Source organism: Heteronotia binoei, chromosome 11 (assembly GCF_032191835.1).
Source record: "Heteronotia binoei isolate CCM8104 ecotype False Entrance Well chromosome 11, APGP_CSIRO_Hbin_v1, whole genome shotgun sequence".
Classification (NCBI taxonomy): domain Eukaryota; kingdom Metazoa; phylum Chordata; class Lepidosauria; order Squamata; family Gekkonidae; genus Heteronotia; species Heteronotia binoei.
Window position 1 is genome coordinate 55,187,044 of NC_083233.1, and position 56,896 is coordinate 55,243,939.

The window sequence follows — 56,896 nt, forward strand, 5'->3', positions numbered from 1 at the left end:
GGCGAGTCAGCAACTGGTGGTCGACCATATCGAACGCTGCCGATAGGTCTAACAACATCAGTACCACCGAGCCGCCTCAATCCAGATGCCGCTGAAGATCATCCACCAGGGCAACCAACACTGTCTCCGTCCCATGACCCGGGCGAAAGCTGGACTGATGGGGGTCAAGAACGGATCATCACACCAAGGAACCATCCCTGGGCAGGGAGAGGGGGGGTGGTCTTGGTGATTCAATCCTTAGGCAAGTAGACAGCTGGGTGGCAAAATCGCGTACTGACTGTATGGTGACTTGCCTGCTTGGTGAGAAGGTAGCAGACATTACGAATGTAGTAGATAGGCTGATAGACAGTGCTGGGGAGGGGCCAGTGGTCGTGGTGCATGTTGGCACCAACAATGTGGGGAAATGCAGTCGTAAGGCCCTGAAGGAAAAATTTAGGCTGTTAGGCAGGAGACTTAAGGCCAGGACCTCCAAGGTAGCCTTCTCAGAAGCGCTACCTGTTCCACGTGCAGGGCTGGAGAGACAGGCACAAATTAGAAGTCTCAATGTGTGGATGAGACGATGGTGTAGGGAGGAAGGGTTTAAGTCTGTTAGGCACTGGGATGCTTTCTAGAACAAGCAGGAGCTGTACAAAGGAGACGGTCTCCACTTATCCCCAGATGGAGCCAGGCTGCTGGTGCTTAAAATCAAAAAGGTTGCCTTCAGGCAGGCAAAAAGGGACTATGAGGAGCATATTGCAAAAAACATAAAGACCAACAAAAATTTCTTCAAGTATATTAGAAGCAGGAAACCAGCCAGGGAGGCAGTGGGGCCCTTGGATGACCAAGAGGTAAAAGGATTACTGAAGGAGGATAGGGAAATGGCTGAGAAGCTGAATGCATTTTTTGCCTCCGTCTTCACTGTTGAAGATGAGAAGTGTTTGCCCGCTCCAGAACCACTTATTTTGGAAGGGGTGTTGAAAGACCTGAGTCAGATTGAGGTGACAAGAGAGGAGGTCCTACAACTGATAGACGAATTAAAATCAAATAAGTCACCAGGTCCAGATGGCATATATCCAAGAGTTCTGAAAGAACTCAAAGTTGAACTTGTGGACCTCCTGACAAAAATATGTAATCTTTCATTGAAATCTGCCTCCGTTCCTGAGGACTGGAAGGTAGCCAATGTCACCCCCATCTTTAAAAAGGGTTCCAGAGGAGATCCGGGAAATTACAGGCCAGTCAGTCTAACTTCAATACCGGGAAAGTTGGTAGAAACCATTATCAAGGACAGAATGAGTAGGCACATTGATGAACATAAGTTATTGGGGAAGACTCAGCATGGGTTCTGTAAGGGAAGATCTTGCCTCACTAACCTGTTACATTTCTTTGAGGGGGTGAACAAACACGTGGACAAAGGAGACCCAATAGATGTTGTTTACCTTGACTTCCAGAAAGCTTTTGATAAAGTTCCTCATCAAAGGCTCCTTAGTAAGCTCGAGAGTCATGGAGTAAAAGGACAGTTCCTCGTGGATCAAAAACTGGCTAATTAACAGGAAGCAGAGAGTGAGTATAAATGGGCAGTCTTCGCAGTGGAGGACGGCAAGCAGTGGGGTGCCGCAGGGCTCAGTACTGGGTCCCATGCTCTTTAACTTGTTCATAAATGATTTGGAGTTGGGAGTAAGCAGTGAAGTGGCCAAGTTTGCAGATGACACTAAATTGTTCAGGGTGGTGAGAACCAGAGAGGATTGTGAGGCACTCCAAAGGGATCTGTTGAGGCTGGGTGAGTGGGCGTCAACGTGGCAGATGAGGTCCAATGTGGCCAAGTGCAAAGTAATGCACATTGGGGCCAAGAATCCCAGCTACAAATACAAGTTGATGGGGTGTGAACTGGCAGAGACTGACCAAGAGAGAGATCTTGGGTTCATGGTAGATAACTCACTGAAAATGTCAAGACAGTGTGTTATTGCAATAAAAAAGGCCAACGCCATGCTGGGAATTATTAGGAAGGGAACTGAAAACAAACCAGCCAGTATCATAATGCCCCTGTATAAATTGATGGTGCGGTCTCATTTGGAATACTGTGTACAATTCTGGTCACCGCACCTCAAAAAGGATATTATAGCATTGGAAAAAGTGCAGAAAAGGGCAACTAGAATGATTAAAGGGTTGGAACACTTCCCCTATGAAGAAAGGTTAAAACGCTTGGGGCTCTTTAGCTTGGAGAAACGTTGACTGCGGGGTGACATGATAGAGGTTTACAAGATTATGCATGGGATGGAGGAACTAGAGAAAGAAGTACTTTTCTCCCTTTCTCACAATACAAGAACTCGTGGGTATTCAATTAAATTGCTCAGCAGTCAGGTTAAAACAGATAGAAGGAAGTACTTCTTCACCCAAGGGGTGATTAATGTGTGGAATTCACTGCCACAGGAGGTGGTGGCGGCTACAAGCATAGCCAGCTTCAAGAGGGGGTTAGATAAAAATATGGAGCAGAGGTCCATCAGTGGCTATTAGCCACAGTGTGTGTGTATATATATTTGGCCACTGTGTGACACAGTGTTGGACTAGATGGGCCATTCGCCTGATCCAACATGGCTTCCCTTATGTTCTTATTATACTCTACGGGGATCACTCTCCATAGGGTATTATGGAGCATCCAGAACCTGTTCCCTCCCCCACCTGATTTCTGGTGGCCCTGAAGTAGAAGAATGGGCCCCAAACCAGGGCATCCCCTGCCCCCAACTGGGATTGAAAACAACCATGGTAACATCACATTGACAGCGTTATCTCCTCACCCACATACCTGGATTTGTCTTGTTCTCTAATTTCTGCCAATAATTAATCACCTGGTGTAGAGGGTCAAACCAAGATGAGTTACTTATTGTTTTTTCATGTCTTTGTGGCTTCATTCCTTTCTGTGATTAACTTTCTGCTTTTTCACGGTTGCCACCATCTTGCATTCCATCTACAAACATGTCCGAGTAAACCCTGATCTACGGTATACATGCAAGAGAAGAAGTGGGTAGAATGGACTGCACCACTTTAGAATGCAGGTTTGGGGTTCTGGTTCTGCATATTCATGCACATTTTTTAAAAAACCACTCCCTTCAAATAGTAAATAAACATAACAAAGGCCTTTGTCCCAGGCCTTTGCCCACTGTGTTGGTTTGTCCTGTGGGGAGTTTGCAATGCAGGGGAGCATTAAAAAGAATTACCCTCTACTTGCAGTCTGAAACAGTAGAATCAGTCTTATCCCCTCAGCATATGTTCCAGCTCCCTGTACTGCAATCCTGAACAATGTTACATCCTTCTAAGCCCACTGAAATGAACTGTCCAGGATTGTACTCAGGGCCGGTGCATGGGAGTAGGCAGGGTAGGCGGCTGCCTAGAGCGCTACTCCACTTGGGGGTACACCAGGCGCCCCCTTACTCCGCTTGCCTCTTCCTGGGAAGGTGCTGCTCGGCTATTGCAGTCTTCGGAGAATTCCTTAGAAGCCTCCAAAGAGCGTGGTGTTTGGCTGCTTGGCTGCTTTCAACCTGAAAGTGGCCAGGCACTGCTAAAACACCATGCTCTTCAGCGGCTTCCAAGGAAGTTTCTGAAGAGCGTAGTGCAGGAGGAAAGCGGTGGCACGGCAGCACTCTTGTGCGCCACCCATCTCTCTCTCCCCCCATTTGCCACCCTGCATGATGACATCACTAGTGAGGTCATTGTGCTGCACACACGTGAAATAAGCATTGTTAAGGGAGCGGGGGGGGGCATGGCTCATGGGTCTGCCTGGAGAAACAGAACCCCTAGCGCTGGGCCTGATTGTACTATGGATGACACACACTTAGGGTTACCAGCCTCCAGGTGGGTCTGGGAGATCTCCTAGAATTACAGCTCATCTCTAGACTGAAGGCCAGTTCCCCTGGAGAAAGTGGCTGTTTTGGTGGCTATGGCATTATTCCCTACTGAGTCCCCACCCTTCCCCAATTGACACCTCCAAATCTCCAGGAAGATTCTATCCTGGAGTTGGCAACACTAGTCACACCGCCAGCATAACCTTTCTCATAGAATTGCCATCCAGGAAAAAATGGGTCCCACCTGAGTCCTTAATTGCTTGGAAGAAAGGTTGGATACAAATGTGAAGAATCAATCGACAAGGAGGCTAGACTGATATACTCATTTACTGGAACTTTTCCTGCTAAGACACCACTCTATAGGGCTGGCAACAGCAAACAGCTAGAAGACCTGAGCCTCAGGAGTGCTAGCAGCCTCTCAGGGGTTACTTGCCCCAGACCCAGTCAGCTGTTAACAACAGAAAACATTGCCAGGTATCAGACTATCAAAACAATGATGTGCTGGTATATACCCCCGACAATCTTGCATCATATAAGACATGAAATAAGCCCTTATTGCAGAAAACAATGTGGGTTAGCAGGAGACTTCATTCACTACTGGTGGTCTTGTTGTTATATGACAATTTTGGTACCAAATAGCTCAGGAAATCAAATACATCATGTCTGTAGACTTACCCTTGCTTCCCAAAATATTCCTTTTAAGAAAATGGTTGGTAAAATGAGTACCCAGCTTGCTGGGGGGGAAGTGTAGATGACTGGGGAAGGCAATGGCAAACCACCCCATAAAAAGTCTGCCATGAAAACGCTGTGAAAGCAACGTCACCCCAGAGTCAGAAACAACTGGTGCTTGCACAGGGGACTACCTTATAAAAAGAAAATGTAAATCCAGTCCTGATGTGAGGATGCTGAAGCACTGAGCATGTGTAGAGTGCTTTTATCCCTTTGAAGGGAAACACCTTTTTATAGAATGCAGGGCGATGTCAAGAAAAATACTGAATAACCTTTTTTTTGCCATTTATATCTTACTTCCTGTTTTGGCAGCTGATGTAAGAGGATGAAATTTTCATCAGCCCAGTAAAATTCTGGCCAGGAGACAATCTCATATGACTGGGAATGAATTGGAAGGAATTATTACTGGATGTGGGGAAAGCATTCTGTACATAGAGATCTATGAGCAACACATGTCGAAGTTTTAAGTCCTAGCACTGAGTTCAGCCTCAAATCAAGGCCCCACATGGGCAAACTTGACAGTTGGCCAGAATCTTACTGGTGGAGTCCACGTGCCATCCTTGTAGTTTACCTCCTCCTGAGGCAAGAGATCCTACTGATAAATTACTCTTCCTGTACAAAATTTTTCCTAACATCCGTCTGGTATCTTTTTGCCCATAGCTTAAACCAATTATTATGAGTCCTGTCCTCTTCTTCCTAATATTTGAAAGTTTTATTAGAAAACCTGTCCTCTTCTTCCAACAGGAGCAGCTCCCCACCCTCCTGTAAGTGACAGCCTTTTGTTTTTCCCATTACACCCTGGCAGACCTGACGGGGAATCAATTGTGGACAGGACAGGCTGTGCTCTGTTTCTGTGGATCTGCAGGGGAGCTGGAGGAGAAGACCTGCCCATTGGATGTGCATTCTGTTCCACATTCCTAGTCTCATTTGCACAAACCCCCCGCTGGGGGAGGCACTCTGGGTCCACTCTGAGAGGCAATCTGGGAAATCAAACAAATCATGTCTGTAGACTTACCCTTGCTTCCCGAAATATTCCTTTTCAGAAAATGGTCTGATTTTTCTCACAACAAACAGAAGACAGAAACTGTTCATATCCTTATCTCAGCTGCACCCACATCTATAGCAACTTGATGGATAGATAGGTCATGCCCAAAAATTGTTGATTTGGCAGAATAAACTTTGGGAAAGCTTTATAACGTACAGAATTTCATCCAATGTATCTACTTTGCTTTCAGTGGCCCAAGAATCTAGACTAATAGTTACTTGGTTTCCTATAGTTAATTATCTTATAATATAATAATAATACTTGTTATTTATATCCCGCCCTCCCCGCCGTTACTAAAGAGGTTATTCCCAAAAATAGAATATATCAACAAATGCTATAGTTTTGTATATTTGGTTTCGTTCTAGTTTGGTGTAGCGGTTAAGTGTGTGGACTCTTATCTGGGAGAACCGGGTTTGATTCCCCACTCCTCCACTTGCACCTGCTGGAATGGCCTTGGGTCAGCCATAGCTCTGGCAGAGGTTGTCCTTGAAAGGGCAGCTGCTGTGAGAGCCCTCTCCAGCCCCACCCACCTCACAGGGTGTCTGTTGTGGGGGAGGAAGGTAAAGGAGATTGTGAGCCGCTCTGAGACTCTTCTGAGTGGAGGGCGGGATATAAATCCAATATCATCATCTTCTTCTAAATGAGCCAAGTGATTTTGAATTATCAATCTATATTGGTGAACTGCATATTTATTTTAGTTATCTTCTCTTTTTACTTTCATGTTGTTATTCATAATAATCTAATCTAGACATATTTTATAAGTATTATTTCTTTTGTATTGTTTAAATCTGAAAATAAAATTTAAGAAACATTTTAAAAAATGACATTGACAGCATTAGAATCAAAGAGTTGGAAGGAACCTCCAGGGTCATCTAGTCCAACCCCCTGCACAATGCAGGAAACTCACAAAAACTCACAGGATCTTCATTGCTGTCAGATGGCCATCTAGCCTTTGTTTAAAAACCTCCAAGGAAGGAGAGCCCACCACCTCCTGAGGAAGCCTGTTCCACTGAGGAATCGCTCTAACAGTCAGGAAGTTCTTCTTAATGTTGAGCTGGAAACTCTTTTGATTTAATTTCAACTCATTGGTTCTGGTCCTACCTTCAGGGGCCACATAAAACAATTCCACACCATCCTCTAGATGACAGCCCTTCAAGTACTTGAAGATGGTGATCATATCCCCTCTCAGCCGCCTCATCTCCAGGCTAAACATGCCCAGCTCTTTCAACCTTTCCTCATAGGACTTGGTCTCCAGACCCTTCACCACCTTTGGACCCGTTCCAGGTTGTCTATATCCTTCTTAAAATGTGGTGCCCAAAACTGAACACAATACTCCAGGTGAGGTCTTACCAGAGCAAAGTGATACCATCACATCATGTGATCTGGACACTATACTTATTGATACAGCCCAAAATTGTATTTGCCTTTTTAGCCACCGCATCACAGTTGATTCATGTTCAGCGTATTATCCACTAAGACCCCTAGGTCCTTTTCACACATACTACTGCTAAGACAAGTCTCCCCCATCCTATAACCATGCATTGGATTTTTCCTACCTAAATGCAGAACTTTACATTTATCCCTGTTAAAATTTATTTTATTGATTTTAGCCCAGTATTCCAGCCTGTCAAGGTCATCCTGTTTCCTGTTTCTGTCTTTTACTGTATTTGCAATTTACTATCCCTCCCAATTTACTATCATCGGCAAATTTAATAAGCATTCCCTATTCCTTCATCCAAATCATTTATAAAGATGTTGGACAGATCCTTGAGGCATTTCACTTGTCACTCCTCTCCAAGAGGATGAGGAACCATTCACAAGCACTCTTTAGGTGCGATCTGTCAACCAGTTACAGATCCACCTAACGGTAACAGGATTCAAACCACATTTTACCAACTTGTCAACAAGAACAGTATGTGGAACCTTATCAAAAGCCTTACTGAAATCAAGATAAACGATGTCTACAGCATTCCTCTGATCCATCAAGGTAGTCACTTTCTCAAAAAAAGAGATCAGGTTAGTCTGACAGACTTGTTCTTGAGAAACCCATGCTGGCTCTTAGTAATCACATCCATTCTTTCTAAATGTTCCAGGACCAACTGTTTGATGATATGTTCTAAAACTTTTCCAGGTATAGACGTCAAGCTGACAGGTCAGTAGTTACCTGGATCCTCTTTTTTCCCCTTCTTGAAGATGGGGACAACATTCGCCCGCTTCCAATCTTCTGGCTCCTCTCCTGTTCTCCAAAAATTCTCAAAAATAATAGCCAGTGGCTCAGAATTTACATCTACAAGCTCTTTTAGAACCCTTGGATGAAGTTCATCTGGCCCTGAGGACTTAGTTTCATTTAAAGAAACTAAGTGTTTATGTACTACCCCAAGGGTGGCCAATGGTAGCTCTCCAGATGTTTTTTGCCTACAACTCCCATCAGCCCCAGCTAGCATGGCCAGTGGCTCGAGCTGATGGAAGTTGTAGGCAAAAAACATCTGGAGAGCTACCATTGGCCACCCCTGTACTACCCCATGCTGATCCTAGGTTGGAACTTCATACCCTCCTTATATGTTCTGTTTTTGCCATGTTGAGCACCATTTCCCTCAGAAGAGAAGACTGAGGAAAAGTAGGAATTGAGCAGTTCCGCCCTCTCTTCATTACCTGTTACAATTTCACTTTCCTGCCCTCGCAATGGGCCTACCATGTCTTTGCTCTTTTTCTTACTCTGAACATAAGAAAAGAACCCTTTTTTGTTGTTTTTAGCATTTTGGCCAGCCTAAGCTCATACTGAGCTTTAGCTTTCCTAACTTTTTCTCTACAAGCACTGGTGATTTATTTATATTCATCCTTGGTTATAAGGCCCTCCTTCCAATTCCTAAAAGTGTATTTTTTATTTCTCAAGTCTTTAGAGATCTGTTTATGGAGCCAACTTGGTTTCTTTAGGCTTTTTCCATTTTTTTTCTCATAGGAATCGTCTGTGATTGCGCTTTCAGTATTTTGCTTTTAAGAAACTCCCACCCCTTCTGAACCCCCTTCTTCCTAGTGGGAGCTGGGCTTGTGGCGAGGCTGCATTAGCTTCAGGATCTGCTCCTGTTCTGAGCTGTGGAAAATCCATTCTCAGTAGGAAGCAACAGAGGGACACAGCACCATCAAATGAGAGCGGATGCATCAGCAGCCAATTACAGCATGTGAACAAGAGAAGCAAAATTAGTTGTCACAGATGCCATTTGAGAATGATGATGACCACATTCCCACTATGACTTGACTGGAACTACTGAAACAACAACAAAAAACCCCTTTCCAATCTGCAAACCATTCCATTGTCTGATGTGTGTTTGCACATGAAAGCTCACACTTTGAATTAAACTTCATTGGTCTTAAAGTTGCTGCTGAACTTTAACTTTGTTCCTTCAAATTCCTTCAAACTTAGCAGTGGGCAAAACACTGCTTGCTCAGTGGCTTGTCTGTAGCTGTAATTTTCCCACACAGCTGCAGCCAAATGGAAATCTAGGGAGAAACTGGGCTGGGGAGTGACACAATTCTTATCAAACAAGCAACACATGCTACAGATTTGGCTAGCAAATTGTAATCACTCAGCACAGAACGCAATCATTTGCAAAGTTGCTTCCTTTGCGGACCGTTTTCTATGTTGGCTTGCCAAAGAATTCCTACGTTTCTGAAGATTCTGGAACATTTCCTGAGCTATTGAGCCTCACCATCGCAAAATGAGAGTACTGTGGCTTCACAGGAAACATGCAATAAGCTAAGACTTATTTCCCCCTTTAAGAAAGGTGGCCTGTCTTCTTGATAACATACGAGAATCCTCAGGATTGCCTGAGACAAGGTTCAAAAACCTTCACTGGGTTGACTGGATAACTAAAGACTCCATGACTCAAACTGTAAAGCTTTGAGACTGGAAGGTAAATGCTTTTTAAAATTATTGACTGTTTGCTGTATCTTAATTGCTGTTTTAATTTGTTCTATCTGTATCCCAGTTTCTCTTTGTATCCAGAACCTTTTGGTCTATCTGGTTTGTGAGCTCTGAACATTGTTTTCTGTGTCAAAACTTCTGGCAAGAGATGCCTGCTGAGCTCCAGTGAGGTCCTGAACCTGTTATTTTCCACCACAAATGTGCTGCAGCAATGCCATTGCTCAGGGCTCTCATGGACCTGCAAAGAACCTCAAAGACCATCTCAAAATGGAAAAGTCCATCAGCAGTATTTGTTTTTAAGCTCACATCTTGGGTTTTGCAACACTCATTTGCAGCTGAAAACTGCAGGTCACCTTGAAGCCTAGCAAGTTTTTGTTGTGAGGCACAGCCTACTTTAGGAGATGCATGAAGTGTTATCCATAGCTTGGGAAAAGACCACTATAATATACATGAGTAAGCAGAGAAGCAGGGCGGGGTGCATACGGTTACCAAGCAAGGCCAGAAGGCTCATCCATATGAGGGACATGTGTTAAATGAGCTTTGGCAGTGCAATGCCAAAAGGATATCATCAGAATAGGTGTGACCCACTCCCAACTGGCAGTGCAAGATAAACATCTTGAACACTTAAAGAAATAACCTTCTGTGCTGAGCCAGCCACTCCTTGATTGCATCGCTAGTAGGGCTGCCAGTCTCCAGGTGGGGCCTGGAGATCTCCCACTTTTACAACTGATCTCCAGCTGGCAAAGATCAGCTTCCCTGGAGAGATCAGTTCCCTTGGGGGAGTAGAAAGGATTCTTGGATATTGTATTTTGAATTCTGGATTTTGAATTATTTATATATATGAAGTGGATACTGATGTATGATAGAGTTGTATATACACCATATGTGTAAAGGAATTATCATTATCTGGTGATTGAGATATTCCCTGGAGAAAATGGCTGCTTTGTAGGGTGGATACTATGCCATTGTCCCATACTGAGGCCCCTCCCCTCTCCTGGACCCACCCCCAAAGTCTCCAGGTATTTTCCAACATAGACCTGAGAAGCCTAAGGGATGTTTTACTTTGCCTTCAATTCCACCCTGGAGCACTACAGTGGGGAGAACCTACATGATAGCATTCTTCTGTGCTTCATCTTGCTTTGGTGTGATTCTTCCTAAGCCAGGTTTGGTGAAATCTTTCAGGAAAGAATTCAAAGTGCCTTGTACACTATGAGAACCAGAAGATGCACATTTTTGCAACTGCCATCTGTATTGCCACCATTTCCCTTGTCTCAGCCTTCCATAGCTTGCCCCCACCCCCCACCCCTCGGCTTGGGGGGCTTCAAAAAACAATAAAACTATTATATCATTACAGCAATTACCATTTTTATTTTGAAAGCCCCCCTTCCCTCAAACTCAAGGCATTGGAGGGGATGGCATCCATGGGGGACAATTTGGCAAGGTAAGTGCACAGAAAACCACCCTGTGGGTGCTCTATTGTTGCTGTGAATGCTCTGTACCAGCAAGGAGAGCCATATGGAGAATGGCCATGTAGAAGCATTCTACTGTAATAAAACAAAACAGAAGTTGGACTTAACCTGCATAGCCCAGGCAAGCCCTACCTTGTCAGATTTTGGAAGCTATGCAGGGTCGACTCTGACAAGTATTTGGATGAGAGACCTCCTTGGAATACCAGAAGTCAGGAGAGCAGGGGCAGGCTTTATTCAGTCACCTCTCTGAATATCCTCCAGGCCCCCAATAGGGGTCAGTCACCAGAGGTTGCCGTGGCCTCCAAGTACATGCATGCCTGCACACACACACACACACATAAAAGACCAAACCAAAACCAAAACAGAAGTCCAGTGGCACCTTGGGGTCTTCTGTCATGTAGAAGACAGCCCTTGTGATTGTTGAGGCTGAACCAGCACTGTCAAATCTGCAGCTGAATTCCAGTTCAGCAGCTTTATTTGATTGGATTAAAGGGATTTCTATAAACCAGGAGCTACTCAAGGTCCTGGGAAAGAGAAGGAATGGTGTCTAGGATAGGCTGTAAACCACTGATAAAACAATGGAGTGGCTGTAGTGGTCCTTTTGTGCCTTGAGACTTGTGTATCTCTTCCTTCATTTAAATGAGTGAACACACTAGCAAAACCTTTCTATCTCAAAAGACATTTCTGCCACTGACGGGAACATCACAATTCTTTAACAACAACAACAATAAAAATTCAAAGGGAGACTCCTATGTGAAATTGCTGACCTAGAGCATATCTGCATAGTTGACAGTATTTGTGTAGGGCTCACAAATTTGTATAGGTCCCCCCCAATTCTAGATGTTAAATTAGCATGACACTTTGAAAGCAGAATTTAGCTCCATCCTCCATCACTGAGCCAGAGGACAGGCTATGAATATTTACTGGAAAATGGCCAATTCCTTGGCAGCACCACTGCTCAGGACTTGTACTGCAAATAACTTCAACGTCCCTTGCAACGGTTTAGCAAGGTTATTTTTTTTTAAAGGGCATCTGTCACAGGGCCACCTTGGCTTCTCCTTGAGCAAGTTGTTACAAAGCTGACAGACACTATAAGCCATGGAGAACCTCAACAGAAATGAAGCTGCAAGGGCAAAGAGATTCAGTGCCCTGCAAATGAGGGAGACTGGGAGCTCTGCACATTAGTTCTGGGACAGGACTGGAGAGGGAGATGGCACATACCCACCAGCATGTTTGGGGGAAGGGCAGCCTCCTTGTGTGAATGCCAGCTGAGGAAGACAGATTTGCAAGACTGAAATAAGTGGTTAGCAAAATATTCATGAGATCTATCTAACAGTGCCTCATCTAGGCTGGGCCTGAGACCCTTTCCCAGTCAGAGTCAATAACACCGGATCTGGTGTTATTAAGCTGCTCCACAGAAAGCAGCTTAATATGTCTGGGTCTAACTCTCTGAATGCAGAGGTGGCTAAAGCACTGGGGGACCTGAAGTGAAATTCAGTAAGGCCACTGAAAGCCAGGCTAAGTTGCTTAAGAGGCTTTGTCCACAGATAAAGACAATCCCCGGTCTTGCAGAAACTAATTTTTGCATGCACCTCATGGTTATGTAGATTCATAGACATGAGAACCACAGAGCTGCTCTACCTTGTGACCAAAGCCACAATCAGTGCATATCTAGTTCAGCATGAGTTCTATATTTCCAAGCATATATTTCCAAAGAAGTGCTACAAAGATTATCCGGAAATCTTCATGGTAGATTCTTTGACAGTAAAGCCGGGGAAGGGGGGCACACACAGGAAGAAGCTTTCACAAAAAGCACTGCGTCAATCACTGAATTGTAAGAGGTCGAAAAGCACAGGCTAGGCTACCCAGGATTTAGCCAATGCCCGCCTCCTTGTTAAAAAGACAGTCCAAAGGCTTCAAGACAAACCATTTGGACACATTGTTCAGAAACCACACACCGCTTACATAATTCTGGTTTATTTTGCCTTTTGTACAAAACTATTACAACTATTGATTTTTTATTTTAAAAAGAACCCAAACACGAGACCACCTGTCAGTCATAACCTGTCATGTGGCAACAGGTGGAGAAAAAACAGTCTCCTGCTTCCTTTCACCCCCACCCTGTGGTCAGATTGCAGCCATCAGAAATGGCAACAGCAAGCAATACTGCGCCCCACCCCGATCCCAGTTCCAGATATTCATCCCAGCTATAAATGGGGGCCAGACAAGGGGGAAACCAATCTTCCTGAGCCTCCTTAATAAACCTCAAGAAAAGACTCCAAGACTTCACTCAGTATATCGGAGGTGTAAATGTTGGTTACCGCTTCCATCACAAAAATGGGGAGCCCCCACCTGAGCCTGCAATGAACTAGAGGGAAGGTGGATTGCAGCAAAGCTTTACAATCAGCAGCCTGCAGCTTTTAGGCGCAAGCACAGCTTCACGAGCTGCAGCAAGGGATACCATTTCCCTCCAGTCTGTCAGGATTTGGATTTACATTTATCAAGGATATAGTCTGAGGGGATGGGGAAACAAGGGTCAGCTTAATACTGCTGCTACCTTCTGAAGACTTAGGGGAGCAGCACCCAGCAGCGGGTAGGCAAAGGAAGCTCCTTTAGTGTCCTGTAAATGGGCTGTCCTGTTCCTGGAGAAATCCTAGCACCGGATGTAAAGTTGAAGCCTAACATACATACGGTTCAAGTATGACTTGCCCTGACACAAAACATGGTGCACGTTATCAGATTCCTGCAACAATGATTCCTACAAAGGGGCTGATGCATCCAGCATGTGAAGTCAATACAGCATAGCTCCCTTGAGACTTCAGGCAAGAAAGCAAGGCCAGAGGGCTGTGACACTAATCAGTTCCCTGCCCTTTCTTCAATTAATCAGCTGGCTGCTTGTCCAAGAGACAAGGACCTTAACTGGTCATTTCAGTGAAAGGATGTTGAACAGCTAGAATGTTCCTACGTGTAGGGCAGAAATGCCCAAGCAGCTGAGGAAACAAGGGGTCCTCCAGGCCTAATGGATTCCAAGTCCAATTAAAAGCAAGGAATACAAAACACCAAGCCTCCAGTAAGATGAAGGAATGGTGTTACTGGCTCACCTGGAGAGTCTAAAATGGAAGAACAAGAGCCAGGAGGACACCTCACCTGGGTGGTACCAGGAAGGTAACAACAGCAACTAAGAGCAGCACTGCTGCCCTACGTATTGGGATAGGAATGCAAGAATAAGAGAGCTTCAGCAGCCTCGATTGCTCTAATAAAGAAACTTTCAATGACAAACTTGCCCAAGAGGTCAAGGAATGGATGTGTGGTCTATCCACTGAGAAGCAGACCTATATTAGTGGACATGGCCAGCAATTCGGCCCCTGCCAATTCCCAGAATTCCTTGTGGAATGTGCATCAATACTCTCACCATTCAGACTGTGGTGGGTGGGTGTGTGGCAAAACTGTGATCTGTTATCTGCATGATTCACTGCCAATCAAACCCTGGACTCCCACCAGTGAAGAACTCAACAGCAGGGGGCAGCTGCAAGTACCTCTCTTCCTAATGAGATACTCAAAGCGTATTTGTCTACTGCCTGCTGGCCACTGGGGTGCAAGCTGCATAATGTTAAGACTTGTGGAAAAGAGCCCTTAGCTTACCTTATCCCAAGTATCCCCAAGGCACTAGCTGCCCCCAACTTCCCAGTCACCCACCCACTACCTTGGCTGAGGAGTCTGGCTGCAGGGGCCATGTAGACCTAGCCACTTTGGACCAAGCCGGGAGGTCTGGAATATGCAGCCGTAATGTCTACAGGTAGGTGTCCTCGCTCTCTTGTGAAGTGAGGCTCTCCTTTGACAGGTGGAGGGAGGAGGGCTCTGGCTCCAGCAAACTCTGAGTTCCGTTCTCTTCAGGGATGGGCCCATTGGCCAGGTGGCCCTTTCCTTGGTCCTGTTTCTTGTCCCCCTTTGGCAATTTGTTCTTGTGGCCCTTGGGCAAGAGAACCGAGTCAGGTGGGAGGATGATAGAAGGAGATGGCTCCAAGGCCTTGCGAGGGTAAGGTTCCGAGTCACTGATGGCTTTGGCGCCATGGAAACGTGGAGGGGATTTGCACTGCAGCTCCCCATGGGTCTCCTTCCATTTCTTCAACTGGATCAGGTGCTCCCGTTCTATGTGGCGCTCTGTCACTGGCAACTCTATGATCTGAAAGCAGGAGGAAAAAAACCAATGTACTTCTCCTAAGGAACAAGGTATTCCATAATGTGACCATGATATCCATATCCTCAAATTTAGGGGCATTTTTCTTTCCTGCAGCCCACTTCCTCCAAAACTGACTGGCTCAGTTTCTGCCCCAAAGCCCAAACAAGACATCCATATCCACTTAATTTCATTTGAAAACAATGTGCTTTGACTGACTAAGAAGAGAGAAAACATGCAGATTTGGTCAAAGAGGTGTTCAAACTGCTACTCTTGAGCTGCTTTTTTTGTGAATGGGGTCTTCCCCACCACTTCTGCTGTCTAGGATTCGCAATCTCAGTTATTTCTGACTGGATGCCTCCCAATGCATTACACAGAACCAAACAACTGATCTCTCCTTTGCCTGCATCAGTACCTTCTTTTCCCACGAATCCCAGGTAATTCTACCCTTCTTGTTCCTTTCTCTCAACCACAGAAACTTGGGTGGTGTCCTTCAACTTCTTTTTAATTTTCTTCTTTTATTCAAGCTACTTTCAAAAACTAGCCCTTTTAAATCTTTACTTATTCATCTGCCAAAAATATGCCAAGTTACTTTTTTATCTTTTCCCAGCTTGATTACTATAATTCTCTGTGGCCAGTTTCCATTATTTTCCTCCATTCTTAGCTCTTCTTTTACTCTCTGCATCTTGTTTTGCTCATATTTATATTCTCTTACTGTTACTTGGATCTATAACTAGTTGACAGATAGCATGTGAAGAGTGCTTGTTAATGGTTCTTCATTGTTTTGGACAGGAGTGTCCCAAGGATCTGTCCTGGGACCTGTTTTGTTCAATATTTTTATAAATAATTTGGATGAAGGAATAGCTGGAATGCTTATTACATTTGCAAATAATACTAAATTGGGAGGGGGAGCAAATACAGCAGAAGACAGTCAGCATTCAGGATGATTTTGACAGGGTGGAAAACTGGGCTAAAACAAAATGAATTTTAGCAGGAGAAAATGTTAAGTTTTGCATTTAGGTAGGATGGGGAAGACTTGTCTTGGCAGTAGTATGTGTGAAAAGGATCTAGGGGTCTTAGAGGACCATACACTGAACATGCGTCAGCAGTGTGATGTGGTAGCTAAAAAAGCCATTGTGATTTTGGGTTGTATCAGAAGTAGTAATGTGTCCAGATAACACCAAGTGATGGTATCACTTTATCCCACTCTGGTTAGACCTCACCTAGGGCATTGTGTTCAGTTTTGGGCTCCACAATTTAAGGATACAGACAAGCTGAAACATGTCCAGAGGAGGGCAACAAAGATGGTGAGGGATCTGGAGATGAAGTTCTATGAGGAAAGGCTGAAGGAGCTGGGTATGTTTAGCCTGGAGATGACTGAGAGGTGATACAATAACCATCAAGTACTTGAAGGGCTGTCATACAGAGGATGGTGCAGTGCTTTCTGTTGCCCCAGAAGGTCAGACAAGAACCAATGGGCTGAATTTAAATCAAAGAGGTTTTGGCTAAACATTAGGAAGAACCTCCTGACAGAATGGTTCCTGAGTGGAACAGGCTTCCTCAGGAGGTGATGGGCTTCTTTGGAGATTTTTAAACAGAGGTTAGATGGCCTTCTGACAACAATGCTAATTCTGTGGACTTAAGTAGATCATGGGAAGGAGGGCAGGAAGGGTTGCATCAGTACTTCATTCTTGAGGCCTTTCCGTCCATGATTACCACTTTGGGCTCAGACCAATTTGGCAAGGGATCTTGGAGGGGTTGGGGTTTGTTTTGCCATCTTCTGGGCATGGAGCAAGGGTCACTGTGTGTGCATGTCAGTGTGTGGGGGGAGGTATTTGTGAATTTCCTGCATTGTCTGTGGGGGAGGGAGGGGGCTGGACTAGATAATCCTGGAGATCCATTCCAACTCTACTGCTCTGTGATTCTCTCCACTGGTTTTCATGTCCTTATCAAATCAAATTGTTTCTGTTCTGCCTTTATGCCGAGTTTTGTGCTCTGACCTCACTGACTTCTCATTTTGTATTCTCCCCATCCATTTTACTAATACTTCTTAGCTAAACTGGGGACTACTTCATCTATTTCTTGCCTCTCTTTCCCTGGTATTTGTTTTATTCCCATGTATATTTTGTGTCTTTTTTTTGCATATTTGTATTTGAGTCTTTCTAATTATGAATAATTTTTAAATAAATAAATAAAAATAAAAAGTGTTTAAAGGATTACAGGGATTAAAACCACCCAAGTACTTTGGTATGCAGAAAGTTCCAGGTTAATGTTTCGGCATCTCCAGTTGAAAGAATTAAGGCCGTAAACAACAGGAAACATCCTTCTCTGCCAGCCCAAGGCAACAATATTGATCTAGATGCACCAAAGGCCCAAGCCTCTGCATGGCAGCTTTGCAGATCCATAACCTATTTTTCAAAGCACTTCTCAGGGCAGGGCCTCACTGTATCTTCTGCCTGGGAACATAGGTTAACCTTGCACAATAATTGAGCCCCTATCCAAGACCAGAGACAACCAGGAAGAGTTTATTATTACTTTGGAGTCAGAATGAGGACCCTTTGTGAACACTGGCCAAATGAACAAAGCAGGAGTCAAGTTTCACCTTTAAGACCAACAACATTTTATTCAGAACGTAAACTTCTGCAGTAAATTAAAGTTGAGAAGTAAATTAGGTGGACAACAAGGAAATACATGTCCTTTTGTAATTTACCTAGACTTGCAGAAACACCAATTGGCGGGCAACTTTTATTAATTACCTTTTATGGCTATCCAGCCCAAATGGCCTTCTAAATGGTCACACTGTTCCACCATATGATCCCAGCTCTGTATGAGTTTGCCCTCTTAATCAACTAACTGCATGTATTTCAGCCCACTGTACCTGATCCCCTCGTATGAAGAAGTGTGCTTTTAGCACACGGAAGCTTACGTTCTGAATAAAACTTTGTTGGTCTTAAAGGTGATACTTGACTCCTGCTTTGTTCAACTGCTTCAGACCAACACGGCTGCCCACTTGGATCTATCTACATGAACTGGCCAAATGCTTTGAGAGTGCTTGTAATGCAATAACAATGCCACTAGAGGGTAGCATTGCCCTGAACCAAGCAAATTCAAATCTCAGCAAACAGAAGCTGACTTCTACAGAGTTAGAACACCGGCCCCACCAGGCCTACTGTTGTTTACTCTAGCTGGCAGCTACTCCAAGGCCAGAGGAAGAGATCTCTCCAAACCCTGACACACTCAAGATCCTTTAAAAGGAGATGCCAGGAATGAACACAGATCTTTATGCATGCACTCTTCTACTGAGCTCTGCCTCTGATCACTACTGTGAATGTGATTTTATATCAGTTCGAATCTCAAGGAAAAGCAGAGGCACAAGTGCTTTCTTCTCACTTCACTTCTTCAGTTATTAGGCCAATCCATACATTCAGTAATACCAAAGGAACAGCTTTCCCTGGAAAAAATCCCATCGGGCTGCATGTCTGACTGAATGTCTCCTTCAAACGCACTCTTCAGACAGAAAAGCATGCTGGGAAAGGTTCAGCAAACTCTCCAACATGCTGCTTTTCTAGCGTGAGCAATAAGGCAGGGCACAAGCAGCAGCAACTCTACCCAATGACATTCCTACATCTGAACTGGCCCTGTAACCTCTGCCCACAGGCTGGGGGCAATGTCTCACCTGGAATCTTATATCAGAACTGGGAAAGAAGCCTGATCCACTTGCTTCCAAGTGATACAGAATTCTTGTCCACTATATGCCTGACGAAGACTTCTGCATAGTTTGGAAGTGTGCATTCTTCTACACCAACATAAGCTGTTCCAAGAGAGATGCCACTCTATCTATTTGGTAAATATACCCATAGATTTGGAAATATAGTTCAAGACAGCAAGACAAAACCAGCAATACTGCAAATCCTGGAGAAACCAACTGCTGGATGAACTTCTTGAGACCATTTCCAAAAATTGAGCCAGTGCCGAAGTTTAGCTTTGGGAGCTGAGGTTACAGTGAGGAGAGACACTGGGAGGAAGTCCTCATACCAGCCCCCCACATCTAGGTTCCCAAAGAATAAGGCAGATGCATACCCCACCCTACAGCCTTGGCTGGAAGTCACCACAGAACTGTGAAAAAGTCCTCCTGAGAGTCTTGCCCAAATCATCAAGGAGCAATATTCTGGCAGAAGACTTCTAGTTTGAGGATTACTGAGTATCTGTCTTTGAGCTTTTTAATCACCAAAACCTCATTATGGATTTTTAAAGAGATCTCCATCTCACAATTACTTTAGTATTACTTGCTTTTTCCTTCCCTACCACACAGGAACACACAAGATGCAAAACAGTTTAAAGTCAGCAGGCTCCAAATTGGAAGAGTCATGGATTTGACCTTGCCAATTAAAATGGAGCCCTGTCACCCCAAAATTAAGCCTGTGTTCAAGCTTGCAGCTGAGCCCTAAAAGACGACAACATACATGGATGGAAACAATCAGCTCTCCATCATACTTCATGGGAAGGAGAGTGCCAGGGAATGTGGCAAGCTGGACCCACTGCTGCACCCCCATTTTACCTCTCGTACAAGGAAGGTCTCCTGCATAATCTTGGGATTCAGCGCCCGCAGCCGCTCCACAGTCTCATACTGCCCCTGACATGGTTTGAGCTCCTCAGAAGAACCCAGAGTATTTTTCAGCAGCACGAGGCCCACTCGAAAGATGATTTTGACGCCTGGAAAAGCAAAGGTGGCAGGGTCAGAGCAAAGGCAGTGTACAGCAGGAGACAAGTTGCAAATCAGAGCTTCTCCACCAGGGCAACATTTATAAATATTACAGTATTAAATAATGGGCTTGGAAAAACATCAACTGCTGTGGGACAGTTCGGCCAGTTATGATTTCATTAACTTGTATTTCTCCAAGTAAATTAACTTTAGCTTTGGGGCTGCAAGACTCACTGGACTGACACAGAAATTCATCCGAATGTATTACGCAGCCGGTGCTGTAAATAGCAGACACCATGGCATGCCTGCATACACTTTACAGGTTGGGTTTTAACTTTGGGTACAGTTTTTTTCATTTTATTTAGCTTCAAGGATGTAAAGTTTTGCAGTAATCCAACTGACTGAACCGGACATCTTTCATCACTGAGTCTCCTATCCACCAACACTTGGCACAGAGAGGCATGAAAAGTGCTGTTATATTGGGAACTGGCCAGTGCCTGTAGGGGACAAAGCCTCATAAAGCAAGAGGAGACATTTTAATGAATACAGAGAACTCCACATACACAGGATTACCATAAAAAGCATCTCTCTTCATCTCTGAAGAAGTCCATACAAGAATTGTGTATTTGCAGCTAAGGTAACTATTGTGTTCTAATGGAAAGGGTGCTGCAGTGTCTGCTCAGAGACCTGGGTTAGCTGTGCCTTTGAAATGTAGCAGTTACAGCATCAGACTGGTATCTGGGAGACCGAGGCCTGAATCCTCATGCTGCCATGGAAATTTGTAGGGTGACCTTGGATCTGTCCCATCCTCTCAGCCTATCTTACCATATAGTGATATTGTGAGAAGTATAAATACCTAAGTAAATTCAGTATGTTCTAAAATGTGTCTTTCATCCCAGGGTAGGGGAGAGGACATGTTGGCTGCCAGCAGGTGGTAGCCTTTAGGCAAGAATGGATCCCCAAAATAGAGGAGGAAGTTCTGCCTCAGCGGCAGAATGTCCAACCTCTGCTGTCGTAAGGGCCTCAGTGCTTATATGACCTAAGAAATCATTCTGTGGGTTAAGTAAAGAAGGATTCCAGCATTCTCAGCCTACCCTATTTCACAAGGGCGAAGGTTTGACATACAGAAGAGTTCCAGATGGCAGAGTCAACCAGAGGGACATTTCCAGCTGAGAAACTTTGATGCAAGTTCAATAGCAGAAATAATTAGACTGGAGTCCCCATTGATTAAAATACAATGTTTCAGGAGGAGTCGTTAAGCAGTAAAATGCTAAGAGATGTGCGATTGACAAAGGCATGTAGCCGAAACTGGTCTCCGTTCCATCTGAGCCTTTTTTTCTCCAGTGACTGATGCTTTGGGAGGACTACTTTACAAGTTTGTTCTTGACAACTGTGAAACTGATGTCCTAGGATTCATTTGAGGACTATTTTGTGAAATTGATTTTTACCACTAGCATTGTGGTTTTTGTTATCAGTGAAATTTTATAACCTATTAACATTACTGTACCTTTAAATGAACACTGATAAAGCATGAAGTTTTTCTGAATGTATATGTGCTACACAGATTACTTCATTTTTGTACAAAGTCACAGAGGGGGCACTTGGGAAGTCTCTGCAGCTGCACTGGTTCTGTCATGAAGCAGGGAAAAAGTAAAATGATGGCAAGGGGAGAATTGCCAGCCCCCTTCACTTTCAAGGGAAGGAACACCACAGCTTCTAGGCTCTTGATAAGAAGCTCTGCCTCACTTCCTGCACAGGGCTCCTGGGAAGCAATGACGCTTCTTCCCCCTTGTGCTTTGCCATCCAGCCAGAGGACCCAGAAGCAGGTCACCAGCATGGAGAGAGATGCCTTTTCCTCTCAAGCAGAGGGGGGGGGGGGGAAACATGAATTGGGCCAGCTCTGCCAGATGACTTAAAACCATCGGAAGAACTGAGCTAGAGGGGCTGGCAGGCACACCCTGATCATGTTATTCCCCTCCCCAGCTTTTCAGGTCCCCAAAGAGTTTATAGCATGAAACACCAGCTCCATACCGCAAAGGGATTCCAGAAGAAAGGCAACCTTTCTCTGGAAGCATAAGCAATTTCCCATGCTTCCATGGGGCTAAGGTCACACCAAAGACAGGAGGAGCACAAAACCACGAGTGGGCCGAGTCAGCCATTGTGGGATTGGAACTACCTTTAGGGGATAACTCCCTGCCAGTCAGGCCCTCCAGAGGAAATCTGTGTACACTTCTTCAATTACAGCCATCTGTTCATGGCCACTAAGCAACACTTGCTTGAGCCAGGCAGAAGGGCTAGTCCGTACCTTCACAGAAAAACATATCCCAGACGCGCAGCACAGAGCTCCATGGCAAGGTCCTGGAGAATGCACACATGAACCATTCTGTCATGTACAGGATGGGGTCAATCTTCTGCTTGCTCAGGTGCTTATAAGCCACGGGTGAGACCCTATGCAGCAGTGAGAAGAGGATCTCCCCATCCAGCTGAATAGCCTCCTGTATGGAGAGAGGGAAGAACCTGGTCAGGAGTAGGTGGGGGTGGGGATGGGGGAAGCAACAAGGACTTTTTGGCTTCCAGAACCTGTTTGGGGTGGGGGGAATTCCATTCACCTCTTGCTTTTATCAAGGCAGAGATCTATTTATATCACATCACAAAGTAGGAAGTAGAAATAAAGATCTAACTGAACAGGTCACATATTCTGAAGCAGAAGTGGAGACTCTGGATTAATTTATATCTTCAGTGTCGGCCTTGTAAAATTTGCACATCAGTGGATGACAGAGTTTACAATAAAAATAGATCACAATCTGCTTACCTTGGAGGTAGAATAAAAAAACCATATTCCACGAAGCACATGGCTGACCTTGGATCATCAGTACAGTTTCGCCACTAAATAATGCAAATCTCAGTGGCCGTCTGTCCCTAAAGCAGCCACAGACAAACTGTACCTTGAGACCTTCCTTCAGTTCCTCTCCTTGTTCCACTTTACAGACAAGGAGATCATAAGCTGTGCTTCTGTTTGCATTTTAACTCTTAATGCTGTGTGTTGGGAAAGGTTTATTTTAATCGGAATAAAATGTAATTTCATCATGTATGTTTTAAATTGTTAAGCCACCTTGGTGGCAGAAAGGCAGAATGCAAATTTTGTAAATAAATATTTTGAATCAGGGCTTGGAGGCCTCACAACTTCAATACCTCTCTGTAAGTGCCAGTTACAAAAGGCCCATCATCGTCCAGAGAGTTTCATTTCCAGTCCACAGAGGAAGACTTTTTGCAGCCTATCATAATAGAAAAGAAAGAGCCCCCACAACAATATCCACGAGCTCCTGTCACTCACCAACTTCTCACTGTAGTAGCCAGGAAGGTACTTCTCACAGATTTGGACAAGGCACCAGAATGCTTGCTGAAAGAAGGAAGAAGTGGAAGTCACTGCATGGGAAAGAACTGAACAGGGTAGCATGACATGGACTGTGCATTTATGGAGATTGTTGCACAGACTGATTTCTTCCTCCAAGAAGAAGAAAGAAATACAGACCCTCTTACAGAAGCTGTTCTAATTATTGGAATCAAAATCACTCAAAATGATTATTTCCACCGCCTGCCCAGGTGACCATTTTATTAGTAACAAGGTGACAGTTTTGTTAGTCACCTCTACAGCTATCACCCTTACGTTGTGTCGGTTCTCCGATATTCACCTTTAGAAATGGTACTTTTTTTAAAAAGGTAAAGGTAGTCCTCTGTGCAAGCACCAGTTGTTTCTGACTCTGGGGTGATGTTGCTTTCACAATGTTTTCACGGCAGACTTTTTACGGGGTGGTTTGCCATTGCCTTCCCCAGTCATCTACACTTTCCCCCTAGCAAGCTGGGTACTCATTTTACCGACCTCAGAAATGGCACTTTAGGCACACTTAAACAGTTAAACAGTGTTCTGATTTATTTGAACAAATTGGCAAGGAAGGGGATCAATATTTACATAGTGCTTAGGAACAGAAAGTTAAATTTACAGAACTGCATCTTATGGTGCTGAATACACAAGAGATGTATTGAGATTTAAGGCTGTTTTGCTTTCACTGAAGGTATTACAGATATTACAGTGGTTTTGTTTAGATATTAGTTGATCTTGATTTCCTTATGATTCCTTTTGAATTTAATATTTGTCAGTCACACAGACTTGAAAATGTACTCAGTTTTTTCCCTTTGGTTTAAGACAAGGGTTTTCCTACTAGACCCTTATTAGATAATAATTCTTTTTTAGAGCAATAACCTGGGCTTTTGGAATGTTTAGGGCCTTTCAATGCCACTTCGAGCCATCTGCCAAATCCTTATCTTCCAGATTTGCAGTCTTTTCACACAGGATATTAAGTTTATAAATGGAGAACTACAGTAATTCCCTTCTCACGTTGTGTTTCTTTGTTTTACGCACAGTGACTGATTTTGAACAGTCTCCTCCAGCATCTATCCTTCTTCCAAAGCCACACCACAGACTCCACTTTTCAAACTCTTCTCACACTAGAGAATCTCCCAAGCCACCACTCTTTTCCAACCAACTCTCCAACTGCCTAGCCATCATACTCCCCTCCACAGTTAGCTGCAGTCCTCCAATCAATGCAAGTTCCATGAGCTGTCAGTCAGTTCAGCTAACTCTCTCTCCCAAGCAGCACTGCCTATAAGTATACATCCCCTTGCTGTCCGTCACAATGTCTGATGCTCAGAAGTATTTCAGTTCCAAGAACTCAGTGCACTGAAATCTCAGTAAACGTGAAGACCCATCTACAACCCCCAGTTTCTTCCCATCACTGTAATTGTAGAAGTTGCAACAAATAGAATTTTTCCTTCTCTGCAATTCTTCAGAGGCATTATAGATACATTGAACAGAACATACTTCCAATCAAGCAACAGTATGAAACCTCAACACTGTAACATATGTTCCTACATACATTGGAAAACTGACCCATTTATGCAAACTGGCTCTACACACAGCTGGAACTATTTAACCACACCCAGAAACATAAGAAATGCAGCTTGTTTTGAAGAACTGTCTCTATGCACTACTGCCCATTGCTAAATTCTTAAAGAACTCCACCCAGAGCATTTGAGCAGCTACTGGTCAAGTCCAGGGTCAGGGTTGCTGGTATGCAGTTCCAACACCCTCTGAGGGCAGCACCCAGATACAGGGGGCATAAAAGACTGTGCCAGTGGAGGAACAAGATCACAGTACTCAGGAGCAGACAGTGTAAGTAAAGAACTGAGAAAGAAACACTCACAAAGCTACCAGAAACTCAAACTCAAGCACTGATGGGAACAATCATACTCAAATCACTGCATGACTAGGATCTTTCCAACTCCCATTACAACTGTGATCCTTTCTGTACACCTGAATCCAATACTTGGGGGAGGGGGGGAACACTGACTTTTTAATCCTGCTTTTCTTCCATCATGAAAAGTCAGGGTGGCATTCATGTTCCCTAAGAGATCTCCCATCCAGCTACTGACCAGAACCAGCATGAACTAACATGGAAGTCTGCTACATTAAGATAGGTAGAACTTATTTTCAAATAATACATCTTAGAGTACGATCTCCATTTACGTAGCAAAATACAAGGGGAAAGTACACAGAGTGGTCTCTAAGGCCCCACCTTAAGGAAGGTCCAATAGCCTTGGAAGGAAAAAAAAGTCAGCTTTACGAAGTTAGCGTTGCCAGGAAAACTACTTATGCTAGCTAGAGACCATGGAGATATTTTCTGACAGCAGCTATAACTCCCACGTCCAGCATATTCTGCAAGCAACGTCCAAAGGCAACTATAAGCAGCCACATTTTAGTGTACACACTATGATGGGTACCTGAAGATGGAGTCAACATGCACTACATATGCAAACACATGAAACTGCTTTATACCAAATCAGGCCAAAGGTGCATCCAATCCAGTTCTATCAATTCTGTCTGGCTGCAGCTCTCTGGAGAGTCTCCTGCATGAGCTCATTGCAGCCCTGATAGTAGAGATCTTTTAACAAGAGGTAATCTGGGACTTTCTGCATGTGCTCTACAAATGAGCTCTGTCAACTTGTGGCAGCTCTCCAGCATGTCTCTGCGTTTCAGAAAACGTAAACAAGAATGAGCCCAGACTGTGACCATAATGGGTAGGGAAAACCCTTCCCAGGGGATGAGGCCTGAACAAGAGTACAACATCCCCAACCACCACTGAGCAAGAGGGAGACTCAAGCCTCCTTTCTCCCCGATGAGAGCATCCAGTTCAAAAAACAGGGAGGTCTCCACACAGCTGCAGGACAGAGTTATAACTTACCTCTGCAGGCATATTCATCAGCAAGACTGCAGCAACGGGAGCCTGGGCCTGGCAGTAGCCCTCCTCTGGCCGATACAGCGTGTAGGCCTTCAGCACACGGAACAGGTCTTGTTGCCTGCACAAAAGAAACACAACATTCACATTACACTGGCTTTCATAATAAAGCATAAGTGGTCTCCACCTGTTGCCAAGAGGGATGTTACAGCACTTCCCCAGAAGGCATCTGCTTCTAGTCTCAGTACTGGATCTCTTTCTACATGCTCTGCCAGGAGAGAATGGACCCTGCTCTCTCACCTCCAGAGGGCTTGCACCTAGTCACCTGAAGGCATTTTTACATTCATAACGGTGGTGGGGGAGATGACTGCCTAATCCCACAGCTGTAGTTAAGACAGTCACATAAGGTTGACACCTCCTTCCTCATCATTTTCCCCAACTTTTTTTTTTTAAATCCAACCAGGACATGGGATGGCAATGGACTTCCTACATATTTAATCCTCTTACATCCAGGGGTGACCTAGTCACCTAATATCCATCTTCTTTTTTGTATTTTTATGTGTGTGTGTGTATGCATGTACCTGGAAGTCATGGTGACCTCTGGTGACTGACCCCTACTGGGTGATAGGCAGGATATTCAAAGAGGTGGCTGAATAAAGCCGGCCTCTGCCTCTAATATTCTAAGGAGGTCTCGCATCCAAGTACTTGCCGCAGTTGGCCCTGCTTAGCTTCCATTGATCTGGCAAGACTGGGTTTGCCTGGGCTATCCAGGTCAGGGCTCCTACCAGCATTCATTGATGCTTATCTTTTAACTCAGCCTTCCCAGACAGGCTCCCAAAAGCATTTTACAAGATGTAAAAAGCACCAACAAAGAACCAGCACCAAAAAAGGTAGCAGCAAATATATGGTTGCTTCCAAATAGTGACAACACTCTACTGTACATTCACTGCTACTGCAAATACCTCTGCATTCTACATTGGAAATGGAACACCCATAGAGGGACATTCACTGTGCATTCTGTCCACATCCCCTTTTGCCTAATATTTCACACACCTTCCTCTGCCACTAGAGGGCTGTTTGCCTGCTTTAAAAAGATCAGTAGTAGCTGCAGCAGTATAGTGTAATAATGCTATGTCAATATATGCCACCACTTTTTTAAAGCTTACAAAAAGTCCATCAGTGGTGTGTGTGAGGTGGGTGGGACGACAGACACAAGGGAGAATGATTTTGATGTAGATGGGGATGCTTGAAAACCTGTACTTTCCCTCCCCAAACAGTGGCAAATCAATTTTGGACTACAATCTTTCCAGAAAGATCAGCCCTAAGCAAGTTTTGGAAAGAACAGAACAAAGCTGGGGAAACTACGGAAGTGAATGTTTGGAAGACAACTGATGACAAGGTCATGTAGATGCTTCCCCTTAAAAACATGAAATAAAAAAACAAACTGCAGTTTGAGACTCAAATTAAGAACAGCTACATAAACCCTGAAGAATGCAACCCTGAAGATAGCATTCATTCATTCATTCTCTGAATAGCAGATTGTGCCCTTATATGTAAATAGTAGTATCTCCCCCCAACATTCTCAGACATGTACAGACTTGCAGCTCTTCATGCACAAGACAGGCTTAGGGAAAACCTTCTGCCAGGTGCCTATCATCCACTGAATACACCTTGCTTATTTCCCACCAGCAAGCCATTGTGCTAACAGTGGCATTTGCACAAAGCTAATGGGATGCAATACTAGGTAACCAACAACAGATACCTAAAGACAAAACTCTTTGAAGCATGTCTGGTGCTTCAAGAGAAATGGAACCTGTAGGAGAGTGCACGGTGTGCTACATGACTGCTTCCCAAACAGGGATCAGATGTGATTTCAGTTTTGATAGAGCCCTGAAGTTCCACTAACACAGAGACACAAAAGCTGAGCAGAACCATCCCGCTTACCCATGGCCTCCACGGAAAGCAAACATTTCATGGAATGGAAACTGCCTGTGGAGATCACGTTCAATTACATCCAGCCACTTGGGATCTCCTGGGGCCATATCTAGCTCCTGTGAAAAGACACAGAATAATTACTGAAGGGGTTTTGAGACTTCTGCTTCCAGAATAGCAAGAAAAATATCAAGTCACAAGGACAGCTACATCTATATCTTTTTTTAAAAAAAATTCCTTTGGAAGGACAAGATTAAAATGGGTACCATAGTTGACTTCAATAAACTCAAGCACAGCAGTGTGCAGACTATAAAAGACTATAAAAGCCAGTTTGGTGTAGTGGTTAAGTGTGCGGACTCTTATCTGGGAGAACCGGGTTTGATTCCCCACTCCTCCACTTGCACCTGCTAGCATGGCCTTGGGTCAGCCATAGCTCTGGCAGAGGTTGTCCTTGAAAGGGCAGCTGCTGTGAGAGCCTTCTCCAGCCCCACCCACCTCATAGGGTGTCTGTTGTGGGGGAGGAAGGTAAAGGAGATTGTGAGCTGCTCTGAGACTCTTCGGAGTGGAGGGCGGGATATAAATCCAATATCATCATCATCTTCTTCTTCAACTAAGAGACAGAGTTCACAATGGAGTTTGAATTACAGAAGAACAAACTCATGACATACCTGAAAAAAAGCAAATGTGTGGCCAATTTGATTCTGGGGATGTTGCCACATACACTAACACTATCCCCAAATTAGAGAAAGATACTTTGTGTAAGTAAGGATACACAAGCGAAGTGCACTGCAGGGAAAGACTGACTCCAAAGAGGCTGGCAAGTTTACACTTTGCCTTGCAGACATCTACTGTTAGGTAACAAGTAGACATGGTGACTCATAAATTGACCACCATCATTACAGGTCCAAGTTTCCTTGGGTAAGGCCATGTCAGTCACCAATGGCTGTTTGTACTAGCTACAGCACAGAAGTTCTATGGTACTTACTGGAAACATACTATGCATCTATACATCTGGGACTGAAGTGGCAGAACTGGACTACTTAGATGATCAAAGGGAAATAGCACTTTCACATGTTAATAAGCTCATTACAAACACAGAACTCACATCAGGGAGAAAATTTTAAAAGTTTACAAGGGAATTTTTAACAAAGCAACATGAAAAACTGTCATCTCCTACCTCCAGACTGGTGCAGTCTATTCTGCCACCTCATTCTGCTGCATGCACAGACTGAATCTTAGACTAGAAGCACAATGAAGCAAGGGACTAATAAACACGCATGGGGTTAAGGGAGTGTTAGGTACCAAATTAGTTGCAGTCAAGATTCCACTGGAGTCCACAGACACAAAGAGAACTCACTCTACATCACCTACTGTAGAACGGTACCCAGTGCCAAAGTGAGGCTCAAATCCATGGACGTTGCAGTCTTCTAAGTAATTAGTTATATTTTAGCAGGAGCTGTCTGCCTTGGTGGACCTCCCACCCTTAAAGAGTATGAGAAAACAGGCTTAAATAACTTAGAAAGTAAATTAATTAGAAAGTAAATAAATTAGAAAGTTCAAGGAGCTTTCTAATCCTCATAGGTCACAAACTGGGAGAAAGGCAATCTCTATAGCATCCATTACTCAAAGATACAGTTGTTCAGATGGAGGAGGTTTCATCTAACTGTCTTGGCTAGCATCTGTTGAGGAGACGATACTCCATGGATGAGTCTGTTTCTCCCTAATAAAAACTTCCCTGCCCCTGATAACCACATCTTGTCCTAATGGACTCCAAAACCAACACCATGTTTTATAAAATAGTATTTTTTCAAGTATCCTGAGCTTACAGTCACTGAGTGACCAGCACTCAGGTACTGAAAGCACAGTGTTCCTCCTCCAGCTCCACCCTGGGTCTTACATCAAATTTGCCAGGATTTTGTTCCAACTTGACTTTGGCTCCTGAGAGGTACTGCCATGCCCGACCCCGTAAAGATGGTGGGATCCCCTTCTGGCATCTCAGCCGGATCTGAAGAGAAAGAAAACCAACATTAAAATGCAAGAGCTTCACAGCTTCCTTCTACAGTGAGCATGGTGTATTGTGCCCAGAAGAAGACTCAGTCCACCTTGTCCCCTCCCATACCTCTGACTGAACAAAAACAATGGCCAAATGCCTTTGACTTAACCTTAGCTTTCAACCCCAGCTATAATATCTGCTTGCATTCATCCCTTATTACTGTTACCTCTTTCCCATCCAACTGTCATACACAGTTTACATTTTAAGCTCTTTGTCAGCAACGTGATTCATCTTTTGCTTCTTTTATCCTGAAAAGCACCATGTGCACCAAAGGCATTATTTTAGAGGATATCCTGATGTAAAGCAAATGCATATACATGTTCCAGATAAATTTGATATAATGCACAAGAACCAAACTTTATAATCACTGACTTAAGGTCTCTGAATAGTTTTTAAAAATTTGTTTCCTTAGAGGTTAGATTAAGAGTCAAAGCTCAGTAGGATCCAGCACATAACAAATCCCGTGTACTGTTTGAAAGTGGCTACCTTTTATTGCCTGGTTTTCATCAGTACACCCTCTACCCCTTTCATCTTTTAAAGACTTTTTAGGACTCCACTCACTTCTTGGTGAATAGCCTTGTGCAAGTTATTTCTCCCATTCTCAGTTCTTGTCATTTGTAAAATGACACTTACAGAGTTATTGTAACAGTGAAACAGTAAAGTATTTTGCATGAACCATGACAATTCGTTGGGCTGTATACAGGGCCATAGCTATATCGTAAACTGTGGAACACCCTGATGATTAAAAAAAAAAGCTTGTCCTCATTTCAAGAGTGAAAAGCAAACTACAGAAGCCAAAAAATTTGAAACCAGCCTTCTATATAACCATCATTTTGAAAAGGCACAACAGATACACTTGTGTAAACTGGTCCAAGCAGCCTTACATTGAAAAAACCCATTGGTCTATAAACAGCAGCATTGTTTCTCAGCAGAAGTCTTTTACACTACCTATTACCTGAGACTTTTGAATGGAGATACTAAGGACTGAATTTGGGTTTCCTGTCTTAAGATAAAATGGGATGAGGTAACCACTATAATAAGGAACCACCCATTTTCCAGGGACATATAGGCACTCCTCTGCTATGATGTGACATCATGCCATATAAGAATACTACATCTATGTAAACAGGGCCAATTCCATGAGTCTTCCTTATAGAATCAACACCTTGATGGAAGGGAGACCAACAACTAAACAAACAAGATGCATTACTTAAACAGCTATACCACAGCCATGTACACAGTGACGAAGAGGTTCCCAGTAGCTGGACATATGTGCCTGTGAAAGGGGTTTAACTTAGCCTTCCTCATCCTTAAACTCGCACACCCAGACTACCAGTGATTCATTTCAATTGTTATGAGGACTACTCCTTAAGTTCCTCTTCCCCAAGACCCAAGAAATTCTACATGCAATTATTTGAATAACTTGAGTGTACTGCGAATGCCAGATTACCAAGGAATAAGATGCTACAAATTACTGTTCTGCCACATTTTAGCTGCCAATACCTTGCTAAAATACAATGGCCATCTCTATAAACTGATGTCTGCAAACCAGAGCAAACAGAAGAATACAAAAAGACCTAGGAGGCAGGCAGAATGCTCAAAATTAACAGAAAGGGGATATCCATTCTTGATTAAAAAACAAACAATTGCTTGTACACATCTTGGAAACTGCACACTGTTCTAGTGAACTCATCTGGAGATGCTGCAGAACAAGGACAGAAAAACAACAGGCACTAATTACTAGAAATAGAGAACTTTCTATATGATGGAAAGCCAAGATAGTCAGGACCTGCCAGGGCTGGATTGTCTGCTTAAGCATATAAAGTTGCGAAGATGCTGGAAGATAATCAGTAATCATTTAAACTTTTGTAATATTAACTTTTAAAAGTTTATTTTTTTCCAACGCATATTGGTGTCAGAGCTCCACTAATTCATGAGAGCAAGATATAGGAAGGTGTTATTTAAAAAACCATGCAAGCATTTTGAGCTCACTTGTTCTTCCCAAGGGAAATTATCTCGTCTGTTACAAATAAAACAATGATTGGTCTGCTATTATGTGGAGATTTCCCCTGAGGTGAGCAGTGTCTACAGAGTCCTTAACAGCACTTCCTTTATTGAGTGCTAGAAAGAAAAAGATGTCTCTGCGATACAATTCTTTCAGTCGGATAGAAGGATATACAATATAACTGAGCATTTTTAAAAAAGAGAATTCCTGGAACAAAGGGGAATTGACAGCTATGTAGGAGCCACCAGATTGTTTAGGATAATCCCAATATGTATACGTTTAGCCAGATAAGACACCATGATCCACATTTTCAAGCAGAAACAGGAGCTACGTAGAGGCCTGATCTAGACCGGTGCCTTTGCAGCTATTTCTATTTGAAAACACTGGGAGGATCCCAAACCGAATCTCCTGGCATTTTGCCTAGCTAAGTCTCATGCTTTTAGCACACTGTACTTTAAAACTTCCTGAAATATCTTAATCTGGCCACTGGTGGATGCACTGAGTAGCTTGCAAGCTCAAACTAGCTGCACTGCAAACAAATCTAATAGAGTCCTTCAGTGAATTAAAAAACGGATGCTCAGTGGGGCCAGGAATGCTAAGGGAGAGTAAAATCAGGCTGAATGCTACACTCAATGCATCAGCAATGGTTAGAAAAGCATAAACGATGTTAAGGTCCAGGGCAGACTGAGGAGTCAGCAGTCTTGGCTAAGGCAGGGCTTATTTTGACAGTCCACGTCAGCCAGAATCTACAGCAGACAGTCACCTCCCTCTCCCCCTTCTGTTCTGTGGGAATAGCAACCTTTGCTACTAACATCAAAGGCAGTTTTGAAGGCAAGCTTCCACCTTCTCACAGTTTTACCAGGCAACCTAAAAGGTTACTTCTGGTGCCAAAGGGACAGAGAGCAGCAAGGCACACTATGCTTTGAGGGAAGGGAAAGCCTGCAGGGAACTAGATGGTTGGAAGGTCTCTGGCATAGGAGCTTTAGAAGAAACATCCAGTTTTGGCCCACCCTAGGAAGTCAACTAAAAGCAGGTCACATAGATTACTGGCTTCCCCACTGTGAAAGGGACCAGGATACTCTCCAAGCAGAAGACCCGTTTTGCATCTGTTAAAATTCAAACAAAAAATGGACGCCTTCAGGAAAAGTCTTCAATACATTGCACCCATCCCTAGTAAAAGCAGAACTACTTTATTTGTTTTATTTGTTCAAGCTGCAGAATTTGTCCACTTCTGACAAAGAGTTTCACCAAGGTGCAGAATGCAAGAAAAATGATACTGTTGATCAGAGTACACAAACCCCTATTTAACCTAAGCATCCTCAACAAAGTGTCTTTCTTTCTGGAGACCCCTCTGTAAATTGGACTCTTACTCCCAACTGAAATAAGAGGCTTCAGTGGAAGTCAAGTCTAAATGTTCCCCTTCATGATTTGCTGATAACCTGCAGGAAAAGCCCTGAAGTGTACCACTCTGCAGCCATTCCACATCCCAATTTCTTTGGAATTTTCTGAATTGGGGAAGATTCTATGTGTAAAGTTCATTAAAACAGATTGTATGCTACTGCAGGTCAGCCCCCATTCCTCGCCCCGCCATTCACCACTGCTTCTTCATGAAGTTCAGAATGGAATATCACCATCTGCTTTAGTGAAGTCAAAGAGATTACGGCTATTTTCAGACCAATCACCCAACGTGTGCTCTGGCTTTTTAGCTTCTGCTCTTTACAGTTTAAAGCTGCATTCCCATCCACCTCAAACAGGGTCGTGCATAAGAAGCTCTCAGCAGATTGTGCCCCACTTGGAGGGATGAGGAAGCTACCAGGGAGGGACAGAAGAGCCAGAAGTCTCCAGAATACTGATTGTGCACTATGCTGCCCAGTGACTTCACAGACAGGAAGGAAATAGACGTAGGAGCTCGACCGGATTCTGATTGTGATAGCTTGAAAAGAACTGACCCACAGGCCCTGTGGATTAAGAGGTATACAGATTCCAGATCCATCTTTGCAGGGGCGGGAAGCACTATGAGGAAGACAAAGCATAGTCCCCCAAAAAAATCACAACAAAGAAAAGTCCTTCATAACTAGGCATCTGACTCACAATATATTTAAGCTATCCCGCTATTATGGAGTTAAGGTAACAGTGAGCTATCATGTGATCAGAGTAAATCTGCCTAGTTATGCTTATCTGATATTTAATCAATTTTTCCATAGTAGTTTTTAAATAAGAAAGACATCCCACAATAAAAACTAGAAAGGACTTTTATGGTCATTCCCCCTTTGCCAGTTAACTTGTACCATTCACAAGTCTCAACGACAGAACTATACAGTGACATCTACCGTGAACAAGAATCAATCCTCCTACTGTTTGCAGCCTTTAGTCACATGAGTAAAGGAAGTACAACTGCCAAGAGACCAAATAATGAATCAGGAAGGCCTTGCACATATTCAGTAGATCTCTAAGGCAAATCTTTCTTATTGTATACCTAGAAGAATACTGCTCTACCATACAGGAGATTTCTAAAGATTACTGAGGTGATCAAAACTGCTGTATCAAGTGCCATTATTCATCTCTGTATGGATGGACACACAGCATCTTGGCAACGGATAACAGGCTTTTGCTTATACAGCTGAAATCAGAGGTTGGCATGCATGGGGAGGGTCTGTGGCATCTTCTTTCCATGCTGAATGTCCCAGGCTCAATCCCTGGCATGTTTGATTAGACAATACTGACCTTGATGGACCAATGGTCTAATTCAGTATAATGCAGCTTCACAGGTCACATTCAAAGGTTGTCATTGCAGGACAGACTGACAGTGTAAATGGACTCAGAATAAATAAAGAGGACATCCTGGAATCCCCCAGCCAGTATATGGAAGTGTTGTTTCAGGATAATGATCACTGCTGAGAGGGTGTCTGGATTCCTTTCCAAGTCTCAGCCACAGACACAACAATCTGCAGCACAGCTGATTTAGAAGCAAGCAGGCATTTGTGGAAGCATGCAGAAAAAGGCAAGCTCAGAACCCCAACTCTTTACACATACAAGGACTCTAAGCAAGACTTTTAAAAGCCAAAATCCATTAGTGCTCCAAAATGAAATTCACAATTGCCCTTCTTGTTTCTAAGCAGATATAACTGTTAGAACAAACACCTTATGTGCTCTAGGACCATAGGTTTTAGATTACGCTTCTTGGTTGAGAGCTTACTGATTGCAAACAAATGAGCTTTAATTGTTACAGCAAACACACAATACAATATCAGGAAATGCACATGCTTTATTTTTTCTTCTTGGTGGCAATTTTAAATTTGACTTGTTAGCCTATTTTGCTACTGGACAATGGTATACTACATGGGATGGAGAGACTTAGCCTAAGGCAACTGAATTGAAAGAAGCTACAATAAAGCAGTTATAGTCTCACACTGCTGTAAAATACAGTACTGATGGCTCCTCCAGAAAACCCAGTTTAATTCAGGGAATATTCCACAAAACCCTCCTGAGCATTCCTGCAAGATGCAGCCACCTGCCAACCTACAGCCACTCTAAGGAAGGGGGCAGCCTCCCTCTGGGGGCAGTGAATAAGCAAGTACCATGTTACTGCCAGAATCATGCTAGTGAAGACGACGATTGGACTGCAGCTCTGAAGACTGCCTCTCAGGAGAGCTCATTCAAGGAAACAGTTTGCAACTGGTGGTCAAAATGGTTGCCCCAAAGCAACAAGATGCGCTACAGCTGGGTGGCAAGTTAATAGAGAGGGAAGCCAACAGTGAGGGGAGGGGAGGACTGAAGCCACCAACTACTAGCATAGAGGAACCCTGCAGAAAAATTCAGACTGGACTGCTTCCAAGTAGCTGCTACACAGTCAGGCTTTTATGTGGTCTCAGAACTGAGCTGCCATTCAGATTCAGAAGAACCTGGGGGAAGGGGGAGACCAGTGTACAGGATCCTTCTAATCAATGTCACTGTTATTTGGCATAGAGAAAAAGAATGCATGAAAAGTCAAATGAGTGGCACTCTAGCAGGCATCTCAAAAGCAGCATGGAAGATCTAATACACAGCCAGCACTTGACTATTTCCGACATATGAACATGTGTCTGATCTGGGCTTTATGGCTTAAGATCATATCCAAGAGGCGCTAGTTAAAGGTTCCTGACCTGCACTAGCCAGTCCAGTTTTGAGTGACAACATCTTGAAGCCATGCAGGTACCTGCACTCCAACACCTCTTTTGCTGCACTTCTGTAACTCAGGGCATCATGTAACAAGCAGTAAAGCTAACATGTGCAGAAAATCTGGAGCAGAAAGAATGCCATAGAGACTAGAATGACATCAATGCCTGCTGCACCCACTTACACCAGGCCCAAGAAGGAAAGAAGGTGGTGGCGGCCAGACACTGGAGAGGTGGCTCACCTTTTTATGCTTCTTAGCCATCCACTTGTCCCAGTTGTTCAGCATATCCAGCCATTTAGATTCCCTCTGCCTTAGCTTCTCCAGCGGCACCTCCTCGAGCCTAGGAAGAAGATTAACAGGCCAATTTAATCAACTGGGAATTACCACCTTCCTTTAAAGTAGCAATGCTTTGGGGAAAGGCTGGAATTCTGTGCAAATGTTTGTTTTTCATTTCACGTAATTTATTTTTCTGACTCCAGTGACAAATTTCCTGGAACTGTTCTAAATTAAGTTCCATTCCCTGGAACTGTTTTAAATTTCTGACATCAGATCTTTCGGGCATGTTTTAGAATTGATACACATACAAAACTGCCTTATACTGAACCAAACCCTTGGTCCATCAAGGTCAGTACTGTCTACCTCAGACTGGCAGCAGCACTCAATGGGTCTCAAAACAAGAAACCGCCAAGCATAAATCACAGCAATTAACAAATCACAAAACCCTAATATTGTGAAAATACCTAGCCAATGGCTAACAGACAAATAATGAGTAAAGTAGGTTCACAGGCACCAAAAGTAAGCACATGAATATTAACAAAATAAGTACACCATTTCCCCAGAAAAAAAAATTATATGTCTGTAAGTGGAGCCCGTAAACTTTCAAATCATTCATACAAGGAGACAATGATGAATCAGCCAAATGAAGATGCCTTTTCTGGATACTGGAGAATGTTTCAGTAAATTTTTCTTCAGTTCATGTGGCTGTGGTGATGGAACCAAGTTTCAGACATAGAGTTAGCTCATAGTGCTCAATGGGTCTCAAGCAGAGATCTTTCACATTACCTACTGCCTGGTTCTTTTACACAAAGAGACCAGAGACTGAACCTGTGGGCCTTCTGCATGCAAAGCAGATGCTCTGCCACTGAACTACAGCCATGATTCACCATTCCATCTTGTGATTGCTTTATTGTGTTTGGTTAAATATTGCACATCTACCTCAGATAGAAAACTTATCATGAACTTGTGAACTGCTCCAAAACAAGGCATAATATTCTGTTTGAAATCCTCTGTGGTTCCCCATATTGATAACTGAATTATGAGAGTATGAAAACTGTACTTGTATCTAAACTGACACATCGAAATATAATTACAAATCAAGGTGATATAAGGGCTGATATGTTCATGGAAAAGTTGCTTTTGTTTATAATCATGAGACAATAAGGTTAACTCCCCACTTTTGTGTTTTTTGAAATTCTGTAATAAGTAATTTTTTCTCCCCTTCCCACTGTCAATAACATTTTTGCCCCGATCTGGATAGCCCAACCAAGCCTGATCTCATCAGATCTTGGAAGCTAAGCAGGGTCGACTCTGGCAAGTACTTGTGATGGGAGACCTCCTTAGAATACCAGCAGTCAGGAGGCGGGGGCAGGGCTTTATTCAGGCACCTCCCTGAATATCCTCCAGGCTCCCAGTAGGGGTCAATAACCACAGGTTGTCAATGACTTCCAGGTGCATACACAATCACACATGCACGCACACACCAAATAACATTTTAATTTCTTAAAAGAGCTGGACTCTTTCTTGCTCAAGCCAGAAGAAGCAGCAAGTCCTGAATAGCTACACATCCTTGGCAGTGAGGCATTATCCTTCCTCTTCCTCACAGTTTATCAGTCTCCAGTAATGTGAGTCTGTGACTTTAGCCTCAGGAGATTCTACACTGCACACATAAAAGGTACATACACATCCACCTAAGTAACACAGTGTACTAGGAAGGCCTAGGCAGTGGGACCCAAATTTGTGATAGGCGATAAGCTTTTTTTCTAATTCTTTAAAACCAAACCTTACAATTCTCTGAAAAGGATTACTTTCAGAATAAATACAAATGAACAGGATTGGATGAAGTGAGTTCATAACAGTGATTCATGCAGAAATGAAACTGACAGACTTAGAAGACAAGCACTGGGAGCAACTGACTGGCACAATCACAGCTAACAAAGCAAACTGACCAGAAGGAAACAAGGCCTGAACAGTACATCATGCAGAGATGCCATGGGCAGGCCCCTCTGTATGTGGGAACTGAGTATTCATAGATGCCTTCAGTTTCTCACAGCACATTCATGAGACCCAACACACAGTTTGCAAATTTCTGAACTGGGGACAGGAGTGCCTGAGTGATAGTGGCAAGATAGACAGAAGATTGCGAAGTTGAACATAAACTAGAGAGGATGGAAGTCAGGAGATCTGTGAACAGATTCATTAAAAGCGCTGGTGAATAAAACACTCTTCACCTTCTAAAAAGTTTCTATATATGGCACTCCCCTCACATACACAGACAGCCTGTACAATAAAGCTGGGGCGGGGGAAACGAGGCCCTTAAGGAATTTAGAGAATGTGCACCTGCAAACTTTTATACCAGCTGATCACAGGATTTATGATACAAACAAGCAACACAAGGCTTAAGGATCCCGCTCAGGTTCCCTGCAGTCTCCCAAACCAGGAAAAACAGACTTTTTTTAGCTTTAGAAGACTTCCATGAAGCACCGTTTCTACATGCAAAATGACAAATAGAAACATAAGATAAACATGCTGCATGTAGTAATCATAAAATCAATTAAAGTTTCCACAGAGTTTTGAAAAGGTCTGGTTTATTACTCAGGTTAAACTTCACCTATGCTCTGCTCTTCATTTTTCCCATGCTTCCATAAATCGGGCATCCTCCACAAGCTGATCCATGAGTCATTTTCTTTACCCATTTATGACCCAGAACTGGCAAGCTGCAAATGAAGCCATAATATTCTGCTAGATATTTAGAGTACATCTACTGTGTTTAACAGTAATCCTCTCAGGAAATGCTAGGACTTGGGGGGGTGGGGGGGAGCAGCAGGCCACATGCAGGTGAGAAGCTAATAATTTTCAGTATCCTTGCCAAAGTATAATCCCTAGAATTCCTTGAGAGAAGCCACACCTAGAATAAGACTGGTATTAGTCTACTTAATCTACAGTATGGATACAGAGTCTCAGGACTTCCTTGGCTCAGGGCTTCAGCCAGCCCAGTTTTCCTCAAGGCTTGCTAATGCCACACAATGTTGTCACATTACACACCATATATGCCTGAACTTCATCAGTTTTCAGCAGCAGGCCTTGCTGCACAGAGGAAAGGTAACAGTCTTGGGGAACTCTGTACAGGCAGACAAAGCCACAGCTGGTACAAGGCAAACTCCTGCTTAAGGAATTCCACTGTTCCAAGTTAGCACATACAGTTTGTTGTTTGTGAACCAGTTTCAGGCCAAGGCTGTGGGATCCAAAAGGAAGAAGAGGAAAGAAAGCAGACAGAATGAACACGTCCAGCTTGGAGCTGGCAGCCAGCTCCCACTATCTCTGCCTGAAGTGTACTTTTATGGACTTGCTGGAGCTGAAACGCCAAAGCCACAGTCCACTTCCTCTTCTCTCAGCCTCTCCTAAAACAGGGCAGCAGCAGAAAAAAGGTCAGCACACAGCATGCAGTGAAGAACCAGATCTAAACACTGGAACACTCTTAAGAAACAGGACAGCCTAAAGAAAAAGCCGGACTTGCCAGCATGCCCAATGGCTCATGGCCTTCTTTTAAACAAGGCAAAGCATCTTTGTGCCCAAACCATGTGACTACCAATTTTCCACAGAAACTTTTCTTCCATGATGCTCAGCTTGCATGGGTTACAATTGCAACTGAGTATTCTAACAAGAGCTGTGAGCCACAAGCTTCAGTATCCCATGCCATTCAATCCTGCCCAAAATACCCTTCACATGAACACAGGTAGGCAGGACACAACATGAATCTCCTGAAAGCTGGGTAGAGACATTTCAAGGTCAGCACTGGTGACCTGAATCCTTCCTCTGACAACATTTTCACCTCAGAAATCACTTCTGCCTGACCCGGTTTTGTAGTTTTGCTAGGAGAAAAACAACTGCCTACTATTATATGATATTTTGATTGGTCCCAGTACTGCTACCTAAAGTTTCTGTATCACTTGGAAGACAACATCAGCCTAACGACCAAAGGAATGAAGAATTCAGGCCCCCAGCTCTGGCCAGTCATAATGTACTTTAAATCAGGAAGTCTCCCCATAGTGCTAACATTCTGCAAAATATACAAAACATAAATGTTCAGTAGCACATTCTTGCGATGGAACTGATCTGCAGCAGAATAGAACAGCTCAGAAGAAAACTTTCATATGGAAGTGGGAACAGCATTGCCTTGTACCTTTGTAATTCCAACTTCTGCGCTTCTCACTTATGATGGCATGGAAATTTTGCCACTGGTATTAGCATTTAGCCTTGCATACCTAGTTCTATTGTATTATTCATTGTATATCTTTGTTGTTCACAATATCATTCAATTTTGTACTTCAAGTCCTGATATATTGCTCATTGAATGTCCTATACTGATTGATTACATTTTTTCCTTTCTAGAGCCTCAGTGAAAAACATGGGTTATAATACCCCCTTCTGAGTGTTACATAAGCAACTGGGAATTTGACTCAATTCACAGGTCTTCCACTGTCATTTTCTTAAACCTCCTGCAGTTGTGTACTAAAAAAAACCCTCTGCAGACCTATTCGTTTTTCCATTACATAATTCTAAACCAGATTCCATTCAGCATGCCAGCAGATGCAAGTAATAAGCCAAGCCCTGCCCTACAAGGTTTTGCAGACAGAGGCAATGCTTTGCCATTCTCGCCTTGAGTACAACTCTCAAGCATTCAGCAGCCATACGATGCTTCCCAAGGGGATTACAATGGAGTCTCCTGTACATCCATAAAAGTACAGAATTTGCATTTTACCTGCCTCCCTCCAGCAAGGGAGGTAACAAAACAAGTTAAGAATACTCAGGGTTGAGACTGGCTCTCCTTTGTGTATGGTAGCCTTGTTCTGTGTTCAGCTTATGCCACATGCCAGTATGCATTGGACAAATTTAAAGAGGCTTTAATGCACTCCTGCATCATGCATACTCATCTAAGCGTGAACAAAATAAGAGTACACTGTGCACCAACTGTTGACAAATAAATTTTTAGTGCCCCACCTGAATGGCCACTCTTTTAACTTTAACCTGCCACTAAGTGCAGACTAATGGGGATTTAAACCAGCCACCAGCATAATCCCACTCCCAAATTCCTCACTGCATTAGTTACCAGAGTGGAAGGCAACTCCTGTCTAAGCAAGGTCACTGGAAAAGAGCTCTTTAATTCCTTTCTTTTCCTGTGAGAGCAACAGCAGCTTTGACAGAGCCCTCTGCTTACTGCAGCTCAATTGCAAAAGTGTTTTAATCCTCACTGCTCCCCCCCCCCCCCATGCTAACAACAGAGATTCTATTACAGTTCTCCCACTGTGCTTTAACTACTCACTCCCATTTGCCTGGATCTTGGTGTATGCACACTGGATTCCACTTATATCGGAAGGGGGAAGTTGCTCTTCCCAAGCCTCTGTTTCTGTTCATGTGGAAAGGGGCTAAACAGCCCTTTGCTCAAAACCAAAACGAGAGGGAAGAGTCAATATTTGCTGGACTTTTAGCATTTGGCTGGTTCAAACTATAGCCACAATTATAAGCCAATCAATGACCATAACATATGGATACCAAAGAACAATATGTGAGATCAGACACTATTCACAGTATAGCCCCTATTGATCTGCTACTGATGTTCACACCTAAAATGATTGAGGAGTACTTAGGCAATGAATCCCAGTTCCGAGATTACGCCAGCTCCCATTGCTGATAAAGCAGTATGAGGCTTTGACCCTCTTTCCCTCTCAGTCTTTCAGCTGAGCCCCAAGGCCTGGGAAACTTCACTCCAAGACCCTGGTTACATGTCTGGAGTGCAGCCAACTGCTTGAGGCTCCCAATGTCACCTGAACGGGCCTTTGTGTTCTTCCACGAACAGGCTAGACAGTCCGTCAGGATTTCAGGGGCTGCCAGACAAGGCCCTTTTGTTTTCATATTGAGTTGGGTGGAAAAAGCTGTGATGGTGGAATTCTACTGAGCTGCCCACAGAGGAAGTAAGCATAAAACCTGCCACCTCTAGGCACACCTGTGCTTATTTCCTGTATGCCAGTGGAGAACCACAAGTAAGTCTTAACTCTCATACAGAGGAGCTGTGAGGCCAGGAAGAATTGGGTGAACAGAAAAAGAAAGTTCCAAGGCAAAATTGGGCATACCTTTGATAGTACATAAAACAGCCATTAGTAAGTACTCCCTCCCAGACCAATAGAAGATACAAGTGAGGGCCCTTGAGACTTGTGTGTGTGGGGTATCCCATCTTCATCCCCACATTTCCTTGCCGGACCCAGTGTGGCCCCTAGTCTCGCCTGCAGCCACTGTGGAGTGCTCTGCCTTCCCACCCACCCCACTGCTCTCTGTGGCTCACCCAGAGCAGCTCCAGCAGAGCCACCAAAGCTTCCTCCTCCACCTCGTTCTCAGCAATTCACCCAGAGCTGCTCCAAGCGAGCCTTCTCCCCCATCACCACCAAACTGCTCTCTGCAGCTCACTCAGAGCAGCTCCAGGTGAACCAGCCAAGGCTTCCTTCCCCCCTCTCCCTACCTTTTGGTGGCTTGCCTGGAGCAGGTCTGCTGAGGGTCCCCCCACCCTGCCCAGCAGCTTGCCTAGAGCAAGTCCAAGTGGGCCCACCTCCCCCCATCATCATCCTGTGGTTCCCCTGGAGCAGCTCTAGGCAAGCCAGCTGAGGCCTCCTCCCTCCCTCCCCACTCTCAGCAGCTCACCCAAAGCAGCTCTGAGGTGGCTTGCTGAGACCTCTTTCCCACCTCCAGCAAATCTGAGGTTCTCTTGGCATGGTAACTGCCGGGCCCCTTTCCCGCTGCTCTATGGTAAGTGTGTTGCCTGTGCATGCCCAAACAATGATTTTTATTTTGGGAGGGAGATTTAAACCCTCCAATGTTGCCTGTGCATGCCCAAACAATGCTTTTTATTTTGTGTGGGAGATTTAAACCCTCCGTTGTGAGTGTTTAAAAAAAACTTTTCAGATTTTTCTGCAAACCTAAGGGTTTACCCAAGTTTGCAGAAAAGCCTGTTTGGGGTAAGCATGCTCCCTATCTGCAGATTTAGATATCCGTAGAGAGGTGCCACACCTGGGAATTAGATATACAGATAAGTTAGGAACCCTCAATGAGTTGTGCACCTTCTTCCCAACACTATTTCTTCTTTCTCATCTGCTGGCAGCCCACATATCCTCACCCCTTTCCCTGCTTCTTACTCTGCTTGCCATCCACTAAACTCTTTCATACTCCACCTCTCTCCTCAAAGGGAACCCAAAACAGCTTATATTATGCTCCAGTCCTCCATTTTATCCTCACAACAATCCTCTGAGGTAGTTTAGGCTGAAAGATTCTGACATGGAAGTTTGCTGAGCAACATGGGTCAGTTATTATTTATAAGCCCACTGCACATGGGTCTGGGAGGATAAAGTGGCAAGGGAAAACACAGTGTAAGTCATCCTGAGCTCCTTGAAGGAAGTGGAATATGAATGAGCATTTGGAAAAGTCCTGCTTCATTTGGCTGTCCTTTTTCTACAGATGATAATCGATTCTGGTCCAGAGAAACAGCAAAAAGAGCCCCAACACAAGATATACTAGAAGCAAGCAACCTACCCACATAGGCATCCACTTGCAATGAGGATGCATCATGCAGAACCTGCACAGCTCGTTTTTTCCCTCAGGATGTTGCCAAAAAAGGATAAATGTCTAGAAACATGCAATGCTGTTAAACCAGACTGCAATTAAAGTAGGGGCAACCAAGAGCACATTCCACCAAGAGCTAGCATCCAGTAAGATCTTTGGACAGGGGAGTGGTTTTGACCAGAACTCAGAGCTGAGGATGTAGTTTTCTATCAGCAGCTTGGGTCAGAGGGCAAACAGCAAGCCCAAAGAATTCTTGGAAATCCAGCTGACTGAACAGAAATTGATGCCATGAGTTTCAACAGCTGTAAACCTTGAGGTAGTCTTCTTACAGGAATTGTCAACATTTTTCCTGACTGAAAGCTGCCTTAGATTTACATCTCATGAAACCCTTGCCTCAGTTTCTATTAGACCCTCCCATGGACTTATTAGCTCTTGGGATTCCATTCACTTCCACTGACCCTGGATTGCTGATGGAAAAGGTGACATTACAGACTTATAGCCAGACCTTAAACCAGCTGCCATCAAAACTATACTCAGAGAATTTTTATGAACATCTCTGGAAAGATGCTCAGGCTTCGGCATCGGCAAGCCTCCAATTAAAATAGCAGCCATGAATATTTAATTAAAATCATTTACAATACACCTCTGTCTGCTTTCAACAGGCATTAGTCTGAGAACCAACCAATTCTAGCACACTAGAAATCCAGCAGTGGCAAACCACCTCTGAATGTTTCTTGCCTTGAGAACCCGATGTGGTTGCCATAAGTCAGCTGCAGCCTGATTTGGGGGGGGGGGGGGGGGGAAGAGATCACTGCAGTTGCCCTATAAGGTTTTCAAAGCAAGAGAAACAGAGAAGGTTTACCATTGCCTACCTTTGTGGAGCAACCCTGGACTGCCCTGGTGGTCTCCCATCCAAGTGCTAACCAGAATGAGGCTGCTTAGCTTGCAAGATCAATTACAATCAGGCCAGCTGGGGCCATCCAGGTCAGGTCAGGAATCATTACAGCACCAATATAAAGAGAGCTACACAATATAAAGATAGCCTGCCAAACTCACTTACCAAAAGCCTTGCAGAACCAAAAAGCCTCAGTCCTTCCTAAAGACCAGGAAGAAGGTAAACACAAAAGCTTGACAAGAGATTGTTCCATAACCAAAGGGGCTATGATCATAAAGGCCCTGCTTCTTGATACAGCAATCCTCTGGTTATTCTTTCTATAAAGATCAGGGTAGGGAAGGTATGAGCCAGGGAAAGGTGGGAGAGAGAAAGAAGAGGACACTAATGTCCAAACAGGTTCCTCTGGGAAGTGAGGGAACTGTGAGTCAACACATGAGAGCTCTTCTCCTTTCCACAAACACACACACCCAGCACCTGCCTGGATATAATCTCAGCAAGCATTTTGAAGCAACAGGTCACCTGCAACTATGTAAGGAAGGCAGGGGTTCAAGTAATCATTCTCGGCACAATAACTGCTAGACCTTACAGGCAAGCCATATCCACAGACCTGTCTGCTTCCCAAAAATGACCCCTGGCTTCCAAACAACTACAGATGTTCCCAGCAACTTGCTGTTCCTTGTGCAGGAAAGCAGCACTAGAGGAAGCCAGTTAAAAGTGCTTCTCTGTCTATACTGAAGCCAAGCAGACAAGAATACACAGAAATTCTAGCTTTGAGTTGGGCTGTGGGGAGAACCTGTTTGGCAGTAGTCACAAACAGTCATTATTTGACGGAAAAGCAACAGAAACATCCTGGACTTTTGACTGCTGCCATGGAAGCATCGTATTTGCTCCCCATGGACCCTACTTCTCTGGTTCTAGCACCACTTGAGCTTCAGGACAACCCTGCTTGGCTGAGGCTTATACTTCCTTCTGGCCAGATGCCCTTCCCAGACTGCAGAAGCAGGAGCCCTGATTATTCCAATTTTCAAGGCTCAGCTGAAACTATAAACCTAGCTTTGTCTTCTTCTGACAGACTGTTACAGGTCAGTTTCCACTGTGCCCCTGATGTACAACTGCAAACTCTGTCCAAGCACTTCTGTAGATTCTTCAAGATAAGAGCTTCATAGCAGTACATTCTCAAGTTTGGGTTTGTTTTTTTTTATAATACACAGGTAGAGGAGAAAGTAAAAATTCAAGATAAAGTTAATGAGGAAAGGTTTCTATTTACAGGGGTGAAAATTTCCACGGAAGTAGTCAGGTTTGTTATGGCTGGAGACCAGCAGCAATGGCTCCAACTGCTCCATCCCTGTGTCCGTGTACACACATGAACACAGACACACATGAAAGTGCCACAAAAGCTTCTGCTACGTGTGAGCCTTTAAGATTCCACAAAACTGTAGTTTTAGCAGGGCTGTGTGACTAAGCAGACATCAGTACCCCAAAGTTGCCCAAGTTCTGTGACAAAGAAAGCTGTATTCTCTTAACTGTATAAACTATGTAAATATATGCAGATATGCAGGAAAGTCCTTGATGGGCTGAGTTGGTCTAATGTTTTAGAGGAAGAGTAGGCTTCTCTGACTGTCTAGAGAGCAGAATTCTACTCAGTGGGACTTACCCCAGGAAAGTATGGATTACACTGCATGTCTGTGAGTGGTCAGAGTGATGGCAAATGAAGGAAGCTAGAATGGAAAGAAAGATGGAAGGAGAATGGGCTGCAAGGATAGTTGCAGATTGGTAGACCTGTGGAGATGAAGAATCATATGATTTGAAGCCAGAAATTTCTTTTGCTGCAGAGCTGTAAATGACTAGCAACTTCACTGCCTGCTCTCTGACCTAAAGCCAACATCCCTAGGAAACCCGGAACACCCTCAAGCTAGCAGCCTTGAAAGCATCTCCTATTGGCTGCTCTTAAAGTACACCCATGTACACCCACACTTAAAACACCTCACACTTTTTGATCTGCAAGCCAGTCTGTTGCTTTGCTTTTTATTCTGGCCTCTTTTTCAGTGCTGTGACAGGGCTGACACTAGAACAACAGCACAAAAGTCATCAAGAAAGAATGATTAAGCCCCAAACTACACATCAACATTATTCTGATGTTCAAAGCTACTGTCATTGCTAGTTAATTTTCTGCCACTTCAAAAACAGCAAAAACAAATTATTACATTTACTGAAGGTCAAGGTCTTCCTTGGTTACTAGTCTAACAAGTTAATATTTTAAAAATACAAAACTACTATTTTACTAAGTCAACAGCTAAAAGTTTCAAATAAAACATCCAGCCTGACTCAGAAGGAAGCAGGACATCAAGTTAATCCTCACACTCTCCTATGTCCCTCTCCAAGACTGGAACAAATCCACAGATGCCAAGATTCATAGTAACACCTAGGAATGAGACATATTTTTCCGGCACAGTGCCTGATATTAAGTCAGACCATTTAGCATATGTAGCCCATATGCTATGACTGGGAATAGCTCTCCAAATCTCTGCAAGTGACTTTTCCAGTTCTACCTGGAATCCTTTGAACTAGGTATTACTGATTAAAGTGTGCAAAGTGTGTGCTCTGCTAGTGAACTACAGCTGCCCCCATCCTGTACATACAAAGATAGAGAAGAAAAGTTATAGTCCAGTGGCACCTTTAAGCCCACAAAGCCATGGCTTAAAGCTTTTGTGTGCAAGCACACTTTGTCAAGTACAAAGATACTACTCAATCTTTACTTTTCTTTTAGTCTTTTAATCTTTGTTAAGTCCATACAACTATTGGCAAGTCCTGTCCAGGATATGAATCAAACTTTCTACACCAGGCATGTCAAACGTGCGGCCCAAGGGATGGATCAGGCCCCCAGAGGGCTCCTATTAGGCCTGCAAGCAACTCATTGTTATCTACTTCCTTCTCTCTCTCTCTCTTGCTTTTTTCTGCATCACAGTTTATTTTGCCAAGCTTGCTGAACTGCACAAGAGCTACAGCGCCAAGTCTCTTATTTTCTCCATTGGCTAACCAGCATATGAAGCAACTTACGTACAAAAGCTTGCAATGCCCAGGCATTTCATGTTTTCCCCTGGGTCTTAGACTCCAAGCATTGACCATGAGATTTCTGTAATGAATGTCAATAAATTAAAAGTAGGCTTGCAACTTACATACACACACCTGAACAGCCTACTCAAGATTGCTACAGCACAGACACTGTCTTCATATTTTGATGCAATAATTCAAAGCATGAGATGTCAGTTATCAGAAATTGTTAAATTAACAAATTTTGCAAGAGTGCTAATCTTTTAAACATATTTTAAGTTTTAAAAACATCTTTAATTCTTTTTGCCTCTGTCCTTCATAAAGTTTACATATCCACTACCTGGCATTACATTTTATAAGACACATGGCCAACAAGGTTTCATTTATGTTAGATCCGGCCCTCACAACAAATGAGTTTGACATTCCTGTCTCCGCCTTAAGTGATAATTACACCTCTATCACATGTCTGTCTATTGTTACCTAGAAACTAGATGCTGTACCCAGAACTAAGGCTTTTTCTAGTGTAACTCTTTTCATGGGTTAGTAGTAACATTCCCCCTTCTTTACATGTCGACTTTTTTCGGGCGCCTGTTTCTCTTCCAGCATTAAAACTCAGCTTTGCTACAGGTTACTAAGCTCTTTTTTTTGCTTTCATTCCAACCCTAATTTCCTAAGTCCCCTGCTTCCCTTGCCAGACCTCAAGTGTCAGCTTTCTTCAATTAATGCTTAATAATATAGAATCTATTTTTGAGCGGGTTCTGGTTTTACTGCAAAAAATGTATAGTTTAGTTTAATATGCAGATATTTTGTTCCTTCTGAGCAGCCTTTAGCTACTGGTCATGTTTAAAAGGAGACTAATTGTAGAGTTCATACCACTGGAAGAAAGCAGTTAATGGCTTGAAACTACAGCTCTGTTCCCAGTCCCGTCCCTGCCCCCCACCCCCGTCTGTGTCAGAGAGAGAGAGAATCAGAATCTCAAGCAACTCACTTCTGCAGCAACCTCCCAGTCTCAATTTTTCCACAGATCAGCATTACTTAACCATATAAAGAGACAGATGGCATTTTAATCCAAACCCTTATTTTGACCTAATCTTAAACCGTGCTTCACTCTCATCCTCCATCCATGCCATAATACTTTTTAAAAGCAGATTCATTAGGAAAGTACTAGCTTTGTTCCATTTCCCAGTGAGGAAGAGGCGCTGGACTAATAACTAAATCCAATTTAAAGACATGTTATTTACTTGATGAGCTGCACAAGTATTGGCAAAGCATATGGGAAGGACAGATCCCAATAAAAAGCAATAATAATAATAATAATTAAAATGAGAGCTGTTTAGAATCTGCCTCAGGTTATGAGGAACACCTGAGATTGATTTCAAAATTCGGATCTAAATCTTTTTGATAAAAAATATTCACAATCCATTTTTGATCTGCAGGCTTAAAGTAATGCTGACTCCGTTCTCTACCAAAATCAGGCATGTTTCCCCTCAACACTTGGAAGTACTATTCCTGGAGCCCACACATTGAGTTTTAGCATAATAATATCCATGTGCAATACAAGGACAATCGCTTCTCTAGATTTTAGTACAGATCTGTAGCTTTGGCAAGAAGTTGCTGTTCAAGATGGCTGGCGGTTACTAGCTGTGGGACAAACTACCAATCAGCATCAATGTTCTTTTAAGTATCTTCTAGTGGTCAGTACCCACTTAAAGAAACTGCTATTAACTATCAGTCGTATGAAAGGCTGGACCATAGCTACTGCAGTGTTAAAGCTGGCTGCCCAAGTCCTAAATTGTTACTCACTTGAGCACAGCCTTTGACAACTATGGCAAGAAGGTGAACTAGGAGAGATGCCATGCTCTCTGCTTTCACAGTGATACACTAAATCCCAGTACTGGGTACTTGCCTGCTGTTCTGATATACACTCTGCACAAAGACACTGGGCCCAAAAATATATTACAGCTAAAGAAAATAAGAAGCAAAATAAAGGGAATGTCACTTGTTTGGTATGAGCAGTCCATTTGTCTACCATCAACATTGCATCTCTATCGCAAAGAGCTTGCTTAAGTGGCATCTTTTACATCATTTTCAAAATTTGGGTGATGTGGAATGTTCTTTTTTTTTTTTAAGTACCACGTACGTAAAGCTCTAGTTATGGATTTGTCTTCTCTAGAGTCTTCAAGTCACTACAGAAGAGACATGCATTTTCAGTACCTCATTCATAGTTCTTAATGCAGCCTCCTGTTAAGTTTCCCAGCTGCCAAGGTCCTCCAACACTGCCCCAGGCACTTATCCAGGCAGGATGCTTTTGGCTTCCACCATGGCCACATCTGTTCTTTCCTAATCTTTGTTTTTCTTGCTCTTCAGGCCCCTTTGTCATTATCTTTCCTGGAAACAAAATATATGGGACCAAAACAACATTCTAAGTGTAGACTACAAACCCTTTCCGGAGCACTGACAGGATGCTACAGGCAGTGCTAAAATTAAAAAGGAAATTCTGCACAAGAAGCTGACAACTGCAATTGGCATAAATTATAGATATTAATCAAATTTACATTATTTTTTGCATAATTTATTCTGCAGTTAATAGTTTACTGCTAGAAGAGACAAAGGGCAGCAGAGGGCCTGAGATAACACACCACACACAGCCCAGCCACCAAATATTTCTAGTCAGCAACTCTTCTGGAATTGTCTAAAGATGCTTTCAAGCATATTTTTGCAACCATGTGAGTTAGAAACTTGATTATTAAATGAAAGTTGACTCCTGGGGAACACCTAAGGAATCATGCCATTAGCCAACACTGGATATGGAACTGGTTTTGATGAGAAGACACACATAGCAATCAAGCACTGAATGTGAAACAGCCTTAAGGTCAGGGCACAAGCTTTGGAATGAAGTGGTAAGAGAATAAGGATATTCCCTCACTGCCTGATAGCACATAATCAAGTAGAAATCAGGACACCCAGGGAGCTCAGGATTGTTAACAGCCACCTGCTAACAAGTGAGTAACAACTGCTGTCAAGGCAGGGAAGCTTTTATACACAACACAAAAGCTGGCAGCTTGCTTGCTGTGTTTTCTTTCAGGCCGTTCATATATCATAAATGCTTACACTGGTATTCATGGACAGATGGACTAATAAATGTTGTGAGAAAGAAACAGCTGTGCATTTGCAAACCTAGTCAACAGCCTGAGATAGCTAAAGTCTCAGTGGTTTAACTTGATCCTGATTCGGACAGCCTACAAATTTCCAAGGCTGAAACAATCCTGCCAGGGGAGCAAAAACACAGCATCAAATCAAACTCTGACATGGAATCATGAAAGAATCTGAGCTTAAAGCAACATAATAGGTGTTTTTGTACAGTACTTAGGTTTGGCCTTTTAAAATAGCTTCCAATCAATTTCTCATAAAATTGAACCTTGACAAAAAATAAAGCAAGACAAAATTTGAGATACAGAACTGCAGAAGCTAATTTTACACATGAAGATCTTTGCTACCTTTACCAGATTGTGTTTCCCTTTTTCAATATTCCTCGGCCTCTCCCCACATCTCCAGAAAATAACTGGAGACTCATTTTACTTACTAAAGAACATGCAAATATATGTTCTTGGTCACATCTTAGAACAATCAGCAGGTTACCCTGCAACAAATGCAAGCTAACACAGTTAACATTATGCCATTCTCCCACTCTCCCCGGTCAATCACAGTGGAACACTGGGCTTCTGGCCAGGGATTCCCCAATGCCTATCAGTTGTACGGTAGGCTGCATCAAGGAATCCTGGTAAAGTTTTACCTCCTGGTCTGAGATTATGTCAGTGTTGATCATACAGCACAAAGGGCAATGAGACAGTGAAGTGGTACATGAGGTCTTCCTGCTCTAAGAGTTATAGATGGTGTGGTGCCCTCTTTTTCAAGACATATTTGTGCTCCCCACACTGGTGCACTCCCCAAACACACAAGTTTGGGAATTATTGCCTGCTTTTATGGCACAGTAGTGAAAAGATGAGGTAGGGGAAATAATTTTCAAAATCTTTTTTCCATGTTCTGAAATTGCCTGAATACTTTTTGTGTGACTCATAACAAGAGACTCCTGTTTTTGTTCATATAGCAAAAGAGCAAGAGGAAGGTCCTCTGGCACCCACAAGATGGAGAAGTAACTTGCTCTCCTTTTGGCTCTCACTTATCTCCTTGGCTACATATTCCAGCCTCTCCTCTTTTGTGTTAAAAGTTCTCTTAGGCTGACACAGCCTCCCACAGACAGCTACTCTAACTCTATCTATGCCCCCACAGCCCTAAACAAGTCACACATCCTGACAGCTTAATACATCAAGTGCTTTGTGAACTCAAACAGAGAATCCTCTCGCCTCACTCCTGCCTATACAGCTGCAAGGCTGATTTCAGACTTTGCAGCAGAACTTATTTAACAGATTCAATATTATTTTCTTCCTGTGGGCAGCAAAAGAATTCCCGGTCTTTGCAATAACAGCCACCGAGCACCTGGTAGAACAGTGAGTGGCTTTCAAGCCATGTTTCCAGGAACACTGAAACTGCAGAAACTTAACGAGGAGCAAACAAGTATCGGCAAATAAACTTTAATGAAAGAGAACTGGCCAATCATTTCCCCTGCAACTGCCCAAGCAAATACTGAGCATGTTCTAAGGTTCTTCTTCATGCGGGTCTGACGAAGTTTCCCAGGCCTGGTTTAGTACTCAGGGTCTGATAGTCCAGATTCTAAGCACTTGCAGTGTCCCAAAAGTGGCAAGGGGCCTCAAACCCTAAGAGTTCCTGCATTCTTACTTTGCACAGAGCATCCGAGGAGGTAAGAGAGAGTCAACTGTTTCTCTGAACATCCCACTTCTTCCATATTAAAGGGGCCCATAGAAGGTAACTAGCTCAAGGCACTAAAAAATTACTGCTGCTGATGTTCTCCAAACTCAGGGGTCTGCAGCAGATACATAAAATCTCCTCTGAAAAGGGTTCTAAATGATGTTAGTCTAAAAATCATTAGGAAAAGGCTTTTTTCTTTTTGCTAGCAAAAAACATTTATCCATTTTGATTCGTGTGCAGTACTAATATACAATCACCAAGGGTGCCCTCAAGTATATATGGCAAGAAGTAAAAAATAACAAAACAATCAACTCTTCTTCCTCTACCCCAACAGCAACATTCATTTTTTTTCTTAATCCTTCATATGTTCTGTTCTGCATCACTATACAAAGGCAAAATTGATGCTTACCTAAATTTACTTAAAGCAAAATAAACAAGAACTGTTTATCTTTATTTTAAACAACAGGGGGGGCACCCCATTCCCTCCCCCAAGCAATGCCTCACCAGTTTTGTGAAGCTCTTTTTATTTTTAATTCACCCACTCAGGCACTATTTGCATCTGTCCCCACCCTACTCCCAAGACAATCTTGTGGATTTCACTTCCTTACCTCTGACTTTTGAAATTGATGAACATGTTTCATAATGCTGGGAGAGACCTTCAGGGCCAAAGAGCCCATATTTAAGCCTAATCTTCAACACATTTTAATTTTACCCTGTTCTGACATAGCCTGTCTGCCACTTCCCACCTCTTGTGGGCACACAAACAGCTGAGTGATCTCCAAAACAAAGCATGCACTCACAAATGTGGGTTTATAAAAGTTTAACATTAATTGCAGGCAGGATCTGACTTCTCTCTGCTTAGCTCCCAGGACATTACATATCTCTCTCAGCCAAAAAGGACTAGAAAGACACTATCCAAACAACTGCCCCATCATAGGGTATTCAAGTCCTTTTATTCTGACAGGAAGAAGCTAAAGAATTCATTCAGCAATGGATACTAATTTATTTAGGATAGGAGGAAAACAAAAAAAAAAAGCTTTATTTTTGAAGACTAAAACCTCTTAAAGGACTTCACAGTAAAAAAGCCGAATCTAAAGTATATCTGTAGTGCTAATACAAAGTGGTGGGTACAATCACCGTCCTATAGGCAATCACACAGATGCATTTTTTAATGGGAAGAATTGGTTCTTTTGGGGTTCATTCTATCCTTTTAAGCCATGACTTTGCCACATATCACTACCATTTCTATGTCAGGTGGTAGTAGAGAACAGGCAGCTAATAAAACATATTTGCAGACACAGTTTGTGAAAATATCTGCCAGGGTGGAGGATAGCACTGTTTACATTGAGTATGCTTTTGAAGGATCACATGGTCTGGGCAGTATTTTCAAAGTTAAGGGATGAGCAAGCAAAGCACATTTTTAATGTTCTGCCTTTCTACCGTCACTCACTATAGTATTACAGTTGCCCAACCCTAACTCTTCTGTACCACCACTATTTTGAGAGGCTTTCACTTTCTCTATCACCACAATCCAGGGCAGAAGAAACATCATAGTTCACCAATCATTTCCTCCAGGAACTTCTGGATAACTTTAGACCCAAGATCACCCAGTGAGTTTCATGGCTAAGCAGAACTTGATGCAGAGTCTCTCCAGCCCTAGCCCAACATGTTAATCATGCTGCACACATGACTACAGTATTTAATCAGCTGACCAGTTAAAATATAAACAGGGCTCCTGATCAACCAAACAGCAAGGGGGGGGGGGTTATTCCAAAAAAACTCCAAGTACTGGTATTTCAAATGGTATCCCAAAGATATAAGATTAGACTTTCAAGTTCTATGATCCAACACCTAATTCCTAGTATTGCTCCTATGTACCGCCACAGAAATCTCTTTGGCTACTCCCCACCCCCACCTGCACACAGTACCAACTTCCAAGACACTGCAACCCCCCACCCCACTCCGGATCAGAAATCAGGATGCTTCCTTATTACCAGTCACAGGTCCTCTGAGAGTTAAGATCAAAATAACCTAGACTGAGCTATTTCCTCCATCTCCCCCATCCCCCATTCCAAAGCTCCACTTTCTGTAGCCTATGGAACCACCCACTATGATAAATGTGATAGTCATTACTCACTCTGTGTGTGTTAAGTGCTCTCAAGTAACTTCCGATTTATGGTGACCCTATGGATTAAAAACCTCCTAAATGAATATTAGCACCCTTGCTCAGGAGTCTTGCAAACTGAGGGCTGTGGCTTCCTATACTGATCAATCTGTCTCAAGTTGGGTCTTCTCTTTTCCTGCTGCCTCCAACTTTTCCTAGCCTTATTGTCTTTTCCAGTGACTACCTACAAGTACTATGATACTTCTTCAGGGACGATTCCAGATGGGTAGGTAGCCATATTAATTCGTAGCAGCAAAACAAAGATTCTAGGGGCAATTTGACAGTAACAACATTTATTCCGGCGTAAGCATCTGTGAATCAGACCTCGCTTCATCAGACAGCACTAAAGCGGATGCGGAGAATAAATCAGTTTGCCTTTCAAGTCCCCACTGAACGCCGGTTTTGTTTTCCTGACGCTGCAACAGCTTCCTCAGGCTAACACCGCCCCTCACTTTGCCCTCCAAGCCCATAATCCCCTCTTCAAAAAAGGCCCACACAAGGATGTCCGGGGAGGGGGGACGAAGCTCCAGGGCCAGGGGTGGCCAAACTTGCTTAACTTAAGAGCCAAACAGAATAAACATCAGATGTTTGAGAGCCACAAGACATGAACATCAGATGTTTGAGGGAAGGAAGGAAGGAGGAGAGAAGTGGAAAGAAAGCAACTTTAACTCTACATACATTCCCGAAGCTGCCAGCTGGCTTAGCTTGGAGAAGTGATTTAAAGAGAGGGGCTTTCGAAGCCAGTGGGGGCTTCGAGAGCCCCACAATCCGTGTGAAAGAGCCACATGTGGCTCCCGAGACACAGTTTGGCCTCCCCTGCTGCAGGCCAAAGTCCCCAGTGAGCGCCCAGAGCGGTGACGCACAGCGAGAGGAAGAGAGCTCCCCGGGGCTCGGGCAGAGCGCGCGGGTGACCGTCCAGCCCGTTTCCCCTCCCTTCCCCGCCGCCCACTTACAGAGCCTCCCTGGCGGGTGCGTCGCCCTCAGGGACAAGGAAGCCGAACTTGTCAACGCGCCGCTCGCCGCCGTCGCTGCTGCTGCCGCCCACCGAGCTCCGCGATTCACTGTCCCGCTGCAGCTTCGCGTCCATCTCGCCCGCCTCTGAGGCAGAGTCCGGCGGCGCGGCCATCCCGTTCGCGGAAACCAAAGCGACCCCTCCTGCTGCTGCTTCGCCGCCGCGGTTCTTGGCCATGACCGGCCCCCTCAGCAGCGGCGGCGGCAACTAAAGGGAGGAAGCCGACCTGGCGCCATCACCGCCTGCCAGGAGCCACCTCAGCCGATCCGGCCCGGCCGCTTCTGCCTCAGCGCTTCGGACACGCCCATTGGCTGCAGCGGCTCCTCTGGGCCCGCCTTCACTCCGCGCCCATTGGCTGTCTCCCAGTGTGATCGACGTGTCCGCCCTCCTGCCTCAGATCAATGGGCGTCGAGTTTCCCGCTCCTCCTGTCTGGGAAAGTCTAGTGGTCTGGGCAAAGGTCTTTGGCCGACAGGGTTGTCAATCAAGGTCTTAAAGACGCCTCCTGAATTTGCCCATTGAATCGTGCAGGCGTCTTGTTTTACTTTCTTCGCCATCCCGGAGGCACTCCGGATATCTCAACTCTTGTTCAGTTCTGCAGATGACAAACTAGGGAGATTAAGTTCTCCTCAGAATCTAAGGCATTTTTGCTAAGAAAAAATTGTGATTGGTTGGTATACTTTGGAATTCTGGAGCACAGAAATGTTGCTAACTTGAACTCATGCCCTGAATTCCCTTCTCTCTTTCCTCGTTCATTATTCTTTGTT

General features: G+C 43.8%; 1 protein-coding gene across 1 annotated transcript; it reads right to left on the reverse strand.

The window, feature by feature from the left end:
- Window positions 1–12,941: 12,941 nt before the first annotated feature.
- TBC1D10A (TBC1 domain family member 10A) lies at window positions 12,942–56,463 on the reverse strand. Its single transcript, XM_060249316.1, has 9 exons — window positions 56,073–56,463; window positions 36,539–36,638; window positions 29,982–30,089; window positions 28,097–28,203; window positions 26,159–26,273; window positions 23,194–23,259; window positions 22,165–22,354; window positions 19,716–19,870; window positions 12,942–15,163 (listed from the first exon to the last, which is right to left on the reverse strand). The coding sequence occupies exons 1-9, from the start codon at window positions 56,306–56,308 to the stop codon at window positions 14,771–14,773; spliced, it is 1,470 nt and encodes a 489-aa protein (XP_060105299.1). The 5' UTR covers window positions 56,309–56,463; the 3' UTR covers window positions 12,942–14,770.
- Window positions 56,464–56,896: the final 433 nt, after the last annotated feature.

Excerpts from the sequence above, each read along its gene's own strand:
- TBC1D10A (XM_060249316.1), bottom strand. The coding sequence starts at position 56,308 with ATGGCCAAGAACCGCGGCGGCGAAGCAGCAGCAGGAGGGGTCGCTTTG. Across the intron at positions 26,274-28,096 it reads GCTTTCCGTGGAGGCCATGG|GCAACAAGACCTGTTCCGTG; the intron begins GTAAGCGGGATG and ends TCTTTTGTGCAG. Across the intron at positions 19,871-22,164 it reads GGATATGTTTTTCTGTGAAG|GCGTCAAAATCATCTTTCGA; the intron begins GTACGGACTAGC and ends TTGCTTTTCCAG.